Source organism: Rutidosis leptorrhynchoides, chromosome 6 (genome assembly GCF_046630445.1).
Source record: "Rutidosis leptorrhynchoides isolate AG116_Rl617_1_P2 chromosome 6, CSIRO_AGI_Rlap_v1, whole genome shotgun sequence".
In the NCBI taxonomy this organism is placed as follows: Eukaryota; Viridiplantae; Streptophyta; class Magnoliopsida; order Asterales; family Asteraceae; genus Rutidosis; species Rutidosis leptorrhynchoides.
In genome coordinates, this window is record NC_092338.1 from 48,555,828 (window position 1) to 48,627,916 (window position 72,089).

Here is a 72,089-nt window from a genome sequence, read left to right on the forward strand (position 1 = left end):
TCTGGACGAATACATTACAATTGGTTACATCGCGAGGTACTTGACCTCTATATGATACGTTTTACAAACATTGCATTCGTTTTTAAAAGACAACCTTTCATTTACATCGATTGTTGACGGCATGCATACCATTTCATACTATATCCAACTATAATTGACTTAGTAATAATCTTGATGAACTCGACGACTCGAATGAAACGTCTTTTGAAATATGTCATGAATGACTCCAAGTAATATCTCTAAAATGAGCAAATGCACAGCGGAAGATTTCTTTCGTACCTGAGAATAAACATGCTTTAAAGTGTCAACCAAAAGGTTGGTGAGTTCATTACTTTATCATAAATATTCATTTTCATCATTTTAATAGACCACAAGAATTTCATTTCCAGTTCTCATAAATATACATCCCATGCATAGAGACAAAAATATCATTCATATGGTGAACACCTGGTAACCGACATTAACAAGATGCATATAAGAATATCCTCTATCATTCCGGGAAATCCTTCGGACATGATATAAAACAACATCGAAGTACTAAAGCATCCGCTACAACGGATGAGGTTCGTTAGGCCCAATAGATCTATCTTTAGGATTCGCGTCAATTAGTAGACTGGTTTACTAATTCTTAGGTTACCAAGTAAAAGGGGCATATTCGGCTTCGATCATTCAACCATATAATGTAGTTTCGATTACTTGTGTCTATTTCGTAAAACAGTTATAAAAGCAGCGCATGTATTCTCAGTCCCAAAAGTATATATTGCAAAAGCATTTAAAAATGGAGCAAATGAAACTCACCTAATGTATTTTGTAGTAAAAATACATATAACTATATTGAACAATGCAGGGTTGGCCTCGGATTCACGAACCTATATCATTCATATATATATTAAAACTTATAATCATAATCGAACAAATTTTATGTATTATTATTAGTGATGTAATTTTTATATCAAATACTTTTTTACTTCATTATATTTTCATGTTATATATTTTAAATAAAAGTATTTATATATTTAAGTGATGGTTATTATATATATTTGTATATATAAAAAAATCTTTTGTTTGTAAAATAATAGTTATAATAATACTAGAGTAATATTAATGATAATAAAAATGATAATAATTATAATACTTAATATTACTAATAAAAAGGTTAATGTTAATAATTCTATAATAGTGATATTAATAATAATAACCGTAAAGATATTAATTCTACTGTGAATGATAGTCATGATAATGGTTTTTAGTAATTACATAATAATAATATTTGTGATAATAATATTACTTATGTCAATATTAATACTTCTATTATTTATAGAAAGATATTACTACTAATATTAATGATAATAATAATATGTAACAACCCTGATTTTTTCGTTACTTCCGTTAACCTTCCGTTAGTTTATTTAACGGCGATTATTTGACTTTTATGTGTTTACGTGTATTAAATGCGTACTTGACCTTTGGAGGGTTTCAATAATTAATATGGGTTGGTATTAATTCAAATAAATATTTCGGATAATGAAATACGATAAAAACGATACAATTTTGATAATAGCTTTTTGAGCAGCGAAACGCTCGAGTTTATTTTAATAATTAATTTAATTAATTATTAACTTTTTAAAATATTTAATTTATTGGGTTTTTAATAAATTAAGCGATTGGTTGCGTTTAACGATCGGATTAGCGTTCCGGGCCTTCGGTACTACAAAACGACACTTAAAACGGACCACGAATACACGAAATTGCAAAACGAGAACCCGGGAACCCATGGTGGGCCCCATTCGGCCGACCCCTCCCCCTCACTCCCTTATATTTCAAGTTTTGTAAGTTTAGGGGCTTATGTGCTAATTTGTGAAACTAGGGTTAGTATAAATAGAAGTATTAACCTAAAATTAGTAAACCCTTACACAAAAACTGCAGTCGATCTCTCCCTGGCTCCTCCCCATCGTTGCCCAACATCACCATCATCATCGCCTTCAATTTTTGATCTTTTGATAGAACCTTGAACACGAAAGTTGCAATTCTCGATCTCCTCTACGCGTTGGTGTATTTAATTTAGCGATCAAAGGTATAATTGCATGAACTCTAATTCTTAAAAATCTGATTTTTATAAAGTTTCATAGTTATGTTGTCAATTGCTCAAGTCTATACGCGTACGTGTTAATTGTAATCGTTAATTTGATTGTTTGATGCGCTAGGGTTTAAAAACGAATTTGTATTTGTTTGATCAGAAAAATTAAGTTTTTCAAATGTTAATTATTATGTTATAATCAGATTCCTTGCGAAAAGCTATTGAGTTTAGGCTTTGAATTCGCTTGATTTCGTTTCCGTATGATTAAGTTATGTCGATTTGAATTATCGTTGTGTTATTGTTGCTTGATCAGAAATCTGGTATTGATAGAAAATTAATTGGAATGTGAGACTTATACCTCTGGAAATATAATTTAAAAACACTCAAGTTAGACTAGGATATCATGTCGTTTGCTTATGTATAGCCCGAGATATGCTAGAATTAGTGTAAATGAAGTTTTATACAGCACTTGCATGAAAATAACCTTGTATGATAAAATGTGTTAACTTCTGTGATTGAAGCTTTGCGTATTTGAAAAATAGACAAAAATTACTTCATCTTTCATGTAGATATCATAGGCTAATTGTATCTAGATCTTCGGATAATCGTATGCGAATGTGACTAACGAAATGGGAATCGAATCTGTAAATTGAAACGGTTTTGTACTTTGTGAATTTTGTAAATTTATTGAGAATGTATACTTCTGGAAAATGAAACTTAATATGATATGTGACTTATTGTTAGTTTATGTCAATCTCTGAAACCTTATTCATTGGGCACAATAGAGCCATACTTTATGTGAATTCTGATTTGAACTGAAAACTGAATGATCAACTTGCACGAATAAACTGTACAAATTGGCTAAACAAAAGTGGCTAGATTTTTGATATGTGTTACTTTGATTTGTCCTTGAACTATGGCCACTGGTCTTGTATAAATTTCATGTCCCTAACCCCGGTTATAGCCGAATTGAAATCAGTGCGCGGTCAGAAACTGACTGGGCAAACCCCAAATGTATTCCTTCTGATTCCTGACTTTTAATTGTCGTATGAGTCCCTGGCCAGACTTTTTGGAATCAATTTTGAGTCTAATTATGATCTGTAGTTTGTCATATTTACTTGAATTTTGTACTATGAGATAATGTGCTAAGTATGCTACTTGTTCATAAATTTTGTGCATGACGATAAACTGAAATTGTGAAAATGATCATTCATGACCTAAAATGTATTGTATGACTTAGGTTTGACATGTTGACCAATATTTGACATGAACCTACTGATGTTGACTTTAGTTGACCACATTGACCAAGTTTGACTTTCAGTTTGAATTCGGTTGACTTTGTTTGACTTGCATGATATAGTTGACTTTTACTTTAAATCGCGTCGAGTCGAGCAATAAGACAGCGTACACTATGAAACCACACTTATATAAGATACATATATTGACCAACCTACATACGTATACTTAGGTTACATTACTCGGGTCTAAACCGTACAAGTCATTTGTCTTTCATTCCGAGCTTATTCGAAGGTGAGTCTACAGTCCCGCTTTTTACTTGTTTTCAGGGATGAGAATACACGCTGTTATATTTACATTTTCAATTACTTTTATATTGACATGAGTACTACACATATGCATAATGAGTTTGTTCAAAAAGCCTCTAGCTTGAATACTTTTAATACCATTGGTAAGCACAATTTAGATGGACGGATCCGTTAGGTTGACAACCTCACCCACTATAAAAGCAGTGGTGCATTTATTTTGAACATTTAATACATCTGAATAGTGTATAACATTTTACGAGGTAAGGTGGGTATAGTGGCTATACTCGGGTCTTTGCTAGTATTCAGGTGCTCGGTTTATGCTTGCGATAGAATCTTGTGGTCAATGAAACTAAACTATTTTTCTGATAACTGTTTTTCAGATACTATACAACGATATTTAAACTGTGGTTTATGAACAAACGAGATAAAACTTGACTGGGTGTTGTCTACAAATGATTGAAATTTGACATGGTAGTGTCAACAAACTTTTGAAACGAGCAACAGTGTTGTCTGAAAACTTTAACATTAAACTTTGGTGGTCTTTCACTAGTAAACGTTTTCGAAATGTTATTTCTTAAACATACTGTATTGTTTACCTAAAACTTGTAGATTCACTCAACATTATTGTTGACCCGTTTTGCGTGTTTTATTCTCAGGTATTAATTGCTTCCGCTGTAGAATAGTGCTGTTACGTAGAAGTCAAGCCAAGCACTGGGGCCAGAGTTAACATTCCGTTAAAGGGATTTGACGGGGTGTTACATTTGGTATCAGAGCTTTGGCTATAGGGAACTAGGATACATTAGTGTGTCTAACCGTAGGGCGCATTAGTGAAGTCTAGTCTATAGCTGTGTGTCTTAGATGACTTTTATACACCATACCTGCACTATTTGCTTCACAATGCTACATGTAGGGCTACACATTACACCACTTACATATATGCCTTATACCATACAACATGGACTTGGACTAAATATACTATATCACGAAACACATACGTACACAGGAAACCAGATTTAACTAAATTAATTTGACTACGCTATCTTGAACTTATGGAGTGATGTCGAATGGATATGTGAGATAGCGTAAGGAATTGGGAGCGAGTCAAGTAGGTTACTTGGATAAACACCGTTGTGAACACAAACTGTATAACCTTAAATATGAGTAGAGACTTACACTGTGCAAACTAATTGTTTTTATAACTTATAAGTAACTTGTAAGCATGACACCACTCCTCACCGCTCGACACTTCCTGCCACCACCGATCACCACCCGTCACTACAAAGACACTACTTAAACATACTCGTCATCTCATACCACTACTCAGTACTGTTTATTGCTGCTAACTACTACTCCACGCTGCCTCTGACTGCTAGTTACGACTGATCACTACTTCTCACTGCTTATCGATACTAAATACTACTTAACTGCTACTCCTTGCTACTTACTACTACTCAATACTACTCATTACTGCTTACCACTACTAAGTAATACTCGACACTACCAACACCTCCGCGTTTACTACTCGCTAATGTGCATCACAACTCATTTTTGATACATCTTTTGAAGAGGAATTCCTGATAACCGCCCGCACAATACGTAGTAGATATTGTCTACTTGATTACCAACTTACCTATCATTCAGCCATCCGCCGTCCATGACTTTGTTTTCCAACACGAGCCTACCGACTGAAGACCATTATGCCTTATTGGGTGCATTAGAGTACATGTGCATATACTTATGATGTGAGCCTGCTATCTAACAACTTATACGTCACTACTATCATCACTGCTTGTCACAACCCATCGCTACTTATCGCTAACGCCACCACTCATTGCTACTAGTAATACTACCCGTTACCATATCCCTCATCATTTTGTCCCAACGTACTTTTCTTAAGCGGCAATCATTTTCATTATACCCACAAACATTACCAACCAACTTTGAACACATCGACGCGAACTACACTTCATCTGTTCCTGCGAGGCACACCCGTCTGGGAGTTTGTACCAACCCTTTTCGATTAAATATCAGATTTTGTTTGAGTTACCATTACACCTTGTTCATTTTCGTTTTCCATGAAAATCACCATGTTCTCGCTCATCAACCATAATGTTTATGTATGCTATCAACACCGGTGCTGAGAGAAGCTTTAACGCTAGAGAAACTGGTCACGACGTTTATAAACCTGTACCTTCCTTAGACAACGTGTACTCTATAAAACTATTAAACTGGGAAGTTTTAACTTAGTGGTTGAAACAAACTGGTTATCTGAAGATACAACCGAGGCAGCTACGACCAGAAGACTATTCGAATTTCTTTCACTAACAATAATAGTGTACGAGGAAGAGATCAGTACATCGTCATGTTACACTAATTACTCGAAGGTCCAGAAGTACAGGAGATGAGAATGTCTCGCAATTCTGGCACATGTGAGTAAAGATGAGCCGACATTTAAGAGACCCGAATATTTCCCAACAATTAGAGATTGTCCTGAGATTACACGTCCACCCCACTGTGAAGTCGAATTTCGGATTGATTTGGTGCCAGCAGCTGCACCCGTTACGCGTACAATATACACATTTGCTCCTTTAGAACTACAAGAGCTTCCCATAGTGAAGAACATGAGGGTTGTAATGCCCTAAATTGTGACATGTACTAGAAGGTGTGTTACATAACCACGAATTCCCAAGTTGGAGCTCCAGTCTTGTTTGTTAAGAAGAAGGATGGGTCGATCTACAGAGAATTGAACAAGTTAACAATCAAGAATCGGTATCTGCTACCGAGGATTGAACACTTACTTGATCAGCTACAGGGATCTAGTTGTTATTCAAAGATTGATTTGAGATCCGGGTATCACCAATTGAGAGTCAAAGAAGCTGACGTCCCGAAGACAGCGTTTAGAACACGTTATGGGCATTATGAGTTTACAGTGATGTCGTTTGGTTTGAAGAACGCACCAACAGTGTTCATGGACCTCATGAACCGTGTGTGTAAGCCATACCTAGATAAATTCATCATTGTATTCATTGATGATATATTGGTGTACTCCAAGAACAGAGAAGAGCACGAGCAACATCTACGTTCGATACTGATTATGCTTAGAGAAGAGCAGTGGTATGCAAAGTTCTCCAAGTGTGACTTTTGGTTACCAGAAGTACAATTTCTTGGCCATGTTGTGCGGGCCAATGGAATACAGGTCGATCCAGCAAAGATTGAGTCGGTTAAGAATTGGGAAACTCCAAAGATGCCAATGCAGATTAGGCAATTTTTGGGTCTAGCTGGTTACTACTGGAGATTCATTGAAGGATTCTCTAAATCGCCCGACCATTAACCGCGTTGACTCATAAGGGCAAGAAGTTTGAGAGGTCAGAACCACAAGAGACTGCATTTCAGTTGTTGAAGGAGAAGTTAACAACTGCACCAGTATTGTCTCTACCCGAGGGAAGTGAAGATTTTGTTGTTTATTGTCATGCCTCATGTCAAGGAATGGGTTGCGTGCTTATGCAATGAAATAAGGTTATTGCTTATGGATCGCGTCAGTTAAAGATTCACAAGCAGAACTACACTACGCGCAACCTTGAGTTAGGAGCAGTTGTCTTTGCACTTAAAATGTAGAGACACTGCCTGTTTGGAACCAAGTCCACTATCTTCACTGACCATAAGAGTTTACAGCACATATCCGATCAGAAGCAGCTCAACATGAGACATCGACGTTGGATGGAACTACTTAACGATTATAACTGCGAACTTCAATACCATCCGGGCAAGGCGAATGTTGTGGCAGATGCCTTGAGCAGAAAGGAGCGAGAGAAACCTCTTAGGATTAAAGCGCTTAACATAGTTGTCCGTACGAATCTCACATCACAAATTCGCGAAGCACAACAAGAAGCCATGAAACAGGAGAATGTTGATGTTGAATTTCTCAAAGGGATGGATAAGAAGTTTGACATCAAGGAGGATGGAACACGGTATTTTGCTAACCGAATTTGGGTACCAAAGTTTAGTGGATTGAGAGAACTAGTATTGGAGGAAGCACACAAGTCGAGATACTCAATTCATCCGGGATCAGATAAGATGTACCAGGATCTGAAGGCATTCTCTTGGTGGCCGAACTTGAAAGCTGACATTGCTACTTATGTCGGAAAGTGCTTGACTTGCGCTAAAGTCAAGGCTGAGCATCAGAAGCCATCAGGATTACTGATTCAACCAGAGATTCCCCAGTAGAAGTGGAAAGGTATTTCCATGGACTTCATCACAAAACTGCCGAGAACGGCGGGAGGTCACGATACTATTTGGGTTATCGTGGATCGTTTCACTAAGTCCACACACTTCTTACCGATAAGGGAAACTGATAAAATGGAGAAGTTGGCTCAGATTTACATTAAGGAAGTCGTCTCTAGGCATGGAGTGCCTATATCCATTATATCCGACCATGACAGCAGATTTACTTCCAGGTTTTGGCAATCATTGCAGAAAGCAATGGGAACCCGTTTAGATATGAGTACAGCATATCACCCCCCGACGGATGGCCAGAGCGAACGAACTATTCAAACTTTTGAGGACATGTTGAGAGCGTGTGTCATTTATTTCGGAAACAGATGGGATAAGTATTTACCACTAGCTGAGTTCTCATACAATAACAGCTACCATGCGAGTATTAAAGCTACACCTTTCGAGGCATTATACGGAAGGAAGTGTAGATCTCTCGTTTGTTGGAGCGAGTTGGGAGATAGTCAGTTGACGGGTCCTGAGATTATTCAGGAGACAACTGAGAAGGTTCTACAGATTCAGAAATGACTGAGAACGGCTTGAAGTCATCAAAAGAGTTACGTCGATGTAGACGGAAGGACATAGAGTTCCAAGTTGGAGACAAAGTTATGCTTAACGTATCACCTTGGAAGGGTGTTGTACGATTTGGGAAACGAAGTAAACTGAGTCCTAGATATGTTGGACCGTTTGAGATAACTGAAAGAGTTGGACCAGTAGCTTACAGATTAGAACTACCACAAGCACTCAGTGGTATTCATGACGTTTTCCATGTATCCAATCTAAAGAAGTGCCTAGCCGATGATAATTTATTTATTCCTTTAGAGGAACTATGTGTCGATGACAAACTTCATTTCATTGAGGAACCTGTCGAAATCTTGGGCCGTGAGGTCAAGCAATTGAAGCAAAGCAGAATTCCTATCGTTAAAGTTCGGTGGAACGCGAGGAGAGGACCAGAGTTCACGTGGGAGCGTAAAGATCATATGAGACTGAAGTATCCACAACTGTTTTCCGAGGAAACTACTTCAGCGGACGTTCCCTAAAATTTCGGGACGAAATTTTCAATAACAGGGGGGTAATGTAACAACCCTGATTTTTCCGTTACTTCCGTTAACCTTCCGTTAGTTTATTTAACGGCGATTATTTGACTTGTATGTGTTTACGTGTATTAAATGCGTACTTGACCTTTGGAGGGTTTCAATAATTAATATGGGTTGGTATTAATTCAAATAAATATTTTGGATAATGAAATACGATAAAAACGATACAATTTTGATAATAGCTTTTTAAGCAGCGAAACGCTCGGGTTTATTTTAATAATTAATTTAATTAATTATTAACTTTTTAAAATATTTAATTTATTGGGTTTTTAATAAATTAAGCGATTGGTTGCGTTTAACGATCGGATTAGCGTTCCGGGCCTTCGGTACGACAAAACGACACTTAAAACGGACCACGAATACACGAAATTGCAAAACGAGAACCCGGGAACCCATGGTGGGCCCCATTCAGCCGACCCCTCACCCCCTTATATTTCAATTTTTGTAAGTTTATGGGCTTATGTGCTAATTTGTGAAACTAGGGTTAGTATAAATAGAAGTATTAACCTAAAATTAGTAAACCCTGTAACATCCCGCATTTTTCCGTTAAATTATTTTAACGACCGTCTTTTTTTTAGATAATATCTTCCGTTATCTAAATTCGTAGTTTCCGTTGACTAACGTTCATAATATTTCCGTTACTTAATTATAACATCACTCGTTTACTCGAGCGTTTTCAAAATATTCGTTCGGTAAAATCCCGCACCCGCTTCTAAACTCGAGGGACTAAAAATTGACACGGAGCAAACTAGTTGACTAGGTCAACTAGTCCACCCTAATCACCACCATTCAATCATCTCCATCTCTCTCTCTTTCTCTCTAGCAAGAACACACACACATTTACCCAATTCAATCATTCATCATCTAAATTCGATCTAGGAGGCCAACATCAAAACAAATTACGTATTTGGAATCCTTTCTTCATCCTCTACAATTTGATACCAACTTCATCTCGTTTGGGTAACATTTCTAAAACTCTAGACTTCTCTAAATTCGTGTTTTTGATTTGAAATGGTGTTAGTTAGTGTCTATGGCTCGTGTCTAGCATGAATATATGATTTACTTGCTCGATTTGTTGTTTTGAGTAACTAGTAAGAACAATTGAAATGGGTGTGCTTAATCTTTGATTTTGGATGAGTTAATGTTGTTAAATTGTTAAAGTTCATGTTTTAATTGTGTTACTAGTATCACTAGCTTCGTTTTGATGCGTAGGTTGATTAAGAAAACTTCAAAAACATGAATATTGATTTTTGTGAATTTTGGTTAGGGTTTGATAGACTTTGAAATGAACTTTTGATGCGTTGAATGCTTGTTAATGTTGTTAGTAAGTGTTTAGATGCAATGTATGCTTAATTACCTTCGAAACGGCATATCGTATGTGTAAATTGGATTCCTGAATCATAAAATACGTTTTACGAACTTGAAACTTTGAAAATAAACCTTTCTTGATCAATTGACGAGTTTTCGGTTATTGTAATTGATGTTTTTGCTTGTGAAAGGTAGTTAATTGTATTCCTTGTCAAAAGAGCTTTCCAATGATATCAGATGCGTATTCTAAGTGTTTACGGTTTGCGTTTTGTGCTAAATTGAATTTTGGATCAAGACTTGAACTTTTGAAACTGACCAGGTACCAGGCCACGCCTAATGTCGCGGCGCGACACCTCTGGCCGCGGCGCGGCAATAGCCGTGTTTGGGTTCTGACCTACTTTGTCAAATTTCGAAAAATGTTTGCTATGCTACGCACCTCTGATTTACATGTAACTTGTTCTAACATGCTTATATATGAATAAAAACCTCAGAAAAATAGTTCGGGACCCGACCCGATCCCGTTGACTTTTTCGTTGACTTTGACCAAGTTTGACTTTTAGTCAAACTTAACAAAACACTTATACAATTGTTCTAATCTTATTTTATACTTTATTCTTGCATGAAACTTGACAACGTGATTCACATGCTATATAATCGAGTCGTAATGAGCCATAGGACTAATTGAATACATTTCGCCCGACCTTGTGTCGTAACCGGTTAATTGATACAACTTACTTGTTTAGGTCAAGGCTAAGCAACATTCATGCACACATTTACTTTGTGAAGTACATTTATACTCGTGCACTCGAGGTGAGATCATAGTCCCATCTTTCAAACAACTTTTATGCTTTAAACTATGGGATGAGAAACATATACGTATCATACTTTTACACTTTGAACACAAGTACGAAAACGAACATTCCACGTACGGGTTTGAACAAAAAGCCTCAATTCAATTATCATTAGTTACACTTGCAGGGTGTAAACGTGAACTTATATTATGTGATCACATGGGCTTGACGAGCCTCATTCGGACGGTTCGCTACCGTTAGCGGATGAAATATATTTTCGGGTCTAGTGTATGTTCTAACACTACGCAAAGGGTGCAAAACAGTTAAGTTTGATAATTGGGTGCCCGGGATACAAATAACAACTTTGGAATGCAAATGATTTTGATAATCATCTTATACTAAATCTTGTGGTTCAAATACAACGTTTACTAAAACACCTATGATTTCACCAACGTTTTTCGTTGACAGTTTTCTATATGTTTCTCAGGTTCATACTTGGGTATTTGATACATGCTTCTGCGTACACTCATACTTGCTTGGAGTTAAGCATACATGCATACACTCTGATTTCTTGCTTGGGGTCAAGCATACATACATACATACGCTAGTGATAGCACCTTTGGATTCAAACATATCGTTTACATACTTACGCTATTTATAGCAACCGTGAATTTTAAACTAATTATGTCGCAAGTTATCTCATTTATAATTTATACTTTTGCAAACTTGAAATTGTTGTCGAACGGTTTTGTAAACTAAACTTTGCAAGCATGATACGTTTCAAAAGGACGCGACATAATTTTGGTCAAACGAGTCTCATATAGGGACTACGACCACGTAACGGGACCTAAGTTAGCGGCGCCGTCAATGACGATTTTGTCGGGTCGCTACAGATGGTATCAGAGCGTTGGTTGTAGGGATCTAGGATGTGCATTAGTGTGTCTGACAGAGTCGTTAGGATGCATTAGTGAATCTAGACTACAACCGGATGGTTAGCCATTGCATTCTGACATACATTTGCTATAGATAGCACTTACTTGACTACTTGTGCATTATACTTGAATCATTCTTAGGCAAACTTCTTAATGGTACCAAGTTTTCATCATACGAACTCGTATTCTGCAACTTTCTGGTAACACGCGTAAATTCAAGATTCATACCCGTAAGGATGACGACGACTTCATTAGTCACACTTGTTCGGGAACTCTGTCTCCCAGATTGTTATTCGCCACCGTTTCAACTTACTATCGGTGTCACACCGGTGTACCTTACTATCTACCACTTCTTGTTACTGCCATCACCACTCTAGGTGAGTATCGTCGTCACTACTTATCACTACGATTGCGTACTACTCGTTATCATGATTCGTTGCTCTTTTCGCGCCTAAAGACATTATTGTTTGACTTGAACCACATTGACGTGAACAATCATTTATACACTTCCCTCGGGGAACGCTTCTTTAGAGTTGCACAAATTCTTTCGATTCAATACGAGTCACGTTAGAGATGCCGTTGCACTTTGTTCATTTTAGATCTTCACGGTTACACGAACTCGAATCTATGGAGTGATGTGGGAATGGAGGTATGAGTTAGCGTAATATAACGACACTCGATCAATGTGGTTATATTACGGTAATTCACACCAAAGTTCTAGTGACACGTGATGGTGATTGGACTCGATCAACCTAATCACCACCATGTGCCATGTACATGACTTCATTTTTCTTGTTTGAACATCCGACAACTCCGAGAATACTGATAACAACCATACCCGGGACACATCGTCGATTATTATCAAACCATACTTATGCTTCCGAATGAATGAAAAATTCCTTCGACTTCAACCATATGCTATACGTGTATACTATCTCGTTTTCGCACAATTTTATCGACGAACTACAAAATGCTTGGTATGCTCACATCGAGGGGGAAACCTCTCTCGCTTTACACTCGCACTTTCGTATAAGGAAATCTTTATTCTAAATTCTCAATGGAGGGAGAGACTCCTCACGTTATACTAGTATTCGCCTCGAGGGTGAATAGTCCTAACGAACGTTTTTGGAAACAGATAAATCTTTCGCGACGCAAATTTCTTGAGAAATTTGTTCTAACTAACGTTTTCGAGTCCTGATGTACCCGTTCAAACATACCTTACAGAAATGTACCTCATTTCAGATCGAGATTCTTGTTTCACTTCTGGATTTCGGAGTGCTCTTCGAAAAGCCTCGGGACCACGTTTAAACATGAGTACAACACATCAACGCATCTCGAAGGGCCAAACAAACATACGATTCAAACCTTGGAAATCATAAAACGAATTCGTGTTATCGACTTCAAAATTTCTTGAGAAAAGTCATTGCCTTTACTAAATTCTCTTACGCCGATGGTTATCATTCAAGTCTTAACGTTAGACCTTTTGAAATCTTATGTGACCGGAAACGTCATTCTCCTTTCGTAGAACCAAGTTAATGATAATCAAACCACCGAACCCGAGCTAATTCATGGAACAACCAAGAAACTTCTTTAACCTCAGAAAGGCTCTAGACGACCGTAGTCGCCAAGGGAACTATGCCACTGTTAGACGTAAACTTTTCAAATTCCATGTGGAAAACCGCGTAACGTTAAAAGTCGCACCTTGAAAAGGTGCAATCCGTTTCGGAAAACGTAGAAAGCTAAATCCGCGATATTTTGATCCTTTAAAAATCTTGGGGCGTTTTGGACCCGTTGCTAGCCGTTTAGACTTTTCCGACTCATTTGAGCTCCGTTCATCCTACTTTCCATGTGTCGAACTTGAAAAAGTGTCTTACCAGACAAGAACTTGTTATCCTCTTCGATGAACTTACTATCAACGATAAACTTCACTTTCTAGGAGGACCGGTTGAAACTATAAATCGTGAAACCAAGCTCTGAAACAACGTAAAATCGCGACTGTCGAAGTTCGTTGAAATACCCGAAGGAGTACCTTCACTTATTCGTAGAACCGACAACGTAAGATCTCAAGGAAGAAACAACGACTACTACTTCCAACTAAATTTCGGAACGAAATTTCTTTTAAGGTGTAGGTAATGTAACATCCCGCATTTTTCCGTTAAATTATTTTAACGACCGTCTTTTTTTTTAGATAATATCATCCGTTATCTAAATTCGTAGTTTTCGTTGACTAACTTTCATAATATTTCCGTTACTTAATTATAACATCACTCGTTTACTCGAGCGTTTTCAAAATATTCGTTCGGTAAAATCCCGCACCCGCTTCTAAACTCGAGGGACTAAAAATTGACACGGAGCAAACTAGTTGACTAGGTCAACTAGTCCACCCTAATCACCACCATTCAATCATCTCCATCTCTCTCTCTCTTTCTCTCTAGCAAGAACACACACACATTTACCCAATTCAATCATTCATCATCTAAATTCGATCTAGGAGGCCAACATCAAAACAAATTACGTATTTGGAATCCTCTCTTCATCCTCTACAATTTGATACCAACTTCATCTCATTTGGGTAACATTTCTAAAACTCTAGACTTCTCTAAATTCGTGTTTTTGATTTGAAATGGTGTTAGTTAGTGTCTATGGCTCGTGTCTAGCATGAATATATGATTTACTTGCTCGATTTGTTGTTTTGAGTAACTAGTAAGAACAATTGAAATGGGTGTGCTTAATCTTTGATTTTGGATGAGTTAATGTTGTTAAATTGTTAAAGTTCATGTTTTAATTGTGTTACTAGTATCACTAGCTTCGTTTTGATGCGTAGGTTGATTAAGAAAACTTCAAAAACATGAATATTGATTTTTGTGAATTTTGGTTAGGGTTTGATAGACTTTGAAATGAACTTTTGATGCGTTGAATGCTTGTTAATGTTGTAAGTGTTTAGATGCAATGTATGCTTAATTACCTTCGAAACGGCATATCGTATGTGTAAATTGGATTCCCGAATCATAAAATACGTTTTACGAACTTGAAACTTTGAAAATAAACCTTTCTTGATCAATTGACGAGTTTTCGGTTATTGTAATTGATGTTTTTGCTTGTGAAAGGTAGTTAATTGTATTCCTTGTCAAAAGAGCTTTCCAATGATATAAGATGCGTATTCTAAGTGTTTACGGTTTGCGTTTTGTGCTAAATTGAATTTTGGATCAAGACTTGAACTTTTGAAACTGACCAGGTACCAGGCCACGCCTAATGTCGCGGCGCGACACCTCTGGCCGCGGCGCGGCAATAGCCGTGTTTGGGTTCTGACCTACTTTGTCAAATTTCGAAAAATGTTTGCTATGCTACGCACCTCTGATTCACATGTAACTTGTTCTAACATGCTTATATATGAATAAAAACCTCAGAAAAATAGTTCGGGACCCGACCCGATCCCGTTGACTTTTTCGTTGACTTTGACCAAGTTTGACTTTTAGTCAAACTTAACAAAACACTTATACAATTGTTCTAATCTTATTTTATACTTGATTCTTGCATGAAACTTGACAACGTGATTCACATGCTATATAATCGAGTCGTAATGAGCCATAGGACTAATTGAACACATTTCGCCCGACCTTGTGTCGTAACCGGTTAATTGATACAACTTACTTGTTTAGGTCAAGGCTAAGCAACATTCATGCACACATTTACTTTGTGAAGTACATTTATACTCGTGCACTCGAGGTGAGATCATAGTCCCATCTTTCAAACAACTTTTATGCTTTAAACTATGGGATGAGAAACATATACGTATCATACTTTTACACTTTGAACACAAGTACGAAAACGAACATTCCACGTACGGGTTTGAACAAAAAGCCTCAATTCAATTATCATTAGTTACACTTGCAGGGTGTAAACGTGAACTTATATTATGTGATCACATGGGCTTGACGAGCCTCATTCGGACGGTTCGCTACCGTTAGCGGATGAAATATATTTTCGGGTCTAGTGTATGTTCTAACACTACGCAAAGGGTGCAAAACAGTTAAGTTTGATAATTGGGTGCCCGGGATACAAATAACAACTTTGGAATGCAAATGATTTTGATAATCATCTTATACTAAATCTTGTGGTTTAAATACAACGTTTACTAAAACACCTATGATTTCACCAACGTTTTTCGTTGACAGTTTTCTATATGTTTCTCAGGTTCATACTTGGGTATTTGATACATGCTTCCGCGTACACTCATACTTGCTTGGATTTAAGCATGCATGCATACACTCTGATTTCTTGCTTGGGGTCAAGCATACATACATACATACGCTAGTGATAGCACCTTTGGATTCAAACATATCGTTTACATACTTACGCTATTTATAGCAACCGTGAATTTTAAACTAATTATGTTGCAAGTTATCTCATTTATAATTTATACTTTTGCAAACTTGAAATTGTTGTCGAACGGTTTTGTAAACTAAACTTTGCAAGCATGATACGTTTCAAAAGGACGCGACATAATTTTGGTCAAACGAGTCTCATATAGGGACTACGACCACGTAACGGGACCTAAGTTAGCGGCGCCGTCAATGACGATTTTGTCGGGTCGCTACAAACCCTTACACAAAAACTGCAGTCGATCTCTCCCTAGCTCCTCCCCATCGTCGCCCAACATCACCATCATCATCACCTTCAATTTTTGATCTTTTGATAAAACCTTGAACACGAAAGTTGCAATTCTCGATCTCCTCTACGCGTTGGTGTATTTAATTTAGCGATCAAAGGTATAATTGCATGAACCTTAATTCTTAAAAATCTGATTTTTATAAAGTTTCATAGTTATGTTGTCAATTGCTCAAGTCTATACGCGTACGTGTTAATTGTAATCGTTAATTTGATTGTTTGATGCGCTAGGGTTTAAAAACGAATTTGTATTTGTTTGATCAGAAAAATTAACTTTTTCAAATGTTAATTATTATGTTATAATCATATTCCTTGCGAAAAACTATTGAGTTTAGGCTTTGGATTCGCTTGATTTCGTTTCCGTATGATTAAGTTATGTCGATTTGAATTATCGTTGTGTTATTGTTGCTTGATCAGAAATATGGTATTGATAGAAAACGAATTGGCATGTGATACTTATACCACTGGAAATATAATTTAAAAACACTCAAGTTAGACTAGGATATCATGTCGTTTTCTTATGTATAGCCCGAGATATGCTAGAATTAGTGTAAATGAAGTTTTATACAGCACTTGCATGAAAATAACCTTGTATGATAAAATGTGTTAACTTCTGTGATTGAAGCTTTGCGTATTTGAAAAATAGACAAAAAGTACTTCATCTTTCATGTAGATATCATAGGCTAATTGTATCTAGATCTTCGGATAATCGTATGCGAATGTGACTAACGAAATGGGAATCGAATCTGTAAATTGAAACGGTTTTGTACTTTGTGAATTTTGTAAATTTATTGAACATGTATACTTCTGGAAAATGAAACTTAATATGATATGTGACTTATTTTTAGTTTATGTCAATCTCTGAAACCTTATGCATTGGGCAGAATAGAGCCATACTTTATGTGAATTCTGATTTGAACTGAAAACTGAATGATCAACTTGCACGAATAAACTGTACAAATTGGCTAAACAAAAGTGGCTAGATTTTTGATATGTGTTACTTTGATTTGTCCTTGAACTATGGCCACTGGTCTTGTATAAATTTCATGTCCCTAACTCCGGTTATAGCCGAAATGAAATCAGTGCGCGGTCAAAAACTGACTGGGCAAACCCCAAATGTATTCCTTCTGATTCCTGACTTTTAATTGTCGTATGAGTCCCTGGCTGGACTTTTTGGAATTGATTTTGAGTCTAATTATGATCTGGAGTTTTTCATATTTACTTGAATTTTTTACTATGAGATAATGTGCTAAGTATGCTACGTGTTCATAAATTTTGTGCATGACGATAAACTGAAATTGTGAAAATGATCATTCATGACCTAAAACGTATTGTATGACTTAGGTTTGACATGTTGACCAATATTTGACATGAACCTACTGATGTTGACTTTATTTGACCACATTGACCAAGTTTGACTTTCAGTTTGACTTCGGTTGACTTTGTTTGACTTGCATGATATAGTTGACTTTTACTTTAAATCGCGTCGAGTCGAGCAATAAGACAGCGTACACTATAAACCACACTTATATAAGATACATATATTGACCAACCTACATACATATACTTAGGTTACATTACTCGGGTCTAAACCGTACAAGTCATTTGTCTTTCATTCCGAGCTTATTCGAAGGTGAGTCTACAGTTCCGCTTTTTACTTGTTTTCAGGGATGAGAATACACGCTGTTATATTTACATTTTCAATTACTTTTATATTGACATGAGTACTACACATATGCATAATGAGTTTGTTCAAAAAGCCTCTAGCTTGAATACTTTTAATACCATTGGTAAGCACAATTTAGATGGACGGATCCGTTAGGTTGACAACCTCACCCACTATAAAAGCAGTGGTGCATTTATTTTGAACATTTAATACATCTAAATAGTGTATAACATTTTACGAGGTAAGGTGGGTATAGTGGCTATACTCGGGTCTTTGCTAGTATTCAGGTGCTCGGTTTATGCTTGCGATAGAATCTTGTGGTCAATGAAACTAAACTATTTTTCTGATAACTGTTTTTCAGATACTATACAACGATATTTAAACTGTGGTTTATGAACAAACGAGATAAAACTTGACTGGGTGTTGTCTACAAATGATTGAAATTTGACATGGTAGTGTCAACAAACTTTTGAAACGAGCAACAGTGTTGTCTAAAAACTTTAACATTAAACTTTGGTGGTCTTTCACTAGTAAACGTTTTCGAAATGTTATTTCTTAAACATACTGTATTGTTTACCTAAAACTTGTAGATTCACTCAACATTATTGTTGACCCGTTTTGCGTGTTTTATTCTCAGGTATTAATTGCTTCCGCTGTAGAATAGTACTGTTACGTAGAAGTCAAGCCAAGCACTGGGGCCAGAGTTAACATTCCGTTAAAGGGATTTGACGGGGTGTTACATAATAGTTTGTGTTATTTTTTGTAATAACAATAATAATAATAATAATAATAATAATAATAATAATAATAATAATAATAACCATATTCTTAATAATAATAATAATAATCATAATAATAATAATAATAATAATAATAATAATAATAATAATAATAATAATAATAATAATAATAATAATAATAATAATAATAATAATAATAATAATAGCTACCTCAAAAAAATAGGTCTTTTTAAAGAAAATAACGCCTCAACCCGGATTCGAACCTGAGACTTCTCGTTCCACGCAAACACCCCTTAACCATCTAACTGTCTCAGCTTTTCTAGTTAAAAAAAAAACAGAACTTAATTATATTTAACTTGTATTAACTGGATCCCTTCTTTTTCTTCTTCTTTTCCAAAAAGAAATGCCCCAGCCCGAGCTCGAACCCTCGACCTCTTGTTTAAACATAAAAATACTCAACCACTGAACCATTTAATTGTTTCTGTACTAATTCTTTCGATGATATATATGTAGTACGCATGAAACAGTTTACTTCTATCATTATTATTAACAACACTTTACTTATCTTCATCATCATTTTTCTGATCATCATCATCAAAATCAAAATCATATCAACCTACGACATCATATACCTTGAATCATCATCATCTAGTAACCATCATCATCCTTCTTTTTCATCAATTAGCAACACCACTGTTTGTCGAACCCAAACAAGTGAAGTAGAAGCGATCGGTAACAACTAGTAGTTCAAATGAGCAGCCTACCATAAATGATTCGATCCATGTTTGCTTCGACCCAACAAACATACAAATGCTCGACCCATTACTAACATCTTGCAATACGACCCAATAGTAGAAAATAGGATACAGTTTAATTCATTAGAATTCGATACAGAAAGGATAGATTTCGGTATTATTAAAAGGAATACAACCAAGTGGGTTGCCTTGGATATCGACAGCAATATGGGAAACGTGGGGCACTTCAACAAACTTTCGGTGCTTATCTTCATCACCATTACTTTTTAACCACTATCTCAATTTAAAATTCAAGATGTTGTATTTATTCCACCTAATTGTCTACCCTCATTCTCTGTATCAATGTATATATATCTCTATTCTAATCGTAATATTATCACTAGCATCCACATGAAATCATATTTGTTATAATTATCGTTTTAATGTATAATTCATTCGTGGAGTCTCTTCATCATAAATTTCTTTTATCATCATTGCTAACGTTTTGAGTCGTCTATCAAACGGCCAGCATACAGAAGAAGGTGGCAGTATTAGTAGTTAGTGACGATGATGTTGATGATGGTTGTTTATGGCGCATTGTCAAGAGGTGGGAGAAGAGGGTTGTGAAATCGGTTCACAACAGAAACAAATCGGAATTAATAGGGAGAAAATGGAGAGAGAGGGGAAAATGGTAGTCAAAGTAATTCGTATTTGAAGGTGATGGTGGTGGTTTTCGTGTTGGTAATTAAAGCAACAGAAACGATAATACTAGATGGTTGTGATTCGATGGTGTTGCGACCCTAAAGAGTGAAGATGGCGATGAAACTTCGGTTCAATAGGAGGACAAAGGTGATCTTTGTGGAGGTTTCATCGAGTAGTATACCTTAGGCGATTACCCGTTCACGGAAAAATTATAAATAAAAGAAGTAAACGTAATGAAGCACAAACAGGGCAGTCGGCATGTTCTTGGATATTTTTGATAATTGGGATTGTTATAAGGCTGTAATGAGTAATGGTAATGAAAGAGGTGTATGAGGTAATTCATATCATTGTACAATTCGCTTGTTTTTAAATGAAGAAGTCGTCGACAGAATATTTTCGCAAGGACAGAAATTAAATAAAAAAAATGAGGAAGAAAGATACCTCTAACAGAATTAGTTTGATAGTTGATTTGGATTTCGAATCTAGAGCAGTAATAGTACAAATTATGAGCAGGAAAGTAAATTAAATTGATTATGATAGATAAACCTTACGCTATATACTGAATCATAATATATCTGTATTTATAAAACTGTATTTATTTATTATTTGTTATATATAGTTATCTGTATATGTATGGAATGTAAGTTCGTTCAGTATCTGGTATGTATATATGTATCCGTATTTGCTTGAAATTTGTATTACTAAATATATACATGTATTAATAATAATATTAGTGCTAATAATAAATATATAAATAATTATAATACAATTTATAATAATGATAAAAAAATATCAATAATCTTATATATGAAAAAATAGTAATAATAATAATATTAATAATAATTATGTCTAATAATAATAATAGTTGTACTAATAATAATAATTATAAAAATCATATATCTATATATATATTTATTTTAATTATAACTTAATTCACATATTTAATTTTAATGTTTCATTTATATTTTATAATTTCAAATTAATTACATGTACTTATATATATATATATATATATATATATATATATATATATATATATATATATATATATATATATACACACACATATTTATTTACAATCAATTGTTCGTGAATCGTTGGGATTGGTCGAAGTCAAATGAATGTACCAAAATAGTTCCAAAAATTTTGAGACTCGGTTTAATAGACTTTTGCTCATTGTGTCGAAATCATAATAAGATTAGGTTTAAATTTGATCGAAAATTTCCGAGTCGTCACATGATAATAGCATGGCCGTTTATCGGTGAGAAGTTGTTTGTTTTAATAATTACCGAGCCATGGGATAAATCTTGGTTGTTCTCGTTGGTTATAGAACAATTAAATGTTTCAGTTACTTCACCCCAATTTTTGCGATGTCAATGAAGGTGGATTCTAACCAACAAGTAATAGGCACCCCAAATATGTTAACATAAGCGAGTCTACCAGAGGTTTTATAAATTTCGGGGTCCCGTGGATTAATATCTTCAAGCCATTTCCATAATGGGTGTTCCGAATTGTTAATCAAATCAAGGGCCGGGTTGGATTCCTCAAATATAAGCATTAGATCATGCCCGCCCAAGTATTTGATAGTAAACCCACTAAGGTTTTCACTTTCACAGATTTCACTAAAATATTCAAGATATTCAAGGTCTTTGACCTTGGCAATAACCGCTTGACCAAGTATTTGAATAAGTTCATCATTAGAATTTACCTTAATCGAGGGGGTGTTAAAGTTTGAAGCCTGCTTGTTAAGGATCACATCTTTGAATTTCCTTTCGTCCACAGGTGAAGAAAATGCTGCCTTAACATTGTTCCTAGTACCTGAATTCGTGTTGTTAGGATGTGTTGCTTGTTTCATCCCTTCGGAATCACGAGCCTTGTAGACTTTGAGTAGATTGTCGCCAGCAACAATGAGGTTGAGCCTCCTTGCAAGAGATTCTTTGTGATAATCTGGGACATCTAAAAACCTAACAAAACCAAACTTTCTTCCATTTTTTAGAGTCTTCCTGGGGATATAAACCTCATGGATATTGCCGTATTTTGTAAAAACATCCCAGAAGTCGATAGAACACCAGTTTTCGGGAAAGTTATGGAAAAGATATGAAGTTATTCTTAACTTGTCAATCGGCATCGGCTTATGATTTGAACATGAATTAACCAAATCTGATTTAGGGTTTCCAAAGCGTTTGACGAGATTGATGGCAGATTCACGATGTTTGAAGTTATTCTATATTTGGTTGTAGGATGTGTTTAGCCTTGTTGAATATTGATTGGAACCTGGTTTAAATCGAGCAGGGTGGGAGGAATTATGCATGTCGTTGAAATTAGGGTTAGGGTTTTTAGGAGATGAGTGGTGCTTATTACGATCAACTTTAACCCAAACACCTTCGTTGATAGGACGATACCTGATGTGCTGGTTATCTGCGATGAAGGTTGATTTTGGATGGGTCTGATTGTTCATTGTTTTAGGGGTAAAAGGTGAGATCGGTATGTGAGACATGGTGTATGTAGATACAAAAGAAAGTAAACAAAAAAAAGATAGAAACGAAAGCAAAAATTGAAGGTTTCTAACCAATGAAGATGAACAGACGAGATGGAGAGAGCGTCCATTTGTTGTGTATGTGTTTTATTCCAAGATGAAAGTTTTCATTATCATTAAAATTAAAACATCACATTTAAGACTTTATTTCATACGTATATCTAGCTAGAGTACGTTTGATGCATAAACTTATTACTCCGTATAATTTATTTGAAATTTAACTTTTTACATAAATCTTAGCTAGTAAGATTATTTATGAGCATCTTGCAGCCTTGCAGGTGTGGCTTCCACTGAATCAGTGGTCATAGTTGATGGCTTCCTTATATATACTCCGTATTAAGTTTAACACATAAATTCATAATGTAGCTACTAGTACTTCATATTTCTTGCACAACATATAGGTCCCGCAAATACATAATAAAACATGACACTGTATGTATATTTAGCTGTGGACCCGCTTATATACCTTTAAAGGTGAATTGTGTCCCAAACATGTGACATTCTATTTTTGGATGAGTTAAGAAAATGCAGAACTTTGATACAAGTATAATCTCAAATGATATATACACAATCATTTTTTACATATACACAATCAAACATACTTTACACTGTTGTACAGTACAACACTGTAAAACATATTTGATTGTGTATGTGTAAAAAATGGTTGTGTACATATCACTTCCCATCTCAAAATGATACGTGAATTTATGTGAATTTTTAAGACCGCTTTTATCCATGACATCTGTTATGGTACCATATCAACAACTTTTTCCTATCACTTAATCCACCACACTCCCTATTATTCATGACATACACATTTATCATAAAATGGACCCACCAAAATTAATTAATTAATACAATGTATAACATTCGTTGTGATGATGTGATGATGATGATGTGGAATCTATCGAACATTCGTTGATTTTTTGTCGTCATGCAATGGATATTTGGGTCCGTGTTAATAAATGGTGGGGCTTAGGTGCGGTTTCAAACTTGAGCATTAGCGAATTGTTTAGGAGCAAATGCAATCGCTCCCTATCCCCGCTTTGGTGGAGTATTTGGCAATCAATCGAGTGGACGTGCGGATATTTGATATGGAAGAATCGTAATCAAAAAGTGTTTTCTAACTCCTCTTGGTGCGGTCCTACAGGTTTGATGGAAATTCAACTCAAGTCATTTGAATGGATTTCTAAGCGTTTAAAGAATCGAAGATTGGATTGGCTAGATTGGATCTCGGATCCATGGTCTTGTCTTGTGTAATGTAATGGTTTAGTAGTTGCTATCTCCGCAACTTTAGTGCTTTGTTGTATGTGTGCTTTTCATATGTACTTGTTCTCCTCGGTCATGTTCGTTTTTGTACGGGGGCCCCCCTCCCCCCCTTTAGCGGGCTCGTGTTAATATAACTTGCTTTTCGAAAAAAAATACAATGTATAACATTTAATCCGTATGGTACAAACAAGAAAAGCAAGTAGCTTCGTCCTTAAATATGCCATCCAACGACATTTAGCACCGCGACACTCAACGGCGTAGCCATCGACGGTTGCTAGTATCGGTGTCTTCAACGTCGATGGGTTTGGCGCTCCCAAAGACGATACCGCTGTGAATGGTCTAATAAGAGTACTAGGAGTCGTGATATTGAAAACAGTGTTTAATTTCAGTGCATTTCAATACACTAAAATTTACTAAAGCTAAAATTGAAAAAATGGTTCAGTATTTAATTTCAGTATCTAATTCATTTTTATTTTAATATTTAATTTTTTTTATTCTTATATTATTATTTACTTTAATTTTTAAATAAGAAAAATAAATATATTAAATATATAAAAACTAAAATCCATTAAATATATAAAAACATTACAAAAGTTATATATATACATATATATATATATATATACATATATATACATATATATATACATATATATACATATATATATACATATATATATATATATATATATATATATACGGAGTATATATATACGGTTTATATTATATATATGTATTATATATACGGTTTATATATACATAAAATACTGTATAAATACAGAAAATTTATTATAAACATGTAAATATACAGGTCAAGTCGTTTTCATTCTTTGAATCTTCGAAACATGAACCCAACATTTCGCCAAACGTATATTGACCACAACTCCACTGCGTTTTCCCTTTGGATCGAATTATTGATGTAGTGATCACTATGTTATGGGCCTTATGGCGTTTTCGGAACCGTGTCATTTTTCGTGATTATTTTTGTAGTAAAAGTAATCTTTTTGATAATATTAGATTACTTTCTTTTCGTTAGTTAAAGAATAGAGACCATTTAATTTCTAATTGGAGCTTATGGCTATATATTCCTTTGTAATTCCCTTAGCGCATTGCTAGAGATTGTTATAATTATTTTTTAGTAAAATATCATTCTTTGGCCGTAAAAAAAAAATAAAAAAATAAAATAAAATTAAGTTATGGTCAAATTCAGGAACAATAAACAAAATAAGGTAGCAATTTTCATTTGTATTCCTTTGAATGAAAAATTTGTATTTCGAAAGGAAACAATAAATTAGAAGTTCTTAAGTTTAGAAAGACTAAATATCGGATGCCAACAAATGTGTAGCCCGAAAAGAAACTAATGTCTACATATAACAATTCGTTAAGAATCTCTCTTTCTTGGTCTCACTTGGAGAGGGGGAGAGAGAGAGAGAATGTGTGAGAGAGAAAGTAGAGAGAGAGAATCCGGTGAGGGCAGGTACGGCTAGGGTTAGGGATGGATACAACGGGGACTATAGGCGCGATTCCAAGTGGTCAAGCAACAATCAACTCACTTCGTTCATGTTCTTCAATTTTCCGGACGACTGGAAGGTGGTCGATTTATGGAAAGGGTTCAAACCTTATGGGATGGTGCGAGATGTTTATATTGCAACAAAGAGACTGCGTGATGGTGGTCGATTCGCCTTTGTTAGATTTGCAGGAGTACGGAATGCGGATATGATGTTGAGAACACTTGAAGCGGTTAGATTCAACGAAAGGCAAATCAAAGTATTTAAAGCAACTGAAAGAAACCCTAAAGCAAAACCTACTGGGAACAACAAACAACAACAAGCTGGACCTCAACCTAAACACCATGGGGAGGTTCCAAATTTTAACCAGTTCTAAGATGGTAGAAGATTCTGTGATGTGGTGGACAACAAGTATGATTTGAGAGATAAACTTAGGAACAAAAGAGCCAAAGAAATTTGCGGAGAAGAGGAGATGAATCTCAAGAAGGAAAAGATCGTTACTCTGGAGTATAATTACTCTAACAGTGATATACTTCAAAGGGCCATCGTATGTGAAACATTGACGTGGGATATTCTGCGAAACCTAGACAAAATTCTTAAAGATGGAGGATTCATTAACACGCAGGTCAAACTCCTTGGTGGTCTGAGCATTATGTTGATATTTGATTCATTCAAAACTGTGAATGAGGTTCTCAATCAATTGAATCATCCGCTGAGGAGATGGATTACTAAAGTCAACAAAAGGGACGAAGATAGTTGGGCTGAAGATCGAATGGCATGGCTTAAAATTTCAGGCATTCCACCTCATTATTGGACAGAAAAGGCGTTCATGTCCATCGGTGAATGGTGGGGGTCGTTTATGAGATGGAGAATTGCTCCTGGACAGGGAATCAGAGGCTGAACTACGGGAGGGTGCATGTTAAACTATTTAATCCAGAAGTGGTCAATGATTGGCTTAAACTCAAGCATAAATCCAGTCATTATTTTATCAAGGTTCAAGAAGAGGTTGAAGAATGTTCTATGGAGTTTCCTGAGGTGAATCTGAATGATAGTGACAACGATACCAGGATTAGTCCCGGTTCAGAAGATAGTTCTGATAATGAAGGCGCAGATGATTACTCTTCTGATAATACGTATTATTCTAATGATGATGAGCTGTTAAGCACTAATGAAGAAGGATTGCTGGAGAAGGAAAATATCACCGGTATACCAGAAGAAGATCCTGGTTTTAATTGTTTGAACTCAGATGGCAGTAAGGTACCGGATTCCGGTAATGTCGCCGGTAAATCCAATGCAAATCAGGTTAGGGAAGAAGAAGATCAATCAACGGCATGTTTTGGGATTAACAATCTCTTTGGGGAAGACGATGAGCTGGTGGAAGAAACGAGGAGTAATAATTACGACTCTCCAGTTTCCTATAAAGTTGCTGGTAAAAACGGCGATTGCAATTCGGTTAAAAGCGACAGGTTGGATAAAGTTGATTTAAACAACAAGTTGGGGTTTAACGAAGCACAAGTAGGTATTGGGCCTATTGGGCCATTACCCAACTCACTTAACACTTTTGAGGACAACACGAATGGAATTGGGCCGGCTGATTCAGTCAATGGCCCAAGTGTTAATAACATGAGTAAAAATGACCCATTGACTATCAATCCCACTCTAAAAAACAAGGAGGTCGAGTATGTCAAAATCAAGAAGAGGGTTAGGTCTGTTAAATTAAAATAAAAAAGGAGAATGTCGAGCAATTCCATCAATTCGTCACACCAGAGTGGGAAATCAGTTGAAGTTTCCTTCTGCGATAGATGCTATTGGCATACCATGGGCAACTGGAGGGCCTCGTCTAGAATCAGGCGTCTAAAAGACATGGCGAGACGTGGGTTAAAATCGGATGCAGGTGTTAAATGTAGATGCAAAGAATGTGGATGGAACAAGAAATTGACTAATCAATTACCGAAAGCAAGGTCTAATTCGAATGGGAGATCAACAGGGGACTCGCTGAGCAATGTTGAGGTCAAGGAATTCGGGGAACAAATTGGTCTGAGGTGGCCTGACCTCGACCAGTAGTAAGTTATGTTCCTAATTTTCGTCTGTGTTTTTTTCCTATGAAGATTATTTCATTAAATGTCAGAGGGTTTGGGGGTAAATTCAGTTGGGTTAAAGGGTTGTGTTTTGTCGAGAAACCATGTATAGCAGCCTTTCAAGAAACAAAATCTTGGAATTTGGACGAACAATGGATTCATTCCTTGTGGGGTTCGAATGAGTTTGGATTTGTTCAGTGGGATGCAGTGGGTAGCTCTGGGGGGTTACTTACTGTTTGGGACAGCAGCAAGTTTACTGTTAGCAATGCTATGGGGAATAATTACTTTTTGGCGATTAGAGGTAAATGGCTTGGGTCCGGGAAAGAATCGGTTATTGTGAATATTTACGGGCCTCATTGTGATTCGGGTAAAAAGGAGCTGTGGAAATTGTTACAGGACACCATTAGTAGTGTGGATACGGCTTGTCTATTATGTGGTGACTTTAACGAGGTAAGAACTCACTCGAATAGGCTCAATTGCGTTTTCAATAAGACTCGTGCCAAAAGATTCAATGAATTTATTGCACGAAATAGCTTAGTTGAGATTCCAATCAATGGTAGAAAATATACTCGTATTAGTGAGGATGGAAGGAAATTTAGCAAGTTGGACCGCTTTTTGGCCAATGATAGATTTATGAATCTTTAGGAGGATCTTTCAATTGTCGCATTGGATAGGAAGGAATCGGATCACTGCCCATTAGTTCTTAGGGACAAATTAGTCGATTTTGGGCCGAAACCCTTCAAAATTTTTGACGAGTGGCTTACTAGAGAAGGTGTTGTTGAGGTAATTCAACATGCTTGGGATAAAACAATTCGCGATAATAAAAAAGATTGTATATTCAAAGATAGGTTAAAAAATGTGAAAAATGACTTAAAGGCATGGAGTAAGGGTGAGTTTGGAAGGTTGGATAGTGAAATCATGGAACTTGGTAAGTTGACTGATGAATTTGAATTAAAAGCCGAAGAGGGTAAGTTGAATGAGGCAGATAGAATACGATGGTTGGAGACTCGGAGAAATTGGATTGCGAAGGAAAGGACGAAAGCGAATATGTTGAAACAAAAGGCGAAGAATAGTTGGGTGCTAGATGGTGACGAGAATACGAAGTTCTTTCACTCGTCTTTACGTTCGAAGTATAACAAGTGCAACATACGAGGGTTAACTTTAAACGGATTTTGGACCGATGAGCCTTCTGTTGTTAAAGATGAGGTGCTGAAACATTTTAAAAATATTTTCTCCTCGCCTAAATGTGTAAACAGGCCGAAGCTGGTGGGCCTTTTTGGTGAGTCTGACTTTTCAAAACTATCGGCTACCGAAGCCAATGAGCTGGAAAACCCCTTTGATGAAACATAAATTTGGCATGCTATTCAAGAATGTGGAAGTTCAAAAGCTCCCGGACCCGACGGGTTTAATTTTGGGTTCTTCAAGAAGTTTTGGTACATCATCAAACACGACCTTTTGGAGGCGGTCCACTCGTTTTGGGACAAGGGTGAAATCTCGAATGGTTGTAATGCGTCTTTTATTACCCTTGTTCCAAAAAAAGCCGACCCGTTGTCTTTAAATGACTACCGACCTATTAGCTTAATCGGTAGTTATTATAAAATCATCGCGAAACTACTCTCTAATCGTCTTCGGAAGGTAATTCCTGACCTTGTTGGATTTGAGCAAAGTGCATTCATAAAAGGCCGAAATATTTTAGATGGGGCATTAATTGCCAATGAGACTCTTGCTTTTTTAAATCATAAGAAAGCAAAAAGTCTTATTTTCAAGGTTGATTTTGAGAAGGCTTTCGATTGTCTTAGTTGGGATTTTCTCATTGAAATTATGACAATTATGGGGTTTGGAGATAAATGGCGAAAATGGATACACACTTGCCTTAAATCGGCCTCTATCTCGGTTTTGGTAAACGGCTCGCCAACAAAAGAGTTTTCATTGGAACGGGGGGTAAGGCAAGGGGATCCTCTTTCCACTTTTCTCTTTATTCTTGCCGCGGAAGGTTTAAATGTGCTTACCAAGTTGGCGGTTCGAAATAATTTGTTCTCTGGTGTGGAAGTGGGTGCTAACCGTATCCCGATATCGCATCTCCAATATGCGGATGACACGATATTTTTCAGGAATTGGTGCGAAAACAACCTTCGGAATCTCATGAAGCTCTTAAAATGTTTTGAATTGACCTCGAGACTTAAAGTTAACTACCACAAAAGTAGTTTGTACGGGGTGGGTGTTGATAAGATGGATATAGAGAGAATGGCAGGCGATTATAATTGTAAAGTGGGAACTTTTCCTTTTATTTATCTCGGTCTTCTGGTTGGCGGTAAAATGAAGAAATATGACACTTGGGAACCGGTTATAAAGAAATTTGAGAAACGTCTTTCGGATTGGAGAGCTAGATCGATGTCTTTTGGCGGTCGCTTGACACTTGTGAAATATGTGCTTAATAGTTTACCGTTGTATTACTTCTCCCTCTTCCGTGCCCCGGAGTGTGTACTAAAAAAACTTGAGAGTGTGAGATGTTCGTTTTTTTGGGGTGGGTCGGGAAATAAATCAAAAATTGCATGGGTTAAATGGGATGAAACTATACTTCAATATGGGGCGGGTGGGTTAAACTTGGGGTCTCTCAAAAACAAAAACTTGGCACTAATCGGCAAGTGGTGGTGGAGGTTTAAGGCCGAAACCAACTCCTTGTGGGCTAGTGTCATCGCGAGCATATACGGTTCGATGCGTGGTCTCAATCACCCTGAGAACTCTCACTGTCATTTACCTAACTCTGTGTGGTGTAGTATTATTGCAACAGGAACATGCATTGATGAACTCGGCGTTCAATTCTCGAGCTCCTTTTCTAAAGTGATTGGGGAAGGTGATGCTACATCATTCTGGGGGGAATTGTGGGTTGGGAACACACTATTGAAAAACAGATTCAAGCGATTGACTCATCTTGAGGCGGACCCAAAGGCTACTATCAAAGATCGAGTAGTTATGGGGAACGATGGAGGCATTGGAAACTGGTGCTGGTTACGTGAACCCATGGGTCGGGCCACGGGTGAACTAGTCGAATTAAATGAGCTGATCAAAACTGCCTCGTTCATTCCGGGTAGGCCTGACTCGTGGAAGTGGGAGGGATGCACAAATGGGATATTCACTACTAAGCAACTCACGGCTTTGATCAATTCTAAGACATTTGTTCCGGGTTCGTTTTCTCTTGCTACTCTTCAAAATAAATATGTTCCAAAAAAAGTTGAGGTATTTGTTTGGAGAGTATTGAGGAAACGAATCCCGGTTCTTATGGAATTGGATAAGCGGGGGATTGACCTCCATTCGGTGAGATGTCCGATTTGCGATAACGACATTGAATCGGTGGATCACTCTCTCGAATCTTGCAACGAGGTGAAGGAGTTGTGGCGCAGGGTTTTGGATTGGTGGGGTGTACGTGACGTTACAAACATAAATGTTGTTGAGCTTCTAAAAGGGTGCGGGATCAACTCGAGTTCGGATGTGGGGAAAAAGATTTGGCAAGTGACAACTTGGACATGTGCCTATATTATTTGGAAAAACCGTAATCAATTGGTGTTCAAAAAGAAGAGATGGAATGTCCCGGTCGCCTTGAATGAAATTCAAATCAAAAGCTATGAATGGGTCGCGATGAGGTGTAGAGACAAATCGATCAAGTGGGAAGTTTGGCTTCATAACCCAAATAGCCTAATGTTGTGAAAATAATGCGAGAACTTGTTGCTATCTTGGCACCAAATTGTATGTCTGTTAGTGAGTATGCAGGCTATTTAAGCTTGTTTGTATATATAATTGCGATGTAAACCTTGTACTCTTGAGTTTCTTATATTAATACATTGCTGCCTTTCAAAAAAAAAAAAAAGAATCTCTCTTTCTTGAATATCATTCGATTCGTATCTAACTGTTAACAGTACACATATCGCCTATGTATATTACATGTCGCCTCTGTATATTAATTCTGCCTTAGTATTATATTATGTTTAGAATGTAACAAATGTATGTTGTTTGAATTCTGAAGTTGTAAGAATAATGTATGTTATTAACATATTAATATATTGATTATTTAAATTAAACTACCATCAATATAATATATAACATTTATTTGATCTTTCTTTTTACACTCTTGAACCATATATAATTATATTATATTGTTTGTCAATTTCGATGACGGTTTATAGTTAAAATATTACGTGTTAGACCAATAAGAACGCGGCGTCACCATCCCATTGTCACTCACGCTGTTGCAATTTCATGCCCGTCACGCCCCCAACGCAACGTCACGGATGACGTCTCCGGAGCGTTAGTCACCGTTTCAACGAGGGAAAAACGCGTCAGGACACGTGACGGCTTCTGATTGGTGCGTATCTTTTGACCGTTTGGCAACAATTTTTTTTTTCTTTTTTTTATATTAAATTTCTATATAAACCTTATTTCACTTCATTTTATTTCACACCAACACACTCTATTCTCTCTTATTGTACTTACAAATATATAAAAAATATGGCATCTTATTTGTTCAATTTTGAATTCGATTTGGAAGACGAGCGTATTATTGAGCTTATTCAAATTTTAGAAGATGATAATTCGGAAGTCGAGTCCGAGCGGGTTCCGAGAACCCGAATTTATTTTCCAGGAGATCGTGAAACGGCGGCACAATACTTATGGAATGATTATTTTTGTCTGAAGTCCGTGTTTTCGCCATATAAATTTCAAAGACGTTTTCCTATGCGGATTCAATTATCTCTCCGAATTTCACAAGGTATTTCTAATTACAATAGTCATGATATTCCCGAACATTTTAGTTTCTTTACCAAACGTTTCGATGTTATCTGTCGGCCGACTTTTACTATATTACGAAAATGTACTTCGGCTCTACGCCAATTGGCGTATGAAACCGGCGCCGATATGTTTGATGAATATTTAAAAATGAGTGAGGCGGTCTCAATACTTTGTTTAGACAACTTTTGTAAATGTATTATCACTCTATACAAATATCACTACATGAGAACTCCCAATGCATATGATGTTCAACGATTATATAGTAAACATGAGGAGAAACATGGTTTCAAGGGTATGCTCGGGAGTATTGAATGTATGCATTGGGATTGAAAAAATTGTCTCGTTGCTTTGAAGTGACAATACACTCGGGGTGATCATAAAAAACCTACCATTATGCTTGAAGCCGTTGCTTCGTATTACTTGTGGATTTGGCATGCATTTTTTGGGATGGCGGATTCCAACAATGATATAAATGTTTTGAATCAATCACCTGTTTTAAATAAACTAAAAAACGGAACATCTCCACCCGCACCATTTGAGGTGAATGATCATGAGTACACTAAACGGTATTACCTAGCGGACGGTATATATCCCGATTGGTCTACTCTAGTCAAAGATTTTTCGTGTCCGACAGATGAGCCAATGATTAAGTTTACTAGGTTTCAAGCTAGTGCTTGAAAGGATGTAGAGAGGCATTTGGGGTTCTTCAAGGTCGGTTTCATATTTTAAGGCTAGCAACACGAACTATGTCAGTAAACAATATGCGAAGAGTTATGGAATGTTGTGTCATATTACATAATATGATTTTAGAAGATACCGGTTTTACGTTAAGTGATTGGGATGAAGCTTTCATTACCGAGGACATGGAGAATCTACCCGAACGTATATCGAATAGAGGTCGGGATCAATACATTATCATCCGAGAGATAATAGATAAGGCGATGCACGACACACTAACCGAAGATCTTGTTGAGCATATTTGGAACATTCCGTCCACATTCCGCACCATGAACTAGTTTATTTTATGTATTATTGAATTATATTAATTTATGTAATGGTTATGTAATGATTAATTTTTATGAAATATTACTTTGTGACTATTTTTTTTTAATTTTATACGTATTTTATTTTATAAAATATAAATTGTATTCATATTTAATAAAAAATAAATAATAAAAAATAAAACTGGTAGGATCTACAAGAATTTGACACATAAATGAGGCGTCAAGGTTAATGAGTGTCAAAAAGTGACACTGTCACGTCACATGCAGATTACACTTTTTGATCAAAAAGTGCACAATCTGCCTAGTGCCTATAACGTCACATGTAGGGTTAAAAATTGTTTTATTAGCTTCTTTAGTAGCCAAAATCGACCATAATGCTTATCCAATAAGATGCATGTACTCTTAGTTTAGATTCCCTTTTAAAAAATGATAGTGAAACCAAAGAGTAAAATTTGATAGTCTCCAAACTTTCCCCTAACATAATCACTTAGTTTCGACTTGTTTATGAAATATGTAAGTAAACACGATTTAAATGCAAGCTTTTAAAATATCGATATCAACATTCCTACGAATTTCCATATATTGATTAACTTTAAAAGATCTATTTTATTTTAACCGTAGAAACCTTCCGTTATATTTGTTATTGGAACGACAACTTTAACAGTTGATTTCGGTTCATTTGGATAACAGATATAAACATATGGAACCAAGTCTGTACCGAAACTTCACCGGAAGTTTATCGTGATCTTCGTTCTATCAATCTATCTTATGGAGTTGATTTTCATTGTTTATATGAGTACGTACAGAATATGTTCAAGTAAATTGATTTTATTAAAGGGGAGGTGATTTCACACACACCATTTTTTTAATTCACCATTTTTTAATTCATGTATACTTTTATCTCATAATTTAAGAAATTGAACTTATACTATTATTCTAATTACAATTAAAAATATAATAGATAATTAGGTGTAAATATATAAAAATGGAGGATGATTCTAACACATCCTTTTTGATCCTCACACACCTTTTACCCTATTATTAGGGAGTAGTTCAAGTAAATTGGTGTGTGAGAATCAAAAAAGGTGTGTGAGAATCATCGTAAAAATGGTGAGTATAACTACCTAACATAATCTCACTTTTTTTATATTAATTCTCAAGTAATTGTAACCCTTTCCACCTTGTCTGCCACCAACACCACAACACACTCTCTCTATAACTGCCTTCCGCTCAAATCTCATCACCAATGGCAACTCCGATTCCGGCCAAAAAACGTAACAAAATCAGCCAAATCGTCCGCCTGAAACAAGTCATGCAGCGATGGCGTCGCCGTTGCATCACAAACGATGCCTTCACCTCCGATTCCGATTCCGATTCCGATTCCGACCACGACTCCTCTGCCAATCACCAACGCATGCCTTCCGCTGGAAACCTAGCCGTTTACGTCGGCTCCGAACGCCGTCGTTTCATCATTCCGACGCGCTTCCTCAACCTGCCGGTGTTCGTTTCATTACTCAACAAAGCCGCAGAAGAATTCGGATTCCAAACCACCGGCGGATTAATCATCCCTTGCGAAGTCAGATTCTTCAAAAAATTGGTGAAAGTTTTGGATCAGAATGAGAACGGATTCTCAACGCTTGATTTAGATGATTTCTCGGCGATGTTTTCGGATTTATCGATGGATGCTAATTCACATTGTAAGGATGTTAACAATTCAAATTGTTATACCTTTACTCCTTTGTTGCAGAAAGCTAGGGTTTGAGTGAAAATTGGGGGTAATTGTTAGGGTTAGGGTTAAGTTTTCAATCTCACAGCATCCTTGAACCTAAAATTATATGGTTTCAATGAGAAGTGTTTGATGAGATATATCCTGATTTTGGTGGATGTTAGGGCTTATTTTCTGTTTTTCTTTTTGTTCATCATGTTTTAGCAATTGCCTTGATTGTGATTTTGATTAATGATGAATTGATGATGATGATGATGATGATGAATATTTTGGATTTTGAATTAAATTTTGATGTTTTTAAATTCTGTTGTTAAATTGTTTGTTTGACTGACTAACTGACTTATGGTTGGTACGTACTTTGATGATCGGCGTGATACTAGCCGTCCCTATTCCTGCCGAAAATGGTTAGATTATTTTAAAGCATTTAATATTTGCAACTTGAAAATTGTGTACCCAAAATCAACTATTAGCAAAAACTCTACTAATTAATCTTTGTATTTCTAATTGTATTGTTGTATTGTGAGATATTCGTTTTTTGAGGGTGTTATTTGGACCAATTAGACCATTTTTAATAATGATAGAATGTGTTGATATGTTAATGGGTAGGGGTGACATGTTTGGTAAACGTGTTGGTAAACTAGTAAAAATGTATGGGGGTGTTGGAGATAGGGATGAGTATTTTTTATTTCTTTTTTATTTTTTAATGTAAGAATTTATTTTAGTTTTTATTTTGTTTAATTAATTATTTTATTATTTTGTAATCATAAAAATAAACTATAAACTATATTATTAAAACATACTTAAAATTAAGCAAACGATTAGAATAGAAAAATATTAAAAGTTCAAATAGAATAGAACTAGTTTACAAATTCGTGAAATTACGGGTTTGTTGAAGTAAAAATATTAAAAACTAATGGTTCGACTCCCTTAAATCGACATACTACGTGTACATAAATACAGTAAAGCAACAATAAATATTATGTTACTTTATATCTTGATTTACATAATACTTCGTAAAACTAAACGCTCTGGGCTGAAAAAGTGTGACATGCGATCGCATGGCTTTTGTGCCTCCAGGCCATGTGTCATAACCCGACCTTAACCATAAGGAAGAATACAATAACTATGATTTCATCGCGAGGTATTGACCTCTATATGCGACATTTTTCAAAAACTGCATTCGTTTTTACAATACAAACCATAACTTTTATTACAAATACAAGGTTTAAACAACTTAATAATAATTATCGTTTAGCGATAATCTTAGACTTACAAACTTTACATGTGATAATAACAATACGACCTCCAACATATTTTACATTACAAATCCTCCGATATGCAGTTTTATTTTTGACACAAATATGCATACTCAAGATCTTGCTTAAATTCAACATGTTGCAGCGGAAGCTTTTAGTTATCACCTGAGAATAAACATGTTTAAAACGTCAACATAAAGTTGGTGAGATATAGGTTTAATGCCGGCAGTGTTATAAATATAGACCACAAGATTTCATATATAAACGTTTTAATAAAAATATTCTAAGTTGTTGAGCACTTGATAACCATACTTAACATTTAATCAAAGTCGCATATTCCCTTTATTATGAAATCTTACTACACCGTACCAAGTGTAGTCACCGAAACGAAGTACTGTGCAACCGTTGAATACTGGTCGTCCAGTCCGGTTGGGGTTGTCAGGCCCGATAGATCTATCAACAGGATTCGCGTTTACAATACCTCATGTAAATAATAGTTACCAAGTTACAGGGAAGTATGCCAGTGGTACAACTCAACGTAGAATATATATTTTTAATCACTTGTGTCCATAACGTAAATCATAAAATGCATGTATTCTCATCCCGAAATATTTAGAGTTTAAAAGTGGGACTATATACTCACTTTTGTCTTGAAGGTATTTAACTCGACTTGGTCTCCGATAGATATCACGAACCTAACCATATATATAATATATCAACATATTTTCTTTTTAAGTAATCGTTACATATATATATATATATATATATATATATATATATATATATATATATATATATATATATATATATATATATATATATATATATATATATATATATATATATATATACATACTTTTAATACTTTTAATATTTTCTTAGTCCGTAGTTAGCAGTCCGATGTTAGTGGTCCACAATTAGTTGCTTAAATAAAATAAATAAAGACCCCATCGTATTCGTATTGATCAGAATTAATCTCGACCCATGGTACCATGTTGTCAAGTGACGTGTTGCGTACATAAAGTACCGTGTTGTCAAATGACGTGTTGCGTACAATCATGAGGTCTTATGATTAATCTTCTCGTGTTGTTTACGGGTGGTCCTGAAATATATAAAATCAAATCATAAGTAAATATATATTAAATATTATGTTAATTAGCCAAGATATGATTAATCCGATTTTGTCATAATATGATATATTACAGGTCTTGAAGTGTTTTTAAAAATCAAATTAGAAGGATCTATTTAGTTTGCGAACAAGTTTGAAATCACTCAAACTATGTTCTTGTTGTTAAAATTTTACAACACAAAATAAGATAGCTATATAAATATGAATCGAATAAGGTTATGAATAAGGTTACTACCTCAAGTTACTTGGACAAAGCTACTGGAAAAGGTAAGAAAAATCTTGGAATCAAAAGAGTGGTGGAGTGGGATTGAAAGATTGGAAGTAATCTCCTTGAAATCGGATGACTATATTGATACGTTCTTGAGTAGGTAAATGAAGAGAGATTAGGGAGTGAATTAACTTGAAAGAAAATTGGAAATGAAATTGTATGTGTGTGTGTGTGCAAAATAGCATGATTATGGGATGGATATATAGAAGATTTAGTTTGTTTTCTTGCACAAAAGTCACACATGAGGTTAAATGGCTGGTTCCCACATGTAACATCATGTCTAGTGGCTGATCATTGAAGTTTATTGTTGGTATATACCAATAGTAAATACGTATAGAAGCTGGGTATGATACGGTTACATATACCCTAGATATACTTGTAGAAATTTTGAGGAATCGGAACGAGAATTCAAATATGGACGGGTTTATAACTGTAAAAGAGGCTCAAAACTGGGCTTTTATTTTTGGGTCAAACCGGGCCAAAATAAAATTTTAAGACATTTTTAATAAAGCAATGTTAGCCCAAAAAAAAAAATTCCAAGCTGACCTGGCAGCTCGACCCCAGCCAGGGGCTCTGCCCCTTGAACCCCGCCAGGGGTTGCCACCCCTTGGACCCCGCTTATCGGGGGCGCTGCCCCCGAACCCCCGTCATAATCAAGATAAGTTCAAACAAGTGTGCACTCCACACTTCCCCAAACTTGTTCGATATTTATCAAGATTATTTTGGTTACAAATTAATCCCATTACACTTAAATCATATTGGTGACATAGATCACCAACACATTATAGATTGTAAGTATATATGTCAAAGAACGTTACATATAGTTATCGTTTTGAAAACTTAAGTTAGTGGTCTCAAATTATACTTATAACTCATTGTTGTTAGTTCACAATGAAATGTTAAACCATCCTTAAATCATGTTAAATATGTATAGATATGTACATATACATAATCGTATAATTATCGTGTGTTATATAGTTCGTGATATCATCGGTCAAATTGGACGGTCAAACGTTGTGTGAAACTCTTTTCAGAAACATAAGTCTCAACAGTTTGGATTACTTATCATGTTGGTAAGGTTTAATTTATGTAAATATTAATCTCATAGGTATAAAATGATCGGAAAAATCCGGGTCGTTACACCATGCGATCGCATGGAGGTAGGTATCAGCTCACATGAGTTTGTTTTCTTGTTTGCCGACGTTTATAATATATAATATAATATATATATATTAATTTTAAGAATTAATTATATATTATATTATTTTCATGTGCATAGTTGACTTGTAATTTTTAATTCTTAAAATTAATATATATATTATATTATATTTAAAAACCGTCGGCATAAAAAAATAAAGACTTTTGAGTCTCCTGAAAGGATCCGAAACTAATCATCCGGACGTTGTCCATATTGATTACAAACGAATTACAATAGTTGATAACATTGCGAGGTACTTGCCCTCTATATAATACATCTTACAAACGTTGCATATATTCTTAAAAGGCAATCTATAGTTACATCCAGAATTGACATATTCGCCTGACATTTCATAATATTCAAATGACCTAAACCGCCATTTACTTAATAATAGTCTCTATGAACTTCAATGACTCGAATATAACGCCTTATGATATAAGTCCTTAATGGCCTCAAGTAGTATCCTTAGTACGAGCTAATGCACAGCGGAAGACTTAATTCATACCTGAGAATAACATGCTTTAAAATGTCAACATAAAGTTGGTGAGATATAGGTTTAATGCCGGCAGCGATATATATATATAGACCACAAGATTTCATATATAAACATTTTCATAAAAATATTCTAAGTGGTTGAGCACTTGGTAACCATACTTAACATTCAATCACGTCGCATATTCCCTTTAATATGAAATCTTACTACACCGTACCAAGTGTAGTCACAAAACGAAGTACTGTGCAACCGTTGAATACTGGTCGTCCAGTCCGGTTGGGGTTGTCAGGCTCGATAGATCTATCAACAGGATTCGCGTTTACAATACCGCTGTAAATATTAGTTACCAAGCTACAGGGAAGTATGCCAGTGGTACAACTCAACGTAGAATATATTTTTCAGTTACTTGTGTCTATATCGTAAAACATAAAATACATGTATTCTCATCCCGAAATATTTAGAGTTTAAAAGTGGGACTATATACTCACTGTTGTCTTGAAGATATATATAATTTGACTTGGTCTCCTGTTGATATCACGAACCTATCCATATATAATATATCAATACCTTTTCAAACGTCACATATATATACTTGTTATACTTTTAATACTTTGAATAATTCCTTAGTCCGTAGTTAGCAGTTCGTTGTTAGTAATTCAATTTTAATGGTTCATTTTTAGATGTTTAATATACCCGCAATGAAATAAATAAAACCCCCTAACGAAATAAATAAAACCCCATCGTATATGTATTGGTCGAGATTAATCTTGACCCACGGTACCGGTGTTGTCAAATGACGTGTTGCGTACATAAAGTACCGGTGTTGTCAAATGACGTGTTGCGTACAAACATGGGATCTTATGATTAATCTTCTCGTATTGTTTACGGGTGATCCTGAACTATATAAAATTGAATTATGAGTACATATATATAAAATATCATGTTATCTTAGAAATATGTGATTTATATAAATTTTTCCCAATTAATCCCGAAGTTAAACTAGTCTAGGATAACCAATTTTGTTTCAGTCATAGTTTCTTCGTTACAACTCCGTTTTCGTTGATTCAACTTGCCATCTCCTTGGATCGAGTCCCTCTTTAAGACTATGAACTGTAAATACCTTAGTTTGTATTCAAAATCACACGGTATAGGTGAAACTTTAGTGAAACTTATGAAGTTAAACATTTTCCTTTATGTAAACAACCTTAAATGATTATTTTTCTAAAAATACTTATACTTTGAATTAAATCATGAAATTTTTATGTGTTATCATATTCATAGTAAAAATCATTTTTCCAGAGAATAAACCTCCAATTCAAAGTTTAAAATGGTTTTTAATTATCCAACCCAAAACAGCCCCTGGTTGCACTCCGACGTCGTAAAAACAGTTTTTAAGGTGTTCTTTGAAAAACCAAGTTTTACCTTGTTAAGTTAGCATATATTTAAGTTATATTACAGGTCTTGAAGTATTTTAAAAGTTAAGTTAGAAGGATCTATTTAGTTTGCAAACAAGTTTGAAAACTTTCAAACTATGTTCTTGTTGTTAAAATTGTATACCACAAAATATGATAGTTATATATATATGAATCGAATAAGGTTATGAACATAGATTCTACCTCAAGTTCCTTGGACAAGGTTGCTGTAAAAGAGGAGTAAGAACCTAGAACCAAAAGGGTGATGGAAGTGGATGAAAGATTGGAAGTAAGTTGGTGTTCTTGGAAGGATTTCTTGAAGTGTTTTTGTATGGTTTTCTTATGGTGTTTAAGTAAGGTTTTTGAAGCTAAATGATGGGGAAAATGCTTGGAGATGATCAAGTATGAAGTTAAGAGTATTTTGAGAGAGAAATGGAAGTGTAAGTATGAGAAAATGGGGTGAAGAAATGGTGTGCATGCATAAAAACGTTTTTAGGTTATAAAGGAAAAAAAAGATACCTAACTTTGTTTTCTTGCTAAATAATTCATGCTACTTGACAAATGGTTGGTTCCACATGTTTCTTAATCATTTAAGGCTGCTAAGGAGCAGATTTTTATTGGTATATACCAATAGTAAATACATCTAGAAGCTGCGTATGATACGGGTACATATACTCTAGGTATACGTATAGAAATCTTTGAGGAAACGGAACGAGGATTCAAATATAGCTATCTTTTGTAAATATACTTATATTGTTTTATGTATGTAAGCCCTTTAAAAGTGATAAAATACATATCTATACGATGCATGTATAAGTAATATAGGTTATAAGTATTTACGTCGAAAAACATTACGTATAGTTATCGTTTTGAAAACTTAAGTTAGTAGTTTCAAAATATACTTATAACTTATTGTTATTAATACAAAATGAGATATTAAAACATTCTTAGATCATGTTAAATATGTATATATACATATATATACACAAACGTATAATTATCATATGTTATATAGTTCGTGATATCATCGGTCAAACTAGACGGTCAAACGTTGTGTAAAACTCTTTTCGAAAACATAAGTCTCAACAATTTGGATTGCTTATCATGTTGGTAAGGTTTAATTTATGTACATATTAATCTTATAAGTATAGAACGATCGAAAATAAAAAAAATGCGGGTCAACTTTAGGGTTTTTGCTTATCGTGTCGGAACCATATAGAGATTAGAGTTTAAATTTGGTCGGAAATTTCCGGGTCGTTACAGTACCCACCCGTTAAAGAAATTTCGTCCTCGAAATTTGGTAGAGGTTGTCATAAATCACAATAGGAATGTTTTCATGACGAATATGAGGTAATAATGAAATTTTATCATTATTGAAAGATTTAGATAAAACGATTCGGTTATGTGAGACACACGAGCGAAGCTATCACAAAAGAGTGAAATGAGTAAATATAGAATTGTTGTAACCGATGACGTGATTATGATCGATTTCCGGGATTTAAGGGTTTTAAAGAAAATCTTATGTAATAAGATTTAGTTTTGCGGCGATCAGGATCTTCTTTGATTTAACGCGGCAATCTGTTTTGATTTCTTTGTCGAATATTTCACTATAAATTTACCTCCTTCCCTTTCTTTCTTCCCACATCTTCTATTCTTTCTCTTTAGTTCCTACTTTAAGACATTCGCTAATATGCTCCATCCCATTCTAATCCTTGTTATATTTCTAACTTTCATATCTTTCATTCTTCTTTTTCATCTATCACCAGAAGAATCTATTCTCTTTTATCCTTTCCTTGGAATTATAATGTTTATAATTCTCCCGTGCCTTTACGTTGCAATACGTATTGATATGCACGGTTTGTAGTTTCGGGGTTGCTGTTAGGTTTTATACCTTCCCTTATATTTCAATGTTCCTACTCCCGTCCCTTAAAATCATTGTCATCCACAGTTAATGCTCTCTCTTATTTGCTGTGGTTTATGTTCCTATTTCTATTCTGAGGTTTTGTCCCTTCGTTTCTTCTTCCCGTCCTCGAGCCAAGCGAACAATGGTCCGAAATTCGTAGGTGGGAAATTTGGAATGAACCTAGCTATCGGTTTTAGAATGAAATTGTAATGGCACGATCTTGATTCGTTAAATTACTCGAATATTCCGGAAAAATAGAACTATCAAGGTGATACGTTCTAATATGTTTGGAGACTTGATAGAATGTAAGAGCCGTGTAACATGGCACATGATGACGGTACTGTGAATCATCACATTCCATTAGAAACTTAACATGACTTACTGTAATATAATGAAGTTGATCAAGTTTCATTATATTATACTAATTCATGCATCAGTTCCCAACACTACTTCAAATCATTTATATTTTAATCTCGGAGGTTTCAGAATTTAGAAATTAACACAGTTTCTTTTATATTGTAACGCAGATGTTACGGAGAGATAAATGATCGCAGATAGGAATAGTTGTAAAAATATCTCCAGAAATATGAAAAATATGTATAACGAATGATATGAAGATATCTTATAATATCTAAGATAAGATGATGATGAAAAATATCATCCGGGCAAGGTTTTGAATAAAGAGTAGGGTTCTTACTGACGGTTTCAGCAGGTACGGAATCGTTTGTATTCTTTAAGAGCAGGTTCAGTCCCTGTGATTTATCCACAGCCTCTTTCATACTTTGCTTCATCCATTTTCTAGTTCCAAACTTTTTTTTTTTTTTAGCTTTACCACCTTACTTTTCTTTGTCATCAAACTTTTGACCGTTAAAGTCGTTTACAGTTTTTGCTGCTTCGTTAGCATTTCAAGAACTATTTCATAGTCCCGGGTGTTTTTCAGAAACTTCACATTTAGATTATGAAATTCTTAGGGATAGACATTATAGATATGATGGAAGAAGTTCCGCGAGATTTTCAAAATACTGATTGTTGATTTCGCCAAAAGGATAACGATCTGCTGGTGCACCTGTTGATGTTGTCGAGGGATATAAAAGGTTTTCCGGTAATGACGGCGAAAGGACAAGGTATAAATATCATGATTATAATAGAAATAATCTCACTGAAAAGTCGAAGTGGAGCTGTGACAAAATTAGCTTCTTGAAAAGGAATTGTAGGGTTGTTCTAATAAATGGCAAAGGATTCAATACGTTATGTGTTAAATTATGAATTTGGGTTCGAGAGTTCTTCAGGTGTATAACTGTATGTATAAATCTTCATTCCTTAGGCGAGGTGCGGCGGGTTCAACTTCTCGGTCGAGGTGTTTTCAGGAATCATGAAAGGATTTGAATGCGAATTGTAATCGTCAAGTTACGAATGAGGTTTAAGATAAAATCAAGTGGCAAGCTTGAAGAATTGTTTAGTTTCATATGTTACAATCAACATTTTAATTCATTTTAATTGTCCAGAGTTTTCTTCTTTATACCACTTGTTGGATTCTGGTAGGTCAAAATCCGAATATGAAATTTGATTGAAAATGGTTATTCTAGGGTGAGCGGATACGAATATCGGTGGTTGTAAGTAAGATAATAGATAACCGTTGAATCAGATTCAAGAATGTACAATATAACTTATTAATGTGAATTCTAAATATTCCTCGGGTACTACCCACCCGTTAAAATATTTTCATCATTAATAGTTTGTACGAAGGAATTTTTAATTACTATCTTTATGAAAATATACTTGCATATATATTTTCTTCAGAGATAATCATAGATTTAATGAGTCAATAAGATATTAAACTCATTTGATTTATCGTTAATTCTAGATTACATAATCTCTAAGACTTTAGAAATTACATAATCGTCATACGATACGTAAAGCGAAGATAATCGATGTAGAACGATATATAGAACGAAGATCATACTCGAAGTACAGATATTGAGTCGTGTGATGTTGATATTCGAGATACAGATTGTGATGTTGAGATTTAAGGTGCGGTTGTGATTGGGGTGATAAAGGTACTGTCGGCGTTGACGATGGTAGTACGGATTATGCTACTGGTGCTGCTGTTGGTGTTTGTAACCTTCGCACCATATTCTCCAAAACCACTACCCGAGCACGGAGTTCGTTGACTTCTTCTATTATACCGGGATGATTGACGGTTGGAACAAGCGAATGAACAAGATTTGAAATATGGGATAGTATGTAATCATGACGAGATACTCTAGAAATGAGCGAGAAAATTGTGTTTCGAATAGGTTTGCCGGTAAGTGCTTCAGGTTCATCGTTAAGAGGACAATTTGGTGGATGGAATGGATCACTTTCTTCTTGCCTCCAGAAATTTAGTATATTACGAACCCATCCCCAATTCATCCAGAATAGATGATGGGAAATTGGTTGATCCATTCCGGTAACGCTGTTCTCGGAGCTCGAATGGAAATCCATATCGGCGAAGCTATCGAAGTCGGAGGAATTTGAGCTGGATGAAGAATCCATCTTGTATGGTCGGAGAAATGAATTTTTTTGTTTGGAATAGATTATAGGAGTTGGGTTTGGTACTCTTCAATACATAATTTACATATGTATATATAATATCAAAATCCCATGAATTACGGAGAATCTTTGAAATACGTCAGGCAATGTCTATAGTAACATATACGCTAGGATATGAATTTTGTCTATACACTATCGATGCACTAAATGCAGTAAGACGTGTCTAGACTTAAGAATGATAAGCAGGCAGTTCCCTAAGGATGATAAGCAGATGATTTCCAACTAGGATTGATAAGCAAAACTTTTGACAGGCAGACACGGTCAAAGTCCAGACTCACTTAATGTATCCTAACAACTACTAGTTAGACACACTAATGCAAGGCCTGGTTCGCTAAGACCAATGCTCTGATACCAACTGAAAGGATCCGAAACTAATCATCCGGACGTTGTCCATATTGATTACAAACGAATTACAATAGTTGATAACATTGCGAGGTACTTGCCCTCTATATAATACATCTTACAAACGTTGCATATATTCTTAAAAGGCAATCTATAGTTACATCCAGAATTGACATATTCGCCTGACATTTCATAATATTCAAATGACCTAAACCGCCATTTACTTAATAATAGTCTCTATGAACTTCAATGACTCGAATATAACGCCTTATGATATAAGTCCTTAATGGCCTCAAGTAGTATCCTTAGTACGAGCTAATGCACAGCGGAAGACTTAATTCATACCTGAGAATAACATGCTTTAAAATGTCAACATAAAGTTGGTGAGATATAGGTTTAATGCCGGCAGCGATATATATATATAGACCACAAGATTTCATATATAAACATTTTCATAAAAATATTCTAAGTGGTTGAGCACTTGGTAACCATACTTAACATTCAATCACGTCGCATATTCCCTTTAATATGAAATCTTACTACACCGTACCAAGTGTAGTCACAAAACGAAGTACTGTGCAACCGTTGAATACTGGTCGTCCAGTCCGGTTGGGGTTGTCAGGCCCGATAGATCTATCAACAGGATTCGCGTTTACAATACCGCTGTAAATATTAGTTACCAAGCTACAGGGAAGTATGCCAGTGGTACAACTCAACGTAGAATATATTTTTCAGTTACTTGTGTCTATATCGTAAAACATAAAATACATGTATTCTCATCCCGAAATATTTAGAGTTTAAAAGTGGGACTATATACTCACTGTTGTCTTGAAGATATATATAATTTGACTTGGTCTCCGGTTGATATCACGAACCTATCCATATATAATATATCAATACCTTTTCAAACGTCACATATATATACTTGTTATACTTTTAATACTTTGAATAATTCCTTAGTCCGTAGTTAGCAGTTCGTTGTTAGTAATTCAATTTTAATGGTTCATTTTTAGATGTTTAATATACCCGCAATGAAATAAATAAAACCCCCTAACGAAATAAATAAAACCCCATCGTATATGTATTGGTCGAGATTAATCTTGACCCACGGTACCGGTGTTGTCAAATGACGTGTTGCGTACATAAAGTACCGGTGTTGTCAAATGACGTGTTGCGTACAAACATGGGATCTTATGATTAATCTTCTCGTATTGTTTACGGGTGATCCTGAACCATATAAAATTGAATTATGAGTACATATATATAAAATATCATGTTATCTTAGAAATATGTGATTTATATAAATTTTTCCCAATTAATCCCGAAGTTAAACTAGTCTAGGATAACCAATTTTGTTTCAGTCATAGTTTCTTCGTTACAACTCCGTTTTCGTTGATTCAACTTGCCATCTCCTTGGATCGAGTCCCTCTTTAAGACTATGAACTGTAAATACCTTAGTTTGTATTCAAAATCACACGGTATAGGTGAAACTTTAGTAAAACTTATGAAGTTAAACATTTTCCTTTATGTAAACAACCTTAAATGATTATTTTTCTAAAAATACTTATACTTTGAATTAAATCATGAAATTTTTATGTGTTATCATATTCATAGTAAAAATCATTTTTTCAGAGAATAAACCTCCAATTCAAAGTTTAAAATGGTTTTTAATTATCCAACCCAAAACAGCCCCTGGTTGCACTCCGACGTCGTAAAAACAGTTTTTAAGGTGTTCTTTGAAAAACCAAGTTTTACCTTGTTAAGTTAGCATATATTTAAGTTATATTACAGGTCTTGAAGTATTTTAAAAGTTAAGTTAGAAGGATCTATTTAGTTTGCAAACAAGTTTGAAAACTTTCAAACTATGTTCTTGTTGTTAAAATTGTATACCACAAAATATGATAGTTATATATATATGAATCGAATAAGGTTATGAACATAGATTCTACCTCAAGTTCCTTGGACAAGGTTGCTGTAAAAGAGGAGTAAGAACCTAGAACCAAAAGGGTGATGGAAGTGGATGAAAGATTGGAAGTAAGTTGGTGTTCTTGGAAGGATTTCTTGAAGTGTTTTTGTATGGTTTTCTTATGGTGTTTAAGTAAGGTTTTTGAAGCTAAATGATGGGGAAAATGCTTGGAGATGATCAAGTATGAAGTTAAGAGTATTTTGAGAGAGAAATGGAAGTGTAAGTATGAGAAAATGGGGTGAAGAAATGGTGTGCATGCATAAAAACGTTTTTAGGTTATAAAGGAAAAAAAAGATACCTAACTTTGTTTTCTTGCTAAATAATTCATGCTACTTGACAAATGGTTGGTTCCACATGTTTCTTAATCATTTAAGGCTGCTAAGGAGCAGATTTTTATTGGTATATACCAATAGTAAATACATCTAGAAGCTGCGTATGATACGGGTACATATACTCTAGGTATACGTATAGAAATCTTTGAGGAAACGGAACGAGGATTCAAATATAGCTATCTTTTGTAAATATACTTATATTGTTTTATGTATGTAAGCCCTTTAAAAGTGATAAAATACATATCTATACGATGCATGTATAAGTAATATAGGTTATAAGTATTTACGTCGAAAAACATTACGTATAGTTATCGTTTTGAAAACTTAAGTTAGTAGTTTCAAAATATACTTATAACTTATTGTTATTAATACAAAATGAGATATTAAAACATTCTTAGATCATGTTAAATATGTATATATACATATATATACACAAACGTATAATTATCATATGTTATATAGTTCGTGATATCATCGGTCAAACTAGACGGTCAAACGTTGTGTAAAACTCTTTTCGAAAACATAAGTCTCAACAATTTGGATTGCTTATCATGTTGGTAAGGTTTAATTTATGTACATATTAATCTTATAAGTATAGAACGATCGAAAATAAAAAAAATGCGGGTCAACTTTAGGGTTTTTGCTTATCGTGTCGGAACCATATAGAGATTAGAGTTTAAATTTGGTCGGAAATTTCCGGGTCGTTACATCTCCCCAGCTGGCAATGCGATCGCATGGCCTGGAGGAAGAAACTCCATGCGAGGCTGATGTGCTGGATAGTATGCAGGTCGAGTCAGGATATAGTTATGTGGTACCTGATATGATAGCTGGCTCATGATCTGGTGCTGATGAACGGCCCATCTATCATGCTGGCGTTGCCTGGATTGTTCGTACAAATCCGCGGCTCTCCACTGCTCAGTGAACTTCAATTATGAAACGGTTCGAATTGCACAAATGAAACTTAGAGATAAACAACCCATACTCGCTAGACACTCGAACCTTCACAATCAAATTCATTACAATTTTTGTAACTGTAGCTGCATATTGACGCATTTTTAAACCTGCATTTTATCTTTTAAATGGCACGTGATCTTTTGACTCTTAGACAGTAAAAACTTCTCTACCAATTTAAAACACATGTTTTATTCAATGACCAAACAATAAAATTTACAGGAATTTAAAATTTGTTCAATAACCACACAATTAAAACATAGGAATATAGAATTTTACCATTCGTCTTGTTGTATCTTTGAAGTTAATTTGTTGAATTGCCCAGGATATATGAATTACATAATCATGTAAGCCAAGTTAAGTGCCAATAACAATAGTGATTCACTGAATAACCTGTATTCTGAGATTTAATTAATATAAATTTTAAACTTGACATAATCAAGTGAACTACAAAAGGCAAAGGAAAATCTCTTGATAGTTAATAATCACCTGACGAAATGTATAATCACATTCCTAAAAAAGTAACCACACTTGCATTTTTCCATGAATGAATGCAAAAAGCTCTTCATAATGCAAACAATAATACAATCCTAAGCTTTTATCTAATCGGACCATTCATAACACTACATGTCAAACACAACTATTTGCGGAATTGTGACTTCATGTAATTTAGAAAAATGAAACAAACTGTGTTAGAGAGTACAGATCATATGAAACCTTATATCGTCAAACACTACTAACTGTGAAGTGATTTAGTTTCATATACAAACAGCAAACCTAAAAAGGCAATCATCATTTTAATTGTCTAAATCAAGATGGGTAATATTAATACAGCTTAAAACCGAGATGTCTCTGATGAACTTGAATGCACATTTTTGTCAAAAATTAAATAAAATCTTAAACATGCATTACCTACATTGAGATTTTTTGCATGCTCCCATTTTCCTTTTTTAGAATTTTCCATTCTTTAAATGTACCAATTTTAAACCTGTTACAGGTAAAGTAGAAGCTACATTGACCCGTTTATAAATGAACCATATGGTCATTTTTAACAATATGGATTATCAGAAGATAATAAGGTGGCAGTTCACTTATTTTACCTCTTTAGCACAATACTTGAAGAGTACCTACCTTTCTTCAAAACTGCAAAAACCCTCTTCATAAGTTCACAAACTTCAGGATTATCGGTGTCACCAAATCTCCTTCATTATGTCTGAACCCACCTAAAAGAAAAACAAAAGTCACAAAGTCGTGTAGGTCCTTTGAATGACAATAATTTAATAACTAACAAATTTACTCAAAGGTTTCACTTACATACATCATGTTAACTGTTGAAAAATTAACCGATTGTAAAATTAACCTGTTGAGCAACATTAGAAGCAAGAAAAAAGTCATGATTACTGGATTACTAAATGAAACCAAATACTTGATTAACCCATTAATCATGTAATGCATTATAATAAGAAACAAAGTGCTTATATAAACAGAGTACATGATTGCAAGTGTTATCCTAAAAAACAGAGACTATATTTATTTAAATGATGGATGATTGTTTGCATATGCTATTTGGTGATTGTTGTTGAGTTAAAACACGACGTATGATATAGAAACTTTGCAACGTACATAGTAACTTATACATTGTTGCTTTTATTCAACTTACACATTCAAGAAGCCATACTCGAATATTCAAATTCTTTATTATAGACACCAAGCTGCTGTGAAGGGCGTGTAGTTGATAGGTCCTGCACCATAATCCACAAAGTTCATATCACTGTAAATATTATTTATATTTCTAGAAGATGTCTTTTACGTACAGTAATCGTAAATCAGTTTTGTTTTAATGTGTTTGGTAGACTGTTATATAAACACTTGCTTTATGATGAGATAACTTCTTAATGACAACAAAAAGTACAAAAGAGCTAAAGAATACAAACAACTATGAGCATCGATCAATCTATTACCACTGGGATTGTTGTCTGCTAACCAAAGCTTTCAAAAGCAACATGAAAATATATAACGGACAATTGACATATAATCTGTATAAATAGATTGATTGGCTTGGACAAAACAAAACATGTTTACCGTGAAAAGATCACATTGCACCGAAAAATCATAAAACATGAAAATATTAGAGAAGAAAATGAATCGAGAGTAAAAAATTGGTTTACCTTGTCATCTAGAACTAAAGTCAGAGGTTGTCATCAAAGCATATGCTTACAAAGCCCAAATCAACATTGGCTAAAATGACCATCAAATCAAAACCAAATCTTAAATTGTACAAAACCTTAATATTTATGTTGTGCAGTCTGGAAGTCTCGAGATGTTAACCATTGCCCATGCGTATATCAATTCAGAGTCGATTCAAGTTCTAAGGTTTTTTTTTTTTATAAAAGGAATCATGCTACCAGTTTAAACACGGAAAGGAATCTGCGTATTTTTATTGTTAGTTTTTTCAAATTTAATTAATTAATGTTAATGATATCATCAAGATGGTTTAGGTTTTTTTCTATTTATTTTTGATTTTTTTAATGAAGGAAAAAGCTTATTTATGATGTCACCATTTTAGGATTTTAATAGAAACTATAGAAGATCACTAATTATTAAAAATCCTATAAACACAAAATAACAATTATTAATAGCCCCATTTAATCGACGCTTCTTATTTGGGACTACTTCTAGAATCGAAAGGGACCAGATTAAGTGTCCACATGCTAAAATCTATAACATACAACTGAATTCTATTACCGTTTTTCCTGACGTGTTTTTAAGCTTCTTCCATATGTTATTATCTAAACGCAACTATTATGTCTTCTCTTCGTCTTAATACAAAATAGTCGAAAATGGGACATGTATTTCTTTTTTGAGTAATTTTTCCAACTATGAATCAAATTCGTTAATGTAGAAGTCGTTAAATTCAATTTTCGTTCCGCCAACGTATTACTTGCAGTTGCTCGTTGGGTTACCTCCGAAATAAACATCGAATGAAGCCCTCGTCGGTGCTATTGTTGAAGTTGTTTATGTAGCAGAATGGATATGTGTGTATATGTATGTAGCATAATGTATATGTATGTGTATATAAAATAGCATATGAAACAATGTGTTTATATATATGTATTTGAAATGCAACGGTCAAACATATACACCAATGTATATGTGCCATGTACACCAACATGCCACAAATTTCTCTATGCCATCTTCCAGCACGCCACCGCCGATCACTCACCAGCACACCACGTTAGCAGTGTGCTTTCGGCGTGTTGGTGGCACAAAGGGCTGACCCGAGCGCGTTAATAATTGTCTTAGAATTTTACAAAGCATATATATATATATATATATATATATATATATATATATATATATATATATATATATATATATATATATATATATATATTCATCTCTTTTACACTTAACTTGTAATCATATTTAAATAACTCAAAATCCTTTGAAACATTCACCAATATTTACATTCACCTTCATAATATTTCATCGTCACAATGAAAGACTAATATTTCACTAAAGAGTATCATTGGTGTTCACATCACATTCAACGTTAAAAGTAGTCTAAGTAATAAAAGTAGGGAATTGATATTTCCAAACTTATTTTTGATAGATCCACACAAATTTACTAAATTACCCTTAATGATGTGTTATACAAAATTTTTCATTTCAAATTATCGGAGGGTATAACTGGAAAGTACCAACATATATGTGTGGATCTATCAAAATCATATTTGAAAATATCACCTCCCATAAAAGTAATTGAATTGTGAGTATAAGTTTGAAAAATTACGTAAAATATATATTATACAATATTCTAATTGTGGTATTTGGTGTCACAATCTCATTGGTCCATAACCCACTTTTTACTGTACAAACCGTTTTCCAAACGGGTCGACCTGACGGGTTGACCTGACCTGGTACAAATATATATATATATATATATATATATATATATATATATATATATATATATATATATATATATATATATATATATATATATTTTCTTTCTCCAAACTGGTAATTTGGTCACTTCACTTTCATTTTTGATAAGTTACAAACAAACACAACATATGTTACAACCAACTAACCATAGGGTACAATCCACACAACACAGGTTACAACTATCAAACACAAACACAAGTCAAAAACTCTAAAGCTAAACCGCCACCAAACACCACCACACCGCCACCACCCGCCACTACAGGATATGGAAGAAAGGAAATTGAGGGAAAAAATTTGATTTTTTGGTTACATTAAACCAGTAAACCTGAAAACATAACAAATACAAAAAAACAACAGAAAAATAAAGACGTGAATCGCTAAATAAACATCATTAACCTGAAAATATTGGTCTTTTAGCGGCTGATGCGGTTTCCATTCCGGATTTAACATATTTTTGGGTTCTAATTGTTTAGATGACATATCTATGACAAAGGGGAAAGAAAACCTCTATTGATTTGCTTGCATTTTGATGATAGAAAGTTAGGTTGGATGACAGTAACGGTGAGTATTTGGAAGATGGTAGGGTTGCGGTGGCGATGGAGAGGTGGTAGACAGACAGTGGCGATATTGGCGATGGTTAGCTGCGGAATAAGGAAAAGAGAAGGGATATGGTTAATAGCAGTAGAAAGGGAGATGAGAAATGGATCTTGTACGACGACGGACGGAGGTAGTATGTTGGTGGTGGGGCTGAATTTGGCTGGAGAATAAGAGGTCGTTTCTGGGCTAAGGTTTGAAAGGACCCGTCCTAATCCATCTGGACGAAGTCTTCAACAGTTGGTCCCATTGCGAGGTTATGACCTCTATATGCCATGAACGACTCCATGTAATATGAGCAAATGCACAGCGGAAGATTTCTTTCGTACCTGAGAATAAACACGCTTTAAAGTGTCAACCAAAAGGTTGGTGAGTTCATAAGTTTATCATAAAACAATAAAATTCATCATTTTAATAGACCACAAGATTTAAATGCTGCATGGTACAAATGGGCCCGAATCCTATACCCACCTGTAATGTACATGCGATATCTTTTAAATACAGTACACCATTCTCGTGTACGAAACCATTTTTCATAAATCTTAGTAACCGTACACATATCTCGTGCACCAAAATAACATACACATAACCTGTGTATAAAATCATTCTCTCGATACATAACATTCATATCAATTGGTGGCAATTATCAAGTCCACATAATTCAATGGTGGCAATTATCATGTCCACATAATTCAACAATAATCCGCAGAACTTCTGCCTGCATAATAATTCATTCGAGGAATGTTTTGCTTGTGTCTATCTCGTCAAACATTTATAAAGGCATTTCATGTATTCGCAATTCAAAATATATTTCCAAAAGCATTTAATAAAGCAGTTGTAAAAACAGCGCATGTATTCTCAGTCCCAAAAATATAAAGAGTAAAAGGGAGCAAATGAAACTCACACATATAATTATTGTAAAACAGTTAATAAAACATTTGCATGTATTCTCATCCCCAAAAATGTAAAGAGTAAAAGGGGATCAAATGAAACTCACAAATTGTATTTTGTAGTAAAAATACATATGACGATATTGAACAACTGAACAATGCAGGGTTGACCTTGGATTCACGAACCTATATTATTTGTATATATATTAATACACATATTTGTAATCGAACAATTATATTTATTATTATTAGTGATATACTTGTTATTTAAATGATTTATGCATTCCATTAATAACTTACCTATATTTATTTTCACTGTAGCAAATAGTGATTTTCAAAAACACTGTAGCATTTTGGGTACTGTAGCAATTTGAAAATGTTACTATCGTTTACTAAATAACTTGAAATTATATATATGTATATATCTTTTTAATATACATAAATCAGTTTTTAAATACACATTGGAAGTTATTTATAAATAAATTTTAATAATAAATATTTCAACTTATCATATATATTCAAATAAATATTTAAACCAATAAGTTTAATGTACGGTATCAAATAATTAATACATTGTTACCTTTTCAACTTATAGTATATATGTATCTATTTACATATAATTGTTCGCGAATCGTCGAAAACAACCGAAGGGTATTTAAATATATAAAAGTAGTTCAAAAATTTTGAGATTCAGTTTTACAGACTTTGCTTATCGTGTCGGAAATGTTAATCATACAAAGATTAAGTTTAAATTTGGTCAGAAATTTTCGGGTCTTCACACTTCTCGACTATAAGTCAAGTGAATAATGATCCAGAGTTCGTAGGTATGAAGTTTTCGGATGAACATGACTAATGTTCTAAGAGAGAGATTGTAATAGCACGATCTTGATTGGTTAAATTATCAGAATTCAAAAGAAAAATAGAACTATCAAGATAATATGTTTTTGATACGTTTATAGATTAGATAGAATGTAAGAGTCGTGTAACATGGCACATGATGACGTTATGATCTGTGAATCATCACATTCTATTAGAAACTCAGCATGACTTACTGTAATATAATCACGTTGATCAAATGTCATTATATTATACTAACTCATACATCAGTCCCCAACATTACTTCAATAACATTCATATTTTAAGCTCGAATGTTTACAGAATATAGAAACTAACAGTTTCTATATGATGTAACACTGATAGCACGAAGAGATTAATGATTTCAGATAAGAATAGTTATGTAAATATCTTCAGAAATATGGAGGATATTTATAATGAAAGATACGATGATATCTTAGAGTTTCTAATATCGATGGATGATGAAGAAAATTTATCCGCAAGAGTTTAGAATCAGAAGCAAGGTATTCGTTAATGGCTTCAGCGGGTACTGAATCATTTGGATTCTTTGAGGGCATGTTTAGTCTTTGTGATTTGTCCACAGCCTCCTTCATGGTTTGCTTAATCCGTTTTCCAGTTCCAACTTTTCTAAGCTTTGCAAACACACTTATTCTTTATCTTTATACCTTCAACTGTTAAGGTCGTGTATAGTTTTTGCTGCTGTATTTAGCTTTTTTAGAATTTGAAGTATTGATTTGTAGACTGGGTGTTTTTCAGAATTTTGGAATGGAAGATCATAATTCTAAGAGATAAGGATTATATGTATACTTATAACTGTTGATGTAGACATGCTGCGAGATTAAAAATACTGATTGCTGATTCTCGATAATTGGTATGGCAGTTCTCATTACAAGATGCGGATGAGTACATGATGAGACTTCAATAGATAAATATAGTGATTTGTCAAAGAGATTTAAACTAAGGAGCAACGAGGTTGCTGGTACGTCTGCTGGTAATATGATGGAATATAAAAAGTTTCCCGGTAACAATAAAAGAGCACACATATATATCAAGGTTATAATAAGGTTGTTTCGAACAAAAAATCGAAGTTGACTTGTTGGAGCTGTGACAAAATTGGCTAATTTGGAAAGAGATTGCAAAGTTATTTTTGGTAATAATAACGCTAAAGGAATTAGCACAGCTACGCGTTAAACGTCTATTCAGTTTTCGAGAGTTTTCAGGTGCATAGCTATACTCATCAATCTTTTCTTTCTGTAGATGAAGTGTGGTTGGTTCATCCTCTCGATTGAGGTGTTTTCAAGAATCATGAAAGGTTTGAACGCAGATTGTAATCGTCGAGATACAAATGAGGGTTAAGATGAAATCAAGTGGCAGACTTGAAGAAATGTTTAGTTTCATATGTTATAATCAATATTTTAATTCATTTTAATTGTCTAATGCTATTAGTCCACAGTTGATAGTCCACAGTTAACAGTCCAATAATTCATATATAGTTTAATATATAATATTTGAATTAATTAATACGTATCGTGACCCGTGTACATGTCTCAGACTCGATCACAACTCAAAGTATATATATTATTATAGAATCAACTTCAACCCTGTATAGAGAACTCGATCATTACTGCATATAGAGTGTCTATGGTTATTCCAAATAATATATATATATGCGTCGATATGATATGTCAAAACCTTGTATACGTGTCCCGATATTTAAAGTGCGTAAAATATATACAGAAATTAAATGACGATAAATAAAGTGCGTAAAGTAAATAACAGAAATTAAATGACGATAAATAAAATTGTGAGAATGTAAATTGCGATAATTAAATTGCGATAAATAAAATGTAATCAGTTAGCTAGGAACAATTAGCTAGGAACAGTTAGCGTGGATTCTTAACAAAATTTCTCATAGTTAATTTGTTTGTTTCTAACAAATTTTATTTTGTCAAATGTTTTCTTCATTATGCCACTTGTTGGATTCTGATAGGTCAAAATCCAAATATGAAGTTGAATGAAAATGATTACTCTGTGGTGAACGGATTCATATAGCCGTGGATGTGAGTAGGATAGTAAATGACTGTTGAATCAGATTTAAAGAATGTACAGTGTAACTTATTAATGTGAAATCTAAATATTCCTCGGGTATTACCTACCCGTTAAAATATTTTCATCATTAACAGTTTGTACAAAAGAATTTTTAATTACAATCCTTATGAAAATATATATACTCGTATATTTTCTTCAGATGTAATCTTGGATTTGATGAATTTATATGATATTAATATCATCTGATTTATCATTAGAACTAGAATACATAATCTCTAAAACATTAGAGATTACATAATCGCCAGGTAGAACGAAGATAAATGATGTAGAACGATATGTAGAACGATATGTAGAACGTTGATTATACTCGAGGTACATAATGAGATTTTGAGGCGTGTGATGTTGAAACTTGGGTTGTTGGTGATACTGGTATTGATGTTGGTGGTACTGTTGGTGCCGGTGATGTTGCTGAAGCTGGTACGTTTTGCCCCATATTCTTTAAATGGATTATTCGAGCGCGAAGTTCGTTGACTTCTTCTATTATTCCGGGATGATTGTCGATCGAAACGAACGAATGAATAAGGTTTAGAATCTAAGATAGTATATGATCGTGACAAGATAATCTAAAAATGAGAGAAAAAAAGGTGTCTTGAACAGGTTCGCCGGTAAGCGCTTCAGGTTCATTGTCAAGAGGTTAATTCGGTTGGTGGAAGGGATCGCCTTTTTCGCGTCTCCATTGATTAAATCGACTACGAACTCATCAGATGAATTGGGGATGGATGATTGGTTGATTCATTCTGGTGACACTGCTTTCGGAGCTTAGGTGAAACTCCATATCAGAATAGTTGCCGGAATAACTATCGAAATAGCTATCGGAATCTGAGGGACTCGAACTGGTTGAGGGATTCCTCTCGTACGATCAGATGAAGGATTTTCGATAAGAAATAGATTATAGGATGTAGATTAGTACCCTGCAATACATAATTTACATATGCATATATAATACTAAAATCCCATAAGTTACGGAGGAATCTACGGAATATGTCAGGCAAAGTTACAGTAACAGATACGCTAAGTTATGAAGTAGCAGATACGCTAAGATATGCATTTTGTCTATACAATATTCATGCAATCCAGGCAGTAAGATATGTCTAGATTAGGAATAATAAGCAAGTGATTCCCTAAGAATGATAAGCAGGTAATTTTTGACACGAAATGATAAGCAAAACTTTTGATATGCAGACACGGTCGAAGTCCAGAATCACTAATGCATCCTAATGTGACGATCACTCCAAATCCATGTGGACGAACACGTCATTCATTGATTTCATTGTGAGGTATCTGACCTCTATATGATACGTTTTGTAAACATTGCATTCTTTTGAAAAGGCACACCATAAATGAATATTTAAATCAAAGGTTTTCGACATCTGATGATTTCTACATATAGACAATCACCATAAATAATAATTTACAACAGTATTTTCGTTGACAATGCAGTCAAAATAAGATACATGGTGATGATTTGGTGAATGCAACGTCTCCTTGAAAAATATGTCATGTAAGACTCCATGCACATAGCTTGTTTAACATCTAAGCAAATAGTGGAAGACTTCTAGGAAACCTGAGAATAAACATGCTAACAAGTGTCAACACAAAGGTTGGTGAGTTCATAGTTTTAATGTTGCGCATAATCTGTATATAGAGGTGGATCACAAGATTTCAGTTGTTCAATTCAGAAACATTTATCAAAATATTCTACGAAATTGAGCACCCTGGTAACTAAACTTAACGTATATATAATTTGTACCCTTTGTATAATCATCTTAATAATACACGCAAACCAACGTGTACGCTTCTCAAATAGCATACGTCCGTTAAAAGGCTAGTGCTCTAGCTCGGACGGGGATATCAAGCCCTATGGATCCATATACTACTACTCGCGCCCACCAGTTCTTATAACTGGCAGTTAACAGTTACCAAAGCTAAGGGATTTTCGGTTCAAACTCAGTGTAGAATTTAGTATGTACTTGTATCCATTGCATTTAAAATAAAGTGCATGTATTCTCAGCCCAAAAATATATATTGCAAAAGCAATTAAAAAGGGATCAATGAAACTCACGCATATAAATATTGTATATCGGTTAATAAAGCATTTGCATGTATTCTCAGCCCAAAAATGTAGAGAGTAAAAGGGATCTTATGAAACTCACCTTAGCAGCATATAAAGTCGTTCACCAAAATGTGATCGAAACACGGATTACCAAATAACCGTAGATCTCAACCTAGAGAACATATGTTGGCCAATAAATGTCTATCAAGCTAGGTCAGGTTATAGTGTATCACAATCCTAATGCTCGATATTGACATAAAAAAGTTATCCAATGTTGTTTCAAAAAGTCAATTTTGACAATAGTTTAACAAAACGAGACGTACCTTATATAAGGATTCATTTACTCGGTTGGTAATATTCAAAAATCCAATTTATCAATCTTGATGTTTCGCGAGGTGTATATAAAATAGCTTATATTTTACTAGGAAATACTATTAAATACGATACAATTTTACACAAGATATTTATTTATTTATAGAATGGATATACTTAAACCTTGCTACAACACTTATAGGCAGTGTACCTAATCGTACAGTAGTGTAGTTTTTAGTAAGTCCGGTTCGTTCCACAGGGAGATCTTTAAGCAAAGCTCAACGCTATATTAGTTTACTTTTATAAAAATACAAATATATATATAGGTAATATTATTATTATAAAGGGGGGTTTTTACCGTTTAATGACCGGTTTGTCGATTTTAAAACTTTAGTCGCAGTTAAAACCTAATGTAAAATATAAAATAAATACAAGACTTTAAATTAAAGCGTAAAGTAAATAACGATAATGAAATTGCGAATAATAAAAATGCGATAAAATTAAATTGCGATAATTAAAAAGTACGATAATTAAAAGTGCGATAAAATGAAATAAATAAAAGTGCGATAATTAGAAGTGCAATTAAATATAAAATAAAGGAAATTAAATATGAAATAAAAGAATTATGCTTATTTAAACTTCCGTAATCATGATGTTTGACGTGTTGATTTTAGTTTTATGCCCATGGGTTAATTGTCCTTTGTCCTGGATTATTCAATATGTCCGTCTGGTTTTTGTCCATAACAGTCCATCAGTCATAAATATAAATTGCAAGTGTCCTTGTCAAATTATTATTATACCCGAAGATAAATATTCCAACTAATTGGGGATTCGAATTGTAACAAGGTTTTAATACTTTGTTTAATGAATACACCAGGTTATCGACTGCGTGTAAACCAAGGTTTTACTACTTTGTTAACAATTACACCAATTACCCTTGAATGTAATTTCACCCCTGTTTTAATTATTCTAGTGGCTATTAATCCATTCCCGTATCCGGTTAAATGAACGATTATTCGTACATATAAATACCCCGCCCATCGTGTCCGATCGAGTGTATATGGTAATTTATAGGGACGCCCAATTGTAAATCTTTATATTAACATTAACAAACTTTCATTTAGTTAAACAAATATAAAGCCCATTAATAGCCCATGGTCTAGTTTCTACAAGTGTCGTTCTTTTGTCCAAACCCCAATTATGGTACAAAGCCCAATTACCCAATTTTAGTAATTAGCCCAACATCATGATTACTTCGTTTTAAACAAGCATAATAATAACTTAGCTACGAGACATTAATATAAAAAGGTTGAACATAACTTACAATGATTAAAAATAGCGTAGCGTTACACGGACAGAATTTCGACTTACACCTTTACAACATTCGCTAACATACCCTTATTATTAGAATTATAATTAAAATATAAATTATAAATATAAATATATATTACTTCGTATGAAGAGAAGAAAAAAAATGATGATAAAATTCGATCAGAATTCGGTTGGCTTTATAGCCAGAAATGAATTTTGGGGCTCCGCGACTCGCGGCAAAAAGCCCTTCAAACTCCGCGAGTCGCGGAGAGGTATTTTCATTTCACACCCTTGGAGTTTCTGGCTGCCGACGGTTTTAATAATATATATATATAATATATATATAATTAATATAATTAATTATATATTATATTATATTTATATACATAGTTAACTTGTAATTTTTAGTCCGTTGCGTCGAGCGTTAAGAGTTGACTCTGGTCCCGGTTCCGGATTTTCGAACGTCCTTGCGTACAATTTAATATCTTGTACTTTGCGTTTTGAATCTTGTACTCTTGTGATTTCGAGACGTTTCTTATCAATAATTGGAACCTTTTTGATTGTCTTTTGTTCTTTTGAGCTTTTTGGTCGTTTGCGTCTTCAAATCGTCGAATCTGTCTTTTGTCTTCACCTTTTATTATTTAAACGAATATCACTTGTAAATAGAACAATTGCAACTAAAAGCTTGTCTTTCTTGAGGAATAATGCTATGAAATATATGTTCGTTTTTAGCATTATCAAATCTCGTAAATAAGTTGTTTAAATCTTAATTGTAGATTCAAAAGCAATTTCAATTAACTTCAATGATAATTCAGTTGCTCATATCTTTTAATACGTTCATCGAAATTATTCGATATCTAAATGAAAAGTTATTGATTTTTCGTCAGCTTTCCAAAAACATGTATATCATATACCTTTTACCAGTAATATATGTATTTAATTCGTGGTACATCATAAACTGTTTAACAATGAAATTTAGCATACAAGCATGTATAAATATATATACTCGAGCACTAGACATGGATACACAATTATTATATAAAAGATAAAATATAAGTACTTACATATCAATATTGAGATTCAATATTGTAGAAAAGTACGTAGACGTAACAGAGATGATAACACTAGGTTTGACTTGCAAATAATACCCATGAATATTACCCATAACCTCCTTGGCAATAACCCATAATTTCCTTAGCTTTATCCCGCTCATAAAACTATTTTGAAAGTGACACGCTCATGACCTCGTCGTAGTATTTTATGTATAATACTAATAATAATACAAATACTACTAATAATAATAAGATTAATAATAATATTAATCTTAATAATAATAATAATAATAATAATAATAATAATAATAATAATAATAATAATAATAATAATAATAATAATAATAATAATAATATAATTAATAAATATAATACGGAGTAATTTTTAAATCAAAACAGAGGCAGATATCTCGAGCTTTTATAGGTGTGGCATGTCCAGGACTGTCATGCGATCGCATGGCCTCCAAGACCATTTCCCATGCGATCGCGTGGGATGGATTTCCAGCTCATGATCTTTTAACTTCTAGTTTGTCGACATATTTTTTAATTATAAATATAATATATTTAATTTATATAATTAATTATATATTATATTAAATTCACATGCATAGTTGACTTGTAATTTTCGTTCTGATAAGTCGTACGTCGTCACTCGACTTATGTCCCGGTTCCGGTTTTTCGAACGTCCTATCGTATACTGAGAAAACTCGTACTTTACGTTTCGTGAATCGTACCTTTGTCAAAATATAGTCTTAAATCATCCATAAACTATACAACTATAGCAAAGTCAATTTCACTGTAGCAATTTACTGTAGCAAAGTCAATTTCACTGTAGCAATTCACTGTAGCAAAGTCAATTTCACTGTAGTAAATAGTGATTTTCGAAAACACTGTAGCATTTTGGGTACTGTAGCAATTTGAAAATGTTACTATCGTTTACTAAATAACTTGAAATTATATATATGTATATATTTTTTTAATATACATAAATCAGTTTTTAAATACTCATTGGAAGTTATTTATAAATAAATTTTAATAATAAATATTTCAACTTATCAAATATATTCAAATAGATATTTAAACCAATAAGTTTAATGTACGGTATCAAATAATTAATACATTGTTACCTTTTCAAGTTATAGTATATATGTATCTATTTACATATAATTGTTCGCAAATCGTCGAAAACAACCGAAGGGTATTTAAATATATAAAAGTAGTTCAAAAATTTTGGGATTCAGTTTTACAGACTTTGCTTATCGTGTCGAAAATGTTAATCATACAAAGATTAAGTTTAAATTTGGTCAGAAATTTTCGGGTCATCACACCTAACGACTCATCAGTTAGACACACTAATGCAGACCTGGTTCGCTAAAACCACCGCTCTGATACCAACTGAAAGGACCCGTCCTAATCCATCTGGACGAAGTCTTCAACAGTTGATCCCATTGCGAGGTTCTGACCTCTATATGCCATGAACGACTCCATGTAATATGAGCAAATGCACAGCGGAAGATTTCTTTCATACCTGAGAATAAACATGCTTTAAAGTATCAACCAAAAGGTTGGTGAGTTTATAAGTTTATCATAAAACAATAAAATTAATCATTTTGATAGACCACAAGATTTAAATGCTGCATGGTATAAATGGGCCCGAATCCTATACCCACCTGTAATGTACATGCGATATCTTTTAAATACAGTACACCATTCTCGTGTACGAAACCATTTTTCATAAATCTTAGTAACCGTACACATATCTCGTGCACCAAAATAACATACACATAACCTGTGTATAAAATCATTCTCTCGATACATAACATTCATATCAATTGGTAGCAATTATCATGTCCACATAATTCAATGGTGGCAATTATCATGTCCACATAATTCAATGGTGGAAATTATCATGTCCACATAATTCAATGGTGACAATTATCATATCCACATAATTCAACAATAATCCGCAGAACTTCTGCCTGCATAATAATTCATTCGAGGAATGTTTTGCCTGTGTCTATCTCGTCAAACATTTATAAAAGCATTTCATGTATTCGCAGTTCAAAATATATTTCCAAAAGCATTTAATAAAGCAGTTGTAAAAACAGCGCATGTATTCTCAGTCCCAAAAATATAAAGAGTAAAAGGGAGCAAATGAAACTCACACATATAATTATTGTAAAACAGTTAATAAAACATTTGCATGTATTCTCAGCCCCAAAAATGTAAAGAGTAAAAGGGGATCAAATGAAACTCACCAATTGTATTTTGTAGTAAAAATACATATGACGATATTGAACAACTGAACAATGCAGGGTTGACCTTGGATTCACGAACCTATATTATTTGTATATATATTAATACACATATTTGTAATCGAACAATTATATTTATTATTATTAGTGATATACTTGTTATTTAAATGATTTATGCATTCCATTAATAACTTACCTATATTTATTTTATATATCTTACTTATTATAAAAATAATAATAGAGTTAGGTTATATATATATTAAATATATTTTTATGTAACTAATATTTATTTGGTTAACATAATACTTATAAAAAGGCGTAATATCTTTATAACAATAATATCAGTAGCTATAATAATACTAATACTCATTTTAAAAGTGATGATAATAATAATACTGATAATAATAAAAATTATAAAATTAATAATTTTATTGTTAATGATAGTTGTGATAATAATTTTTGTAATTGCATATTATTAATACTTATGATAATATAAATAATAATACTTATAATCATATTAGTGGTAATAATAATAATCTTATCATTAATTTTAATGATGATAATAATATTTTATAGTATGATAGTTATAGTATTACTTAATAACAAAATGATAATAATATTAGTCATAGTACTTATGTTTACATAATAATAATGATAATAATAATAATAGTTATAATACTAACAATATTCTTTATTATAACTATAATCATAATAATAATGTTAATTAATACTTTTAGGTGACAAAATCTATAATAATAATTACATTAATGGTGTTAATAATAATAATAGTAATGATATTCATGATACATAATAATAATAATAATAATAATAATAATAATAATAATAATAATAATACAAATAATAATAATACCAATACTTAATAATAATTATTATAATTATGTTTCATGTAATAATAACAATAATTAATAATGATAATAATAATAATAATAATAATAATAATAATAATAATAATAATAATAATAATAATAATAATAATAATAATAATAATAATAATAATAATAATAATAATAGGAAAAAATAATAATAAAAAGTATACCCTTAATAATCTTTGAGTAAAAACAGTATTGTTGCAGACGAGACTCAAACCCTAAACCTCCCGCTCCCCCGCAACACCCTCTACCATAACTCCGTCGCCTCTTTTCTGCTTTATTCCGTATCCTAGTAGTATTTAACCCATATTTGTATCATTTTGGCCCAAGTAATTCACAAGCCCATTTATCATTAACAACTCATTCCAGATTAGTAGTCCAATAACATTAAACGTCCCAAAAAATTGTGAGTTTGCATCTGGAATCGTAGGAAGGCATTAGGATTAGAAACAAACAAAAAAAATTACGCAGATGGTGATTTTATCATCATCTCTTAACCCTGGTTCTCCTCATCGTACGTCAACATGCTCACCCTCATAATCAATATAATCATCTTGATCTCCTACGACATTAACGTTCATCACCTACTTTATTGTTTTCCATCACCGTCGTTTTCATTATCGAAGCTCACCATTATCATATACTCTTCGTGATAATCATCATCATTCGTGCATCACCTTCGTTCTTCACCAATCTTCATTGTCACCATTATCATCATTCGATCAGAAACAGAAGCACGAAAGAATGGTCACCGTATCATCATCCTTAGTGTATCATCGTCAACACCCATTACTATTCATCGTCTTCTTCATGTCATCATCTTTATCTTTGCGACATCACACCATCATCATCGTTATCCATCATCACAGCCTTCATCATAATCGTTATCATCATCATCAATCATCATTACACATCATCACCGATATCACTATACCGTTTAGCCGGGTGGTCTATGGTGATAGTTTAAACAGAAGAATAGCTGCAGCCATAGACAATTCGTAACAGTAGCTGCAGTAGCAGACTACCTTTCGAAGAGGCTGAAGACAGAATAGTTGTAGCAGCAGTTTCGTGCAGATATATTAAGTTGTAATGATCGATTTAAACATTAAAACAGATGCAGTAGCAAAATATAAGTTTAAATAAAATAGAAAAAAAAGATGGAAGCAGTTTATGGTAATCGAAGTGGTGGATAATCGTGAATTACACAAAGAGAGGGAGAGAGAGAGATGAGAGAGTGGCGGTTGATAGTGGTTGGGCTGTGGCGGTTCATGGTGGAGATCCAGTGGACTGAAGAGGGTAAGGTGTGGGTCTGTTGAACAAAGTAATCCATCCTAATGGTGGTGGTAACGTAGCTGTAATAAACAGAAGAGGATTTGAGCAAGAATTCAATGTTGAAGAAAAATCAAGATGATGGTTCTTGATGGGTTCTTGTTTAGGAACAAGAGGGAATAAGGAAATGGTGGTGGCGGGTATGGTTGTTCTCTGTTGAAGTAGTTGATGGTGTTCGATCATAAGTAGAACATATAGAAGAAAATGATCATTATAAGTTTAAAATTGAGTGGTTTGATAATGGTCTGTGGGTGTTGGTTCTCCTTAAATGGTTAAACTACATATAACATATGTATATACCCATACAATTGTAGTTAACGAAAAATAAATAATATATATAATATAATATATGAATATTATATTATAAAGTAAAAGTAAGTGAGGGTACAGCAAAGCAAAACAACAAATCTTTTAAACTTATCCTACCGACAGTTTCACGGGGCGTGTCCATTGCTAAACAGTTAACGTATAAAAGTTTTCCTAAAAATCCCAAATTTTTAGTTTAAATGTATTTAATTATTTCACTCATTAACTATTTGAAACCTGATCAAAAAGGTTCGATAATTATTTATTTTCTGTTCCAATTTATATGTACGGAGTATAAAAACTTAGATTGAAAAGGTAAAAAAAATATTTATCAAAACTATTATCTTTTTAATCAAATTTTGGACCAACTTTTAATTTAAAACTTCCTATATATATATTAGACCTATTTTAAAATTAATTAAACGTCAACAGAAAGTTACAGACATTTACCATTTAAGCTCAAAAGTAATCATATTTAATATACACTATGTATATATATAAACAGTTTTAAATAACAAAATTTACTACGCAAATAAATATATATTAAATAATATATATACAAGTAATATACATTTATTATATATAAAATAATAGTCTTTATTACAATGTATTTTATTTTACATATTTATTTATAACAATAAATGTATATAATAGTTTATTAATGTTCATGTTATTATATATATTCTACATTATACATATATTTACATATACACTACAAGTAATGGTTCGTGAATCATCGGGAACAGTCGAAGGTTACATGAATAAATGAAAATAGTACAAACCTTTTGAGACTCAACTTTACACACTTTGCTTATCGTGTCGAAATCATATAAAGATTAAGTTTAAATTTGGTCGGAAATCTCCGGGTCATCACAAGGTTCGTTTTTGAGGTGGAGAAAAAGCGATTTGTTTTAGATGGGAAAGAGCGTATTTTTTTTCAAGACAAAATTGCTGAAATAGTCCCTGTGATTTGTATCAAAATGCTGATCGAGTCCCTATGCTCTTTTTTTGATGGATTTGATCCTCATGATTTGTCAATGTTGCTAATTTAGTCCCTATTTCTGACGGACGTTAAAAATCACCGTTAAATCCTCAATAGTCAAATTCGTGCAGCCCAAGACGAGGCTCTCAAGGATGAAAAAATCTCTCTCGAACACTTGAACGTCCTCACCTCTCGATTCGAAGTTAAAGAAACCGGACTCTGATATTTCGCCGGAAGAATTTGGGTACCTAGTTATGGGGACCTACGAAGCCTTATTTTAGACAAAGCCCATAAGTCAAGATATTCGATTCACCCTGGTGCCAATAAGATGTACCACGACCTCAAGGAAAAATATTGGTGGCCGAACATTAAAAGAGACGTCGCTACTTATGTTGGAAAATGCCTAACTTGCTCCAAAGTCAAAGCCGAACATCAAAGGCCGTCCGGACTACTTCAACAACCCGAAATCCCGCAATGGAAGTGGGAAAGAATAACGATGGATTTTATCACCAAACTACCAAAGACGGTGGGCGGTTATGATACTATTTGGGTTATTGTTGACCGCCTCACCAAATCCGCGCACTTCCTAGCCATGAAGGAAATCGACAAAATGGAGAAACTTGCACAACTTTACATTAAAGAGATCGTCGCCCGTCACGGTGTACCCTTATCGATTATTTCCGACCGAGATGACCGTTTTGTTTCTAGATTTTGGCGTACTTTACAAGAAGCGTTGGGAACGCGTTTAGACATGAGCACCGCATATCATCCACAAACCGACGGATAAAGCGAACGCACAATACAAACCTTGGAAGACATGCTGCGAGCTTGCGTTATCAATTTCGTAAAAGCTTGGGACAAGCACTTGCCTCTCTCCGAATTCTCCTACAACAACAGTTATCACGTGAGTATTATCGCCGCACCATTCGAAGCATTATATGGCCGAAAATGTCATTCACCTCTTTGTTGGGCCGAAGTAGGCGATACACAAATCACCAGACCCGAACTCATTCATGAAACAACCGAGAAGATCGTTCAAATCCGAGATAGACTCCGGACGGCCCGAAGTCGTCAAAAGAGCTATACCGACAAAAGACGCAACGACCTCGAATTTCAAGTCGGTGACCACGTAATGTTAAAAGTCGCACCTTGGAAAGGTGTAATCCGTTTTGGGAAACGCGGGAAGCTAAATCCGCTGTATATTGTTCCTTTCGAAATCTTGGAGTGTGTTGGAACCGTTGCTTATCGTTTAGACCTCCCGCCTCAATTGAGCTCCGTTCATCCTACTTTCCATGTATCGAACTTGAAGAAGTGTTTTGCCGAACCCAAACTAGTCATCCTTCTCGAGGAACTTACTATTTGTGATGCCCCGTACAAAACCACCGTGTACGAATCATCAACAACAGGATCATTACAAGGTCAAACACTATATGCGTTTTCAAAACAAGTTGGCATTCATGATAAAAGGTGACCTCATAACCAACGTCAAATGTTTTACAACCCAAAAGTATGCTCCTATGAATAGAAGTAAAGATAATAGTACGTGACCCTTAGACCGTTACAAATCATTGTTCAAAAGTAATAAAGTTTGAATGCAAGATAAAATGTTTCATGCGGTGACATCTCTATAAAAGCGCAGCAGAGTCTACAAGGCATGACTAGTACAACAGCGGAAGCAAGCAACCTTAAGCACCTGAGAAAAACATGCTTAAAAACGTCAACACAAAGGTTGGTGAGCTATAGTTTAAGTATAACAGTAATGTAAGGTAGGCCACGAGATTTCAGTGCGTCAACAGCGTTTCAAAATAGTATGAAAAGTATATGTTTAACCGTGGGCACTTGGCAACTAACTTAACGTTTATAACCCCTTGAAAGTACACTTGGCGAGTGCGTATGTTTATGAAGTATTAAACACCCGTTAAATGCTAGTGCTACTAGCCCGAGTGGGGATGTCAAACCCTATGGATCCATATCTAAAATTCGCGTTCACCGGTTCAAAAACCGATGACTAAACGTTACCGAGCTAAGGGGAAAGTTTATGCCGTTGTATAACCCACACATATATAAAGTTTAAGTACTTGTGCCTAGTATGTAAAACATAAAATGCACATGTATTCTCAGTTCTCAAAATAGTTAAAGTAAAAAGGGATGCTATAACTCACAGTGGTAAAGTAGTAGTAAAGTTGACTCGGGAAAAGTAAGCAAGTATGTTGGTCCGGAAAGTCCTCAACCTAAGTCAAAAGTTACTAAGTCAGTAAATCGTCCCAATAGGTTTAAAAGTATGTAAATTAGGTCTTAAGGGTCATCATCATTCATCATTAAACAAAAAGTATAAAGTAAGTTTCATCTTAGAAAAGAGTTTAAAACAAAGGCTGACTTCGATCAGTCACCACGGCCTCTATACCTACTGAAATAAGGTGAGACCAGTGGCCATGACTCCGTATATAAGTCCTTTAGTTGCTGTAAAAATTCCAAAAGCAAACTTGTTTTTGTTTGACCGTGGAGACAGTTTAAGTGCGAGTAGGTCAGAATTTTTCAGCACAACGTTAAAAGGACATAGTGACGTTCGGAGGGCCATAGATCCTAAACCGTAACTCGGATTAAGACGAGTCTTAAACGAAAAATTATCTACTCGAACAGATATAACTGAAAATCAACTTTACAGTAGCCCATGTATTTTGATCAGACCCAGAAAACAGTAGCTAAAATGTTCTGGTGGGTTCTTGGTGCTTGATGCTCATCACGGTTCTCATCCTTGATGCATATAGCTTCAAGTGTACAACTCGTTGATGGGTTTGCATCCTCTTTACCAAGTCTTGACCATCATAACACTAGTGTAAGCCTAAGATATGTAGCACAACTCAATTAAGTGTTGTATGTAGTTTGATAAACCAAGGTTACATCAAGATCTTAGATCTGACACATACATGAACTATAAAAGTAATATTAACCAAGTTTTGACTATCATGACACTAGTGTAAGTCTAAGATATGTAGCACAACTCACTTAAGAGTTGTATGAAGTTTTATGAACCAAAGTTACATCAAGATCTTAGATCCAACACATACAAGAGTTATACAAATAATATTAAGCTACAAACTTGAAAATAAACCTAAGTAAACAAGATCTTAAGTTGTAGAACATAGTTCTTAGTTAGATCTTGAAGATCCTAGACTCAAAAGTCTAGATCTAAAGTTCTTAAGTTATATCCAACACAAGTATATGAAGTTATAACAAAAAAGTTATACTTCCATGTTCTTGAACTTACAAAGTTAACTTTTAGTTCCAAGAAATATGAGATCAAGATTAACTAGTAATACTTGACCAAATCACAACTTTAATGTACATAAAATGAAGAAATAAGTTAAATCTACAAGTAATAAGTTCATGGTTGTTCATACTTTAAAGATTCAAGCCAAACTTTGATCTTTAAGAATGTAAACTTTAAGTTTACAAACATGAATCACAATTATGATTTTAACACTCATGAACTTTAAATCTTTAAGAAGTTTTATGGAAGAATCAAAACATAAACTTGATTCTCCTAGGTTCTTTATGTTCTTGAATAAATAAGATGATATGAAGAATAAACTAGAGAGTTTGATTCTTTCAACTAGTAAGTAAATAACAACTAAGAACAAGTAACAAAATAACAACAATGAACAAGTAAGTAAATAACAACAAGTAATTAAACAAGATCAAAGAACAAGTAATGATGATGATGATGTGTTTAGTTGGCGGTTTTCATAAAGAAAAAGAAAGGAAAGTAAGGCTTTGTTACTTACAAGATTGAGAGAAAAAGAGAGAAAAAAAAGAGAAAAAAGAATGCAAGTATTATGTGTTTGTAAAAAGTGAAGTAATATAAAGGAATAAGTAACACAAAATTTGAAACACAACCTCCCTTTACCCACCTAATAGTGGACGGCCAAG

The 72,089-nt window shown here is 34.2% G+C and overlaps 3 protein-coding genes across 3 annotated transcripts; all 3 read left to right on the forward strand.

Moving 5' to 3' along the window:
• The first annotated feature begins 32,422 nt into the window (after positions 1–32,422).
• On the forward strand, positions 32,423–33,031 carry LOC139853618 (uncharacterized). Its single transcript, XM_071842997.1, has one exon. It carries the CDS (start codon positions 32,423–32,425, stop codon positions 33,029–33,031), a length of 609 nt encoding a protein of 202 aa, XP_071699098.1.
• A 63-nt stretch (positions 33,032–33,094) lies between these two features.
• Positions 33,095–33,717, forward strand: LOC139853619 (uncharacterized). Its single transcript, XM_071842998.1, has 2 exons — positions 33,095–33,284; positions 33,383–33,717. The coding sequence occupies exons 1-2, from the start codon at positions 33,095–33,097 to the stop codon at positions 33,715–33,717; spliced, it is 525 nt and encodes a 174-aa protein (XP_071699099.1).
• A 1,234-nt stretch (positions 33,718–34,951) lies between these two features.
• LOC139853620 (protein SMALL AUXIN UP-REGULATED RNA 12-like) lies at positions 34,952–35,467 on the forward strand. Its single transcript, XM_071842999.1, has one exon. It carries the CDS (start codon positions 34,952–34,954, stop codon positions 35,465–35,467), a length of 516 nt encoding a protein of 171 aa, XP_071699100.1.
• The last annotated feature ends 36,622 nt before the right edge of the window (positions 35,468–72,089 follow it).

What these genes read in the sequence shown, in the direction of transcription:
- LOC139853620 (XM_071842999.1), top strand. Translation starts at nt 34,952, where the DNA reads ATGGCAACTCCGATTCCGGCCAAAAAACGTAACAAAATCAGCCAAATC.
- LOC139853619 (XM_071842998.1), top strand. Translation starts at nt 33,095, where the DNA reads ATGCTTGAAGCCGTTGCTTCGTATTACTTGTGGATTTGGCATGCATTT. An exon ending in ACGGTATTACCTAGCGGACG is followed by an intron (nt 33,285 to 33,382) that starts GTATATATCCCG and finishes AGTGCTTGAAAG; the next exon opens with GATGTAGAGAGGCATTTGGG.
- LOC139853618 (XM_071842997.1), top strand. Translation starts at nt 32,423, where the DNA reads ATGGCATCTTATTTGTTCAATTTTGAATTCGATTTGGAAGACGAGCGT.